General features: G+C 43.1%; 5 protein-coding genes across 6 annotated transcripts; 3 read left to right on the top strand and 2 right to left on the bottom strand.

Annotated features, from left to right (window-relative positions):
* Nucleotides 1–8,926: 8,926 nt before the first annotated feature.
* On the top strand, nt 8,927–11,870 carry LOC121970127 (acyl transferase 9-like). 2 transcript variants are annotated; one of them, XM_042520603.1, is made up of 3 exons: nt 8,927–9,515; nt 10,477–10,626; nt 11,634–11,870. In XM_042520603.1, exons 1-2 carry the CDS (start codon nt 9,108–9,110, stop codon nt 10,588–10,590), a joined length of 522 nt encoding a protein of 173 aa, XP_042376537.1. In that variant the 5' UTR covers nt 8,927–9,107; the 3' UTR covers nt 10,591–10,626; nt 11,634–11,870. The 2 variants fall into 2 exon arrangements, with proteins under 2 accessions (XP_042376537.1, XP_042376536.1); XM_042520602.1 differs by having other exon boundaries at nt 8,928–9,515; nt 10,477–10,623.
* Nucleotides 11,871–20,171: 8,301 nt separating this feature from the next.
* Nucleotides 20,172–22,320, top strand: LOC121970126 (5'-3' exoribonuclease-like). Its single transcript, XM_042520601.1, has 5 exons — nt 20,172–20,611; nt 21,029–21,153; nt 21,238–21,552; nt 21,629–21,798; nt 21,888–22,320. The coding sequence occupies exons 1-5, from the start codon at nt 20,312–20,314 to the stop codon at nt 22,208–22,210; spliced, it is 1,233 nt and encodes a 410-aa protein (XP_042376535.1). The 5' UTR covers nt 20,172–20,311; the 3' UTR covers nt 22,211–22,320.
* A 9-nt stretch (nt 22,321–22,329) lies between these two features.
* Nucleotides 22,330–48,770, bottom strand: LOC121972489 (inactive TPR repeat-containing thioredoxin TTL3-like). The gene is made up of 6 exons (XM_042524152.1): nt 48,530–48,770; nt 23,471–24,476; nt 23,199–23,394; nt 22,953–23,125; nt 22,545–22,878; nt 22,330–22,473 (listed from the first exon to the last, which is right to left on the bottom strand). Exons 1-6 carry the CDS (start codon nt 48,768–48,770, stop codon nt 22,330–22,332), a joined length of 2,094 nt encoding a protein of 697 aa, XP_042380086.1.
* Nucleotides 48,771–58,836: 10,066 nt separating this feature from the next.
* Nucleotides 58,837–59,403, top strand: LOC121972488. The gene has a single exon (XM_042524151.1). The coding sequence runs from the start codon at nt 58,837–58,839 to the stop codon at nt 59,401–59,403; it is 567 nt and encodes a 188-aa protein (XP_042380085.1).
* A 5,439-nt stretch (nt 59,404–64,842) lies between these two features.
* On the bottom strand, nt 64,843–69,171 carry LOC121970125 (serine/threonine-protein kinase D6PK-like). Its single transcript, XM_042520600.1, has 3 exons — nt 68,741–69,171; nt 66,695–67,754; nt 64,843–65,985 (listed from the first exon to the last, which is right to left on the bottom strand). Exons 2-3 carry the CDS (start codon nt 67,636–67,638, stop codon nt 65,115–65,117), a joined length of 1,815 nt encoding a protein of 604 aa, XP_042376534.1. The 5' UTR covers nt 67,639–67,754; nt 68,741–69,171; the 3' UTR covers nt 64,843–65,114.
* Between the last annotated feature and the right edge of the window lie 1,986 nt (nt 69,172–71,157).

Raw genomic sequence — 71,157 nt, 5'->3', positions numbered from 1 at the left:
CTTCCAATGCAAGCGAAGGGGACACTATAGGAGCCAATGTCCGAGGGGGAGGCAACCTCACAAGGACAAGAGATCGAGCACATGTATAGGGGGAGCTAGGGCAAACCCTAAGGTAATCTCTAAGGCACATTCTTGCAATTCTAGTAGGATGCATGCTAGTAGCCTTATTGCTATTGTCAAGAATGATAAGCATGTTAATTATAGGAATCAATACATGAGATTAGGAGCCAAACATGTTAACCTAGATAAGGACAACTCTAGAAATGTCAACCCTAGGATTAACTCATCTAAGGTTAAGGAGAACTTAGATAGGAATCCCAAAACTACTAGACATATGCCTAGGAATACCTCAAAGAAAAATGAAAAATTAAAAATTGAGGTATTAGAGAAGGAGAATCAAGTCTTGAGGTCAAGACTTGATACTTTGGAAAATGCTCTTAAGAACTTGGAGAAGTCATCTCTAGGGTTTAAGGGTCAAAAACCAATGTCCAAGGACAAGAAAGGTTTGGGTCACAAACCTAAGTCCCAAGTGGTCAAGCCCACTTATCACAATGTTCCATTAGATTATGGAACAAAATCTAGGGCAAGGAAGACCATCACCAAGGTCACAAGGGGAGTCACCCATAGAGTTGATCTTGATGAGTCCCAAATGACCAAGGCTTCAAAGCCTAGGAGGGTCATTAGAAGGGTTGCTAGGGAAGTCATCCCTAGTGAATACTTAGTGAACCCAATGAGCTCCAATGGGTATTGGGTTCCTAGGAGCGTGATTTCATCACGCTAGATGAGTTAGGGTGTGCCAACCTTACTTGAATAGGTAGTTAACCTAATCATAGCAAAAGGTGTCACTTTAGGAATTTTCAAGGTGCAATCAAGCCTTGAAAATGAAAGTGAAAATTATTCCTAAGGTGATTAGGATGTGCCAATCACATTTGAGGAGTTCTCTTAGGTCAATTTAATTGGCACATAGTGATCTAAACATCCTTGGTATGTGATTTTAGGTCTATTAAACTTAGGAATATAGAACCTATGGCGAAATGATCAAAACTATCAAAAATGGCAACTAAAGCTAGAATTAGGTATTTTCTATACCTTTATGTGCTATTTGCCATATATTGTTTGCCATATGTCATGTCATGACATCATATTTATTTTATGATCATTTAAAATGTCATGATAATGCTTAGGTTGTTTAAATGTCATGCTTTATTTAAGTTTCATACTTTATGCCATGACATCATGACATTGGCACATGTTATTATGTATGATATCATTTTATGCCATGTCATCTTCTCTTGCATTTATAATCAATGAAATTGATTTAAGTTTAAAAACACAATTTGATATGGAGATCAAATTGATGTTTAGAAAATGCATGAGACCTTAGCCTAAGATAACCTAAACCCATATCTCACATCAAAATTGACTTGGATGTGTTTGATACACCTTAGATGTGTGTGAGATATTAGGATGATGAGTTAGGAACAAGGTGCATAGTTCTTGTACCTAGATGAGCCTAATTCAAAATTGGGGATCATAGGGAAAGCTTATGTACAAGTCATGTACATTTAGCCCAAAGATTGTGGTCCTAAATTAAATGGTTTAAAATCATTTCAAAATTGATTTGAAAAACCTTGATGAAGCTTTTCTAGTGATAGCATTCATCATTGAGCAAAGTGATACAAAGATGAGTTAACTTTGAGCTATTTCAAAGACTTGTGAACTTTGTATCAAGATTGAAAAATGGAAGTTATTTTCATAAAAAAAACTATTTTTCCTTGATAGTGTATGTTATGAGGAATGTATCCTCAAAATTTCACAATTTTTGGAATTTTCTGTAATTTTCTAGAGGTTTCTGAATTTCGTGGAGAGAAATCAGAACTTATGACCTTTATCAGGTTTGTGGACGATCAGAAGGGTTTCTGATCGGTCCAGGGGAGCCTGGATCGGTCACTGTGACCGATCCAGAGGGAGCCTGATCGGTCTGGTGACCGATCAGGGCATGCCAACCTGCTGAATTTCGACTGTTTGTCTGAAATTGCAGCTATGGAAGTGGTGTTTTAGAGTTCTAAAGGTTTGAAACTCTCCAAGACATTGTTGGTGCAATGGTCAAGGGGGAGTTGACCTTTAGGGGGAGTTTTACCTATTAGTCAAGGAGGAGTTGACTTTTAGGGGGAGTTTTTACTCGTTGAAATTTTTGAGGATGAGTGATATGGGATTATCACTAAGTTTGAATTTAGTATCAAGGGGGAAATTAAGGGTTTCAATGAAAGGTATGGGACTTTCATTAGGAAGAAACTCTTGACCTTGATTCACTCCTTTTGATGTGTGTCAAAAAGGGGAAGAATGTCTAGAGAATGTTCAAGGAAGAACATTGGAGTTAGTGGGAGAGTTTGTTGATCACGACGAGTGAAGTTGTGAACAACGATAACTTACTCTTCAGGGGGAGAGTTTGTTGATGTGTGCCAATAGGAGGAGAATGAAGGGTTTAAGTTAGGCCTCCATTATCTAAGAAGGAGGTTGCCTTCTAAGAAGGAGAATGTAAGGTTGTAACTTATGTTTTATTACCTAGTGGCATGAAGAAAGTTGAGGCTATTGGATTAGCCTAACTTAAAGGTATTGTTAAACATCAAAAAGGGGGAGATTGTTGGTGCAATTTCCAGTAGGTCAAGGTTGACCTAGTTGACCAAGCGTAAACCTTGGTCATGGTTTCGATGTTTGACAATACAGAAAGACATGTAGACATGGACAATGCAGGTGCAGTTGTCCATACGGAGAGATACTGATCAAGGTCTGATCAGGTTGAATGAAGAAGAGTCAAGTAGGTCAAGGTTGACCGGATACTTGACTGGGAAGTCCTAACTGGGATGTTAGGCAGAATGAAAATCCTAGTGAGTGAAGCTAGGTGAAAGGGAAAGTCCTGGTGAGTGAAGCCAGGCAGTTGGAAAAGTCTTGGTGAGTGAAGCCAGGAAGTTCGGAAAGTCCTGGTGAGTGAAACCAAGCAGTTCGGAAAGTCCTGGTGAGTGAAGTCAGGCAGTGGGAAAGTCCTGGTGAGTGAAGCCAGGCAGTTGGAAAGTCCTGATGAGTGAAGCCGGGCAGATTGAAAACCTGGTGAGTGAAGCCAGGTGAAAACCCTAGTGAGTGAAGCTAGGTGAAAGTCCTGGTGAGTGAAGCCGGGCAAGGGAAAATCCAGATGGATCAAGGGTGATCAGACATCTGGTATTGTGAAGGTCAAGTAGGTCAAGGGAGTGACCGGATACTTGGCACGAAGAGAAAAGTCCAAGTGGGTCAAAGGGATTGACCGGACACTTGGTGGGGAGTCTTAGCAAGTCAAGGGAGTGACCGGATGCTAAGCATGATGTACCAATAGGTCAAGGTTGACCGGATGTTGGTTTGGATGGTTTGGGACTTGGTTTGGGCAAAAACCAAGCTCTGGATCGATCAGTGGATTGATCCAAGGATACATGCTCCCTCAAGTCTAGTCGAAGGAGGCTGCAAGTCCGACTGACTGGACAAGAGTCTGGGGATCGTTGGCCGATCAGTCTGGCCACTGATGGATCCTAGTCGGTCGAAAGGACCGATCGGCCATGGGACCGATCGGGAAGTCGATCGGTCTCCGTGAGGCGGTCAACATTGTCGGACCCTTGTGGACCGATCAGGATGAAGCATGATCGGTCCACATCCTAGCCGTTGCGTAGCAACGGCTAGTTTCTTCTGTGTCTTCTTCGCAGGTTATAAAAGGAGTTCGAGGGCCTGTACAGTACAACTTCTTCCTTCTTGCCCTTGCTCCTTGCTGTGCTTGAGCTTTGCTGAGCTCTCTGCTTCGTGAAGCTTCGTGTGAGCTTCCCCGGCTGGTCAGTTGCTGCTGTTCTTCCGTGAAGTTGCTGCTTCATCAACGGAAACCAGTCGAAGGCAAGCAAGGTGTTTTACATTCATATTGTTTGCATTTCTTGCTGTATTTCTATCTTGTTGTTGCAAGTTATTGTGGCGAGGTTTCTCCACCCACAAGGAGTATTTATTAGCCGGTTCTCCGGGGTCTCATCCACCGACGGATTGATAGGCTTCGTCCACCTTTCGGACACGCCGAGGAGTAGGAGTTTCATCTCCGAACCTCGTTACATCGCTGCGTCTAAGGTTTGATCTTCTCGTTCTCGTTTCTATTATTTTATTTCCGCTGCGCTAACCTAATTTGTAGAAAGAAACGAACGATTTGAGTCGGCTATTCACACCCCCCTCTCTAGCCGCGACCATCGATCCTAACAGCGAAGACGTCGCAGTTTCGCTGTAGGCATTTGATCAACTTCTCCTTCTGCTTCCCCTCCAGATCGGATGCTATGAAGGTGGTGGCCTCCGGTCGGGAAGAGTCAATCTGCACCTCCTCTTTTTCTTCATAAACCAAAGAAGGTGGTTTCTCGGTTATAGTATTTACCTCGACTCGCGGCACTTTCCGAGCGGACTTGGATTCGGCTCGGACCATCTCCACATAGCATCTTCGAGCTGCCAGTTGGTCTTCCCGCACCTCCCCTACTTGATCTTCCACCGGGAACTTGATCTTCTGACAGAAGGTAGAGACGACTGCCCGGAACTCGTTGAGCACCGGTCGTCCCAAGATAACGTTGTACATCAAAGGAGCATCAACCACAATGAAGCTTGTGGTCCTCATCCTTCTGAGAGGCTCTTCTCCTAGCGATATAGCCAGCCGGACTTGGCCGACCGGCAAGACTTCGTTTCCCGTGAATCCGTAGAGGGGGGTCGTTATTGGCAGTAGTTCAGCTTGGTCGATTTGCAGTTGGTCGAAGGCCTTCTTGAATATTATATTGACCGAACTGCCTGTGTCAATGAAAATGTGGTGAATAGTATAATTGGCTATTACCGCTCGAATGATCAGGACATCATCGTGAGGGACTTCAACTCCTTCGAGGTCCCTGGGCCCGAAACTGATCTCGGGTCCACTCGCTCTTTCCTGGCTGCAGTCTACCGCGTGGATCCTCAGTTGTCTTGCGTGTGCCTTTCTGGCTCTATTGGAATCTTCGCCGGTCGGGCCTTCGACGATGATGTTGATCTCTCCCCGAGATGCGTTGCCCCTATTTTACTCCTCCCGAGTGGAAGGTTGAGGTCGTTCGTGTGATGCCCGATTGTGAGCTCAGGGTTGCTGACGATGCTGCCGCTCGAGGGATCTTCTATCTATCCTTTGAACGGGGCTCCGTTGTCGATGTTGCCGATCTGGTGAAGGCGATCGACGACGGTAACTCCTCGGCGCGGGATGAGCGATGGGGGGGGGGGGAGGCTCCAACAGTCGCGGGTGTTGTGAGTAGCCGACTGATGGAGTGAACAAAACATCGGGGTCCATACCTTCCCCCTGGGCTTGGGCCGATCAGCTGCGACTTGCTGGATGAGGTGCGGCCGAGCGTGCTGATGAGGATGGGCTGCTTCGGCTCGCGGTCCTCTGGGTGGCTGGTGACTAATGGGCTGCTTCCGCTCGGCGGAAACTGGTTGGTCACTCAGGGCTTCTTTTCTTCTCGCCACCTAGGCTTCCTCCACATTGATGTATTCGTTGACCTTGTGCAGCATGTGGTCGTAGTCCCGGGGCGGCTTCCAGATGAGCGAGCGGAAGAAGTCACCATCCACGAGCCCTTGCGTGAACGCGTTCATCATTGTTTCCGAGGTGGCCGTTGGAATGTCCATGGCCACCTAGTTGAAGCGCTGAATGTACGCTCGGAGCGGCTCCCTCGCGCCTTGCTTGATGGCAAATAGGTTGACGCTTGTCTTCTGGTGGCGCCTGCTGCTTGCAAAATGATGGAGGAACGCCGTTCGGAATTCCTTGAAACTTATGATGGATCCGTCCGGCAGTCTCCGAAACCACCGATGCGCTGATCCCGAAAGCGTGGTGAGGAACATTCGGCACTTCACACCATCTGTGTATTGATGTAGAGTGGCGGTGCTGTCGAACTTACCCAGGTGGTCGTCTGGGTCGGTTGTCCCGTTGTACTCCCCGATCGCGGGGGGCGCATAATGCTTCGGCAGCGGATCGCGAAGAATGACGTCAGAAAACTGCCGGTTGATCCGCTCGGGTGACGAGTCTGTTCGGGGTGCCTTTCCTTTTCTGACGTCCCGGACGAGTGCTTCGTCCGATGAAGATCCCTTGTCTTGATTAGCTTGTGCTACCTCCAAGGGCGTCTGGAACAGAGCCCGATGAAAAAGGTATCGGGGCGAGCGGCGCCCCCATCTGAGTGCCGGCCGGCCCCTTATTTTGCCCTCATATTGAGAGCTGCTCCTGCCTGTCTTCGGGTAGCGCTCGTCCCCCCGAGGCTAATGTCGCCTGCTGCGCTGCCCGCTCAGCCTGAGCTTTCTGCTGCTGCTCCACGATTTTTGCTGCTCGCGCTTGGACGAGTGCTTCAAGGTCTTCGGGAGAGAGAGTTACCAGAAGTTGACGTCCAGCTTCTTCCATCTTCTCGACTCGGATTCAAGTGCGTTCCCACAATGGCGCCAATTTGATCCTGTCAGAGTGCTGAGTTGACGGACGCTGGGGACGTGGCACGCTCCGCTGTCTCCGACTGGTGGTGTAGCTCTCCGGCGAACCTGCAAAGAAGCCGAGCCGGGAGGGGTTTCCCGGTGACGGCCCTCCGACGCTCAAGTCAGGCAACGAGAGAGGCAGCGTAATGTGGCTACAGTAAAAAGTTGCACATACCTTCGTCGACGTCTGGGGGTCCTTATATAGGACCTCGTGGAAGTGCGGGCACACTTCCCGATGCGTGCACGCTTCCCCCAAACATACCTTAATGAGCCTGTATCAGTAAAATACCTCTGGCACCATTCCACAATCGTCCGAGCATATCCCGGATGTGACGGTGGAAACTTCCACCGTATGATCCTGTGTACGGCTCGGCCGCCAACTCTGCTGCTTGTCGGCGGCAGATGTCTCGAGGATGATGTTATCCTTTGTCTCCTTTGTCCTCTTGCATTCCCTGTCTGTCCCAGGGCCGAGCGGGTCGGCCGCTCGGTGGGCATATCACTCTGCCTCGGTCGTATGCTCGGATTAGACTGCTCCTGCCTGTGTTGCCTTGTGCACCGGCTGAACGGACATCCCGATCGGCCCTTGAAACCTTTTTACCTTTGAGCATCGAAAACCCGACCTCTAGTCGGGTTGTCTTTCATTCGGCGGGGGATTCAAGGCCGGTCGGCCTTGCTACGTCAGGTCGGTCGCCCTGCTTCGCCCCGGTCAGCCGGGTCTCCAGGTTGGATCTCTTGACCTTTGACCTCCATGTGTCGTTGACCTTCCGCCCACGAGGGTCCCCCGTCCTTATCACCGGATCAACTATGATTCTCATTCCCATTCTGATTCCTGTAAAAGAACCAAATGCCACCCAAGTGTCTAGCATGTCTGATCAGACCATATGTCCGATCGGCTAGAGCATTCGATCGAGGTAATTAATACTTGGCTCCATTCTTCATCATTGTTTATGAAATTGGGCTTCGAGGCCTGACCAAGTAAAGAGCCCGATAGGGTGAGCCCCTGGCTTAACACTCCGTCCGCGCACAAGATTGGAACTCAAGTCCCAGTCAGCCTGGAGGTCCGGTCGGACATTCTCTTGTTTTGAATGCTATTGACCAACCTTTGACTTTGACTCCCACATCAGTCGACCTCCTAGACTTTGACCCATCCCAAAAGGGTCCACCTTAAATATTGTGTCACAAGCTTCTCATTCAAGTCTAGTTGAAGGAGACTGCAAGTCTGACTCACTGGACTCTGGTGTTGTCAGTGCCTCTTATCCTTCGATCAGGCATTTATTTGTTGTGTCAACATTCGAACGAATATTATGCTTAGCTATCCTTGCTTATGAAATCCCCTGTTTCCCGACCAGAGAATCATCTATGTGATGTCGATCGGCCTGCATGGATGGTCTGCTTAGTTGTCGCCATTTTTCGATTCCTTCTTCTCCCGAATGGATCTTAACTCATAGTGGTGCCACTCGGTTAGGGCTGACGTCATTCTAACTTTTTTGAATATGAGCAAATTACCTATTATTAATGCGAAGCATGTTGAGCATGACTTTCATCATAAGCCTACTTATTACCTCCCATCCCTCATTAATGCGACTTGTATTCTATTGACATGTGTCACACGCTTGCATAAGAGAATATCTTATGTGACAGGTGACTATTGTGATTTGATGTGACTACCGATGGCTTAAATTCAACGGACAAGATCAAACTTCCTCCTTTTGTCCCTTTAATCAGACAGCTATAATCAATCATCATTAGGGGTTTTAAATTTTATTCCTCAATGAAACCTTATCATTTTCACATTTTTTCCTCTCCTCTTCTTCATCCTGCTTAATGTTACCAGTGATTAGTGTCCCGTAAGTCTCCTTTCTCTTCTTTTTCCGATCTTCATCATCTTCTTTTAATGATATCTTCACCCACTCTTCCTCCTATTATTCCTGGACTATGGTATACTTCCACCTCCTTCTTCAATGGCGATGAGGTAGATCACATGCGACTTACTTATTGTATTCCTCACATCCGCTTATGATCGTCCTCACACCCCTGCATCTGGCTTCCTTACTTTTTTTCAAAGATTAACTCTATACTCACTACAAGAAAATTGGGATTTTACAACACTTAAAAAACAACGCTTTTTTTAAAAAGCGTTGTCTTTTTCTTTTTAACAACGCTTTTAGTGAAAAGCGTTGTCTATTTCTTTATTTTCTTACTAATAGACAACGCTTTTTTAAAAACCGTTGTCTATTAGTGATTTTTATGGGTCAAACACAACGCTTTTCAAAAAGCGTTGTCTATTAGTATTTTTTAGTGTCTACGACAACGATTTTTAAAAAGCGTTGTGTATTGTTAAACCCTTATCTAAATCTGGGATAATACAAACCGTTGGATCAAGTACCCTTAGGTTTTAGTCTCACAACTCCTCCTTATCTTCCCTAACCCCTCTCACAACTCCCTATCTTCCCGAACCCCTCTCACGCATGCCCTAATCACGGTCGCGGGGAGAAGAAGCAAGGATTCTTCTCGGTGCTAAGGGAGGAGGTTGCGAGGGGGCTTTCTCCATCACGGTCGCGGGGAAGGCCGAGGTCGGAGAGCCCGCGGCGGAGCACATGACCTTCACCGTCACGAAGACTTCTGAGGGCTACGTCCGGCCGGCAGAGCCGACGCCTCCGGGATCGCTGACGCTCGACTGGATAGGACTATACCTGACCCACCGCGGCCTCGTCGACTCCCTCCACATTTACAAGCACGGCCAGAACCCCGCCGAGGTCATCTGTGTGGCGCTGGCTCGGGCCCTAGTCCCGTACTACCCGATCGTCGACCGGATCGTGCAGATGGAAGGCTGCGAGCCCTGGATCGAGTGCACCGGGGAGGGCGTCTGGTTCGTGGCCGCCTTCGCCAACTGCAGCCTCGCCGACGTCAACTATCTGGAGCGCCCCATGATGCTCGAGCAAAACGACATCCTACCCTACACCGAACTCGAGACCAGTCCTGCCAATACCTTGATGATGATTCAGGTAAGCAATTTTACTATATTTAGAAATGAAAAAAAAATAGAGAGCTAACGCAATTTAGGACTGTACAAACCCGCGGCTTCATTCTTGCTAGATCAAGTGGAATAGAAATTGAATAACCTGAAATCTTTGTTTGATTCACTTGAATGCTCCAGATCTGTTACTAGTTTGCTTCTCAAATCTATCTATTGCTAGAAAGATTCAAACCCCTGGATCTTTAGTTCTAGATCTGGAAGCAAGAAGGACTTCGATCGGGTCAAAGTTCATAACTCATCCTAAATTTCAATCTAAGTTACATTGTTTATCCTTAATGATAATCTGTTGAAACAGTGGTTATCCACCGCTGAAACATTGAAACTGCAACAGTAAGGTTTTTGAAGAAATGACAAGAACAGTGGAACCCAGCTGGTTTAATGACTAGCTTGTTCTTTTCTTCCTCAACGAACCATTAGTTCTGTTGAATGAACCATCTAAGTTCAACCTTGTAGTCTTAATTGAGAGATTATCCAAATCATCCAACTTCTCTAATATATCATCAAGATTTACTCGTAAATATATCCTGTTTTGGAATTTTGTTTTTAGAAAAGAGAAAAAAATAACGTTAGCTCTAAATCAACTTAGTTTCTGCATTCAAATTCAGACATTCTCTTTGCCAGAACAAGAGCTAGAGTATTTCCGACTAGCATTGCAGACTCGAGTAGTTGAAACTCATGTCTTGTTCTTGTCTCCAATTTATGCTTATCTTCTTCAACAAGAATCCACATTGATGCTAGAAAAGAAATCAGACCATGCTTACATTAATTTATTTATGCCTCAATCATGGAGATTACCATTTGTGTAACTAGCTCTCTTAGCTTTAAGCATGACTTCTGCGTCATCATAGAGAATAATAGGATCAATTGGATGTTGCAATGCTGCGGTTATCTGCTCCTAAGTAACTTTGGTGCTTGCATTAAAACAACAGGTTACTAAGTTCACATGTGGTGGGTTCCTCATTGGTCTAAGGTTCAACCACGCATCCGCAGATGGCTTAGGATCGACACAAGTCATTTCCGCCATTGGTGACCTTATATTCTGAAGATTGAAAAGGGCTACTATGGCAATTCTGAAGGTTGTGAGTATTTAATAGTATCTAGGTGGTAATAATATCATATTTCACATGATTTACTACGGTTAACATGTTTACTGGTTCAAAAATGGTTGTTGTACTGATGTGTAAAGAAGGAAGAACGACATCTTATCAAACATATGGATGTTGTTTTGTGCAAAAGAATCATGAGTTTCAAGTAATAATTAAGATTTTTGATTTGTTCAGGGCTGCGGTCCGAATTGCATGTTAATCAGCTTCCTTCTAATGATTTGATGGAAAAGGAGATAGTGGGTTGGATAAGAAATGGTTTTCAATGAAATACGAATCCAAATATTAGTACTACATTCATAACTTTACTTATTAACCATAGACAATACCATAATCATGATGAAAATTAACGACACTGCTTTTATATTTTGGATGGCTATGATACAGAGTCAAAATCTTACCAACCATATCTAACTATTGGCTGTAGCAGTAAACATGGTAATATCTTGTAGAAAATACCATATTTATTGGTTCAAAAATAGTTTTTTGCTACCTTCATGTTGACATGTTGAATTTTAAATCCTTTCTTTGCACTCTAGAATCAAAGCTATATTTTATATGTATAGTTTAGTACATCGGAAAACTACATTTGCTATTGAAAAATTTCAAGTCAAATTGTGTTTGATAAAGCTACAAGTTCTGCAAACCAAAGAAATCAGAACATATGCTGATTTCGACTTTAGTTCATATGTAAGAACTCAAATGAAATATATGCTGTTCTTTTTGCACTGCATCTCTAATTATGTATTTACGTCTCACAGTGGTTTCCCTAGCATCTCCAATTATGCTATTCTTTTTGCTATATTTCAATGGCGGAAACAAAGTAGCACATGTATTTTTCATTTGCTCTATTCCCCGTTATTTTATGCTTAATTCTTTTTTCTTAAAAATTATTGTATGGTGTGAACTGTGACCTTTATTTTCAGCTATTACCACCCAAAATTTCTTTTGCATAATACTGATGGTATTGTTTTCTGTGACAGATACACAGTGGTAGGTGTTTTGTCCCAGTCTCAAGCCGTCAATCCATTTTGATCAATATATCTAGTAGAAGTAAGCATGCAGATCGTTGTCTTCGAGGCCAACTAGTTATTTTGTGCTTTTTTTGTTTTAAATTTGAATGTCACTATCTACTTTGAAACAGAAATATTCAGTCTTTGTGTATAGTTGAATTCTCCTGTAAATACTAATACTTTGTAGTTGAATTCTATTGTTTTGTACGAGTTTGAAATCATTAGTTGAGCTAATTAATGTTATTTTATATGTCAAATTCGAATTTGGACATGGTAAAAGAAAATTAATAGTTTTGTAAATATAAAAAAATGATTTTGTAAATAATTTTTTTTAAATTTTTTTTAAAAAAGACAACGCTTTTAAAGCGTTGCATAAGTGTTGTCTTTGCCAAAAACAACAACGCTTTTAAAGCGTTGTAATAATGATGTTTTTGTAAAAAAATACACAACGCTTTTAAAGCGTTGTAAAAGCGTTGTCTTTGCTACAAACGACAACGCTTTAAAAGCGTTGTTGTTGAGCAGACTTTTAACAACAGTGCCTTTAACAACGCTTTTTCAGGCACAAAGACAACGCTTTAAAAGCGTTGTCTATTAGCTTTTTTCTTGTAGTGGCTGGCCTTCGTTTTCCTCTACATCCATTTTTTTCTAAGTATGTGCATACTTTCACATTTCTTTACAATAGCTAGCGTCTAACTCTTTTAGGGTATTGTGTAGGGTTGTAATATTATTTTGTTTGTATAAGATCCCTTTACATCCTCATGTTTTTAACTATTTTTATTATCCAAAAAATCCTGAGTCAGGCATTTTTCTCTTCCAAGCATGAGTGGACGTTGTATATTTTGATAAGATGCCCTCCTCCAACAAGGGCTAAAAATTACACTATTTTAATCTTCGACTGCCCAACTCGGTACCTTTCCAAACCGGCTAGCAAATGGAGCTGCCCAACCCCCCAGAGATGGGCAAATATCAATGGGAGCTGATCTGCCTTGAAGTCGCTGCTCAACTGACTAGCTTAAAATATCATATTCACAAGCTGCTGCTAGAAGGAGTGGTATATTGTTTGGACTGAGTCTTATTCGCGCTCGGCTGCCCGACTCTTTTGGTGAGAAAATCTTCTCTTTGCTATTGTTAGATCTAACTAATATTCTTTTCTGTTTTGCATCTAAGACAATGTGGAAAGCCCTGCTAAGTGACTCCACCAAATTAGATGATGAAGTAATTGAAGCTTGCGGGACAACCAAGCTGGAGAGCCATAGGCTCTTGTCGATCGAAACCTCTAAGGGGATGACTGGCAAAGAAGGGGCGAGCCAAGTAGCAGGGAGTGATGTGGCCACCAATACTGAAGAGATGCCTCTGCCGTAACCTTCCTTAATACCCATAGTCATTCCCTTGGAGTCCACAACTTCAATCAAGCTGTTGATCTAGCATCAGCATCGCAAAAGGCGCCGAGCAAGAACACCTATCCAATCAGCAGCTCCTACTCCTCAAACATCTGCAATCATGTTAACTATGTGACCACCCTATGAGCAGGGGGAAGGCTCTACCTCTGCGGTGTAGGATCGAAAAGAATTTAGATATATCCACAATGGTATAATATTGTCCACTTTGGGCCTAAGCCCTCATGATTTTGCTCTTGGGCTCTACCCAAAAGGTCTCATGCTAATGGAGATATCTTTCTCTTTATAAACCCATGAACTTTCCCATGTGTTTTCAATGTGGGACTGTGTTTGCAACCGTGCAACACCAATAATCCCCCCCTCAAACAAAGGACCACAGGCTTCCCATGTCTGATCCTCGACCCACCAGGTCTTCCTGCCCCTCGGTCCACCCTACCTATAGGACTTCTTTGCCTAGTCGCAACTAGGACTTCCTGCCTGGTATCTGGTCCTCTTGATCCGAACATAGGAGCTCTCACTTTCTTTGTTCGAGGTTAATATTATACCCACATGGCTCAATCAGACCATAGCTCTTGTGCACAGTCGACGGTTAAACCTACTGGCAGTCCGGACTCTGATACCAATTATAAGATCGAAAAGAATTTAGATATCTCTACAATGGTATGATATTGTCCACTTTGGGCCTAAGCCCTCATGGTTTTGCTCTTGGGCTCTATCCAAAAGGCCTCATATCAATGGAGATATCTTTCTCTTTATAAACCCATGATCTTTCCCATGTGTTTTTAATGTGGGACTATGTTTGCAACCTTGCAACACCAACATGCGGTCCTTGAAATAGCGTCCAGTCATACCACTCCCACTTCCTCTGATCGAACTCCTTCATTATCCGAGTTGTCGACCGGCCCTATCCTCGCTAAACCTATATCTTTCTTGCTACCTCTGCCGATTGAACCAACATGACCTCTCTCAATGATACGCTCTACTCCTCTTTCCAAGTCCAAAAGTAAGTCTAACTCCACTTCGACAGAACCCAGCAAGTTGGGCAAGCAGAAGAAAATCCGAGCAAGATTTATTATCCACGTACTCCACCAAGTCCTTGGCCCTAGAACATAAAATAAGGATTCAAGGGCTCTTGGCTCAAACTTGGGCAGATGCACGAGCCCAAGCGATTGCTAGTTCCTCAGATGAGCTAGTTGACCGCTTTAGTCAAGGGGCCATCGGGATAAGCTTCTTAATTCCTTTGCCCTTCTTATTTACTTCCTTTAACCCTCTTTTCATTGTGACAGTTTTGGGTAGACAGTTTGATAGCCAAAAATTGGCCACGAGCATAAGAAGTTGCAAGACTTGGTCAGGCAAATGAGCACTTCCCGGGTTTCAGTTAAGCAGCTCAAACGAGGTGGTCCAACTGAAGAAGGAGCTGGATAACCAGTCAGAACTATTGTTGGGGTCGAGCGGACCCTCGCTATGGAGAAAGATAAAACTCACGACTAAGCTGTCTAGCTCAAGAAGCTAATGCAACAGACCCAAAATTAGGAATTGCGCATTCACTCAGCCAACACTAGAAAACATAGGGCCATTGATGATTTAGATATCAAAAACAAGGAGGTTGGGGCTTTAGCCATGAAACTTGAAGAAACAAAAGCTACTCTCCTTGCCGAACATGTTAGCCGAATGGCTAAACAGGCGACAGAAGAGCTTCAACTCGAGGAGCATCAACGACCCTTAGATACAAAAGATGCTGAAATGGCTGCACTCAAAGCTGAGCTTGAAGCCTCCTGAGTGAAGATGACAAATAATAAAGATGGTGAGTCCAATCGACTAGAGGCCTTCAGAGTGGAGTATCTTCAATCTAGAAGCTTCAACCAGATGCTAACCGATTGGACTAACGAATGTTCAGCTATGGTATAGAGGGGACCCTCAAACAATTGAAGGATGGTGGTTTTCTATCTGTAGAGGTTTCCAAAAACTTCATCAAGTGTCATAAAATCATGAAGACTATTCTAGACGATGCTTTTGTTGGCTTTACGCAGTATTTTTCTTAAGCTTCTCATTGACCTTTGTAAAAAACTTAACAATTTTTTGTGTTTGGATGTATATATTGATCCTTGCCTTTAATTTTTTGATGACATAGCATTTCACCATATTCCTTACCTCCCTTGTACTTGCATTTTTTTGATTCAATCGAGCAATATTACCAAGAGCATTTATCCAAATGATTTCCAAAATTTAATGAGAATTTGACATTTGGTCATGAGAGCAAGCTCATTTATAACTTGTTCAATTGGAATAAAAGTTTTTGACTTGGTTGTGAGAGCAAGCTCACTTTTAACTTGGTCAATCGATGCGAGAGTCTAGGACTTGGTCAAGAGCGAGGGTCTAAGACTTGGGCATGAGAGAAAGTTCACTTATAACTCGGCCGATCAGTGTGAGAGTCTGAGACTTAGTCGTGAGAGCAGACTCACTTATAACTTGACCTATCAAGGCGAGAGTCTGTGACTTGGTTGTGAGAGCAAGCTCACTTAGAACTAGACCGATCGATCCAAGAGTCTGGGACTTGGTTGTGAGAGCAAGCTCACTTATAACTCGGGTGATCGGTGCGAGACTTTAGGATTTGATCGTGAGAGCAAGCTCACTTATAACTCGGTCGATCAGCTCGAGAGTCTGGGACTTGGTCATGAGAGCACACTCACTTATAACTCAACCAATCATCTTGAGAGTCTGGGACTTAGTTGTGAGAGCAGACTCACTTATAACTCGGTCGGTCAACTCCAGACTCACTTATAACTAGGATGATCGGCTCAAAAGTCTGAGACTTGGCCGTGAGATCAGACTCACTTATAACTCGGTCAGTCGTCTCGAGAGTCTGGAACTTAGTCATGAGAGTAGACTCACTTATAACTCAATTGGTCGGCTCGAGAGTCTAGGACTTGGTCGTGAGAGCAAACTCACTTATAACTCGACTGACCGGTTCAAGAATCTGGAGTTGGTCATGAGAGCAAACTCACTTATAACTTGACCGAATGGTCCGAGAGTTTGAGACTTGGTCGTGAGAGCACACTCACTTATAACTAGTTCAGCTCGGCCAGGAAGACTGGAGGATAGAGCAAAAAGAGTGGCAGATCATCTAGGAAGAGTGACAGATCAACCAGTCGGGTCAGTTAAGAAAGATAGTCATTGACCTCCCTTGACTTTATCACTACTCATCTTGTCGATTTGACATTTGGGTTCTTTCTCTCGCACTGTGTGTTAGTATTAGGCCTAGTACCAATTATGTGATGATTGTAAAGGGATCTTGTTGTATCATATTTCATTATTAATAAAAGGCAAAGTTGGTTATTATATTTATTTCAATTCAGTGCCGATTGAATAAGTATAATAATGTCCTTAGGTAGTAGGTTCTTATCTACAGTATATCAATTGGTTGAATTAATAGTGAGATATTGTAGATATACATAGAATACTACTCTTAACTATTCCTAGTCAAGTATTAATATACAAGGATAATATTAATGCGTTGAGACTAGCATGTAGGTTAACGGATGACTTAATCTCATAAATCATAGATATGAGATATCAAGTTGACACATGGGTATATATAAGAGAATATATACTGAATAACCCGCCATGAAAATGTTTCATGGATCGTTATATGAGTGTCATAAACATTCTCATCTGACTATTAGTATGAATAGTCATTAGACCTGAAGTTACTACGGTTCCCTACATAAGGAGTTGTGTACTTTGGTATCGGCAAACGCCACCTGTAACAAGGTGGACAATAAAGTCGATCACTAGGTATGCAATGAATTATGCGGAGGGATGTGAGTGATATAGATGAGATCTATCCCTTCCATATGACGGAAGCGATATCTGTGGGCCCCTAGGATAGAGGGACCAAGTCATACAAGATAATAGCCATGGACAGGTTAGGTCGGATCTCGACTTTCTCGTCACTTGGGTAGCAATGATGTCTTGATAGATGTCACTCATTGTTTATGTATCTAAATGTTGATTTGGGTACATTGCCAACGTTATGAGAACTTATTGGGTCAAACACAAAGAACAAGTAGATATGGAGATGGGTTCATATGATAAATCATTAGATTAAGTCTAATTCGAATTGGACTTATTGAGTTAGACTCAAATGGATCCAATTATTGGATTAAGTCCAATTCAAACTAGACTCATTGAGTCAATTCGAAAAAATGAAATGATGATTCATTGAATTCAAAATTGCATGAGAATCAATGAGTTAGACTCATTGGATAAACTCGAGTTCACAAAGGATTTAAAAGGTCAAAATTGAACCATTGGATTGAATGGTTAATTTTGAGCTATTAGATTGGAAGATGAAAGGGCAAAACCCTTTGGTATTCATGAGATGAATATATATATCATTTTGGATGATATTTTTCATTAGATGAGAAGGTGAAAAACCTTTGATCTTCTTCTTCTTCCTCCTTCCCTCTTTTGGCCAAAATCACCATTGTGGTTGCTAGCACAACATTAAGTGATTTCCATCTCCATCTTGTGAGTTTGTGAGACAAACGAGTGCAAGGCTTCTTCATGTGGATACTGTAGAGGGCGAACATGTGATTGTGCTGAGATCCGAGCCGTCGGGAGATCGTGTGCACACATCAAGGGTATAATCCTATCATGTAACTCAGTATGGATTGTTTTTAGCAATGTTTCTTCTATTCGCATGGATTTGCTGGATAGAGGATCTAGTTAATTTCCGCTGCGTTTTTCGCGTGTTTAGCGCGCTAGATCCCAACACTATGACAATGATTTGTTTATCGAAACCCTCCAGAGTCATGATGATGACGATGATGATGGCAAAGAGTTCTCCATCATCTTCCCTCTTCACATTCCAGATTAGGTGTAATTCCCACAGACGACGCTAAATATGATCATATCCGAAAGAGAAGAAGATGGTTGGCTGAGAAAGATTACTCTAATGTTGACCAAATGAAAACTCCTCATTATTTTGCGTGCCACAAAAAGCGTTAGAAACCGAGTCAAGAAAAAGATCCCTAGTACAAGCCCTCCGATGCTCAAGTCAATGATTGAGTCGAGTAGATAAATAGTCTAATGAACAGTAGCTACGAGCGTGTAAAATTATGTAGCATCGTATATTTTTATCTATGGATGAATACCCCCTTTTATAATATTACTGTTGTGTCTATGAATAAATTTCAAAGTGCTTTCAAAAAAGGATATGTCATAAAGTGACTCTGTCACTCTTCCTAAAATGAACTCACAAATCTATGTGATTTGACACATCGAAAGATTCGAAAGTGCGATTTGCCTACAGAATATTCTTTGTCCTCCGTGGCATAAAAATGTCAAAAAAACGTATTAATTTGTTGGGTTACGAGACCTACAATAGACTACTTTGACCAGCCAATTGAATTATTGATATAGTCTGACTGACCCTTATTCTCAAGAGGTACTTGGTCAATATTTATGAATGCAGTTAGTAACTCAACTTTCACTCAACTTCTTTATTTAAACCTCAAGCAACCAAGTGTCTAGCATGTCCGATCAGACTATATATCTGATCGACTAGAGCACTCGGTCAAGGTAATAAATACTTGGCTCTATGCTTCATCATTATTTATGAAATCGGGCTTCGAGGCTCGACCGATCAGATGGTCCGATCGAACGAGCCCCTGGCTTAACACTTTATTGGTACACAAGATTGGAACTTAAGTCCCAGTAAGCTTGGAAGTTCGATTGGACATTCTTTTGTTCCGAATATTGTTGAGCACCCAACTGATCTCCTAGACTTGACACCTCCCAAAAGGATCCATCTTAAACACCGTATCAATATTGAATTACAATTGAATATAGATGGATAGTTAATGCTCATTAAGATATATGACAATTAATCAACTTCTCATTTGTTGGTTTGAGGCCTAGCAAAGTAAAGGGCGACTCCACCCGATACGGTGCAGCAGTAAGGTTTGGGGAATTCATATAGTATTCCGGTTTGAAACCTAGCTGTGATAAGGGCAAGTTTTACCGTGAATTTTTGGCTGTGAAGATCGGTTGCTGGACGAATTACCATGAATACTTTCAGATTTATATAGGGAAAGATCGACAACCGCCTCAGGATTAATTGGGTAACGATATGAATACCTGAATGATAAAAGTAAATCGATGAAGTGAGATCTTCCCCAATTGTTGGCTCCAATATAGTCCTTCTTCCTCTCTTTCTTCTCCATCTCATCTATGGGGGACCAGGACACAGATAAAAGTTTGTTCCTTCATCTTCTCTCCATTTCCTCCTCTCTCACTCGCTTCCCAGCAATAAACAGACATTGAAAAGTTTCGTTTGGGTATGTTCTAATACTGATGACAGATTGCAGAGCTGACATTGTGCTGCACCAACGTCTCTAGATAGCTACGAATCGCTCTTGCTTTTCTCGCTGCTGCTTGATCTTTGCATGCTACACCGGCAACAAGCGGCCCAGCTTTATATCGATCGAGTCATATATAATCAGATCAGCCGGAACCCTTCTTAAGATCATACTTCTCGCTTTCGCAGCGAATCGATTGCTTAGCCTACAACGTATTTACGATAGATTAATGATTCATCAAGAGCTCGGATGTCTGCTTGTGCCAATCTCTTGCCTTGGAGATTGGACCATGACATGAAGCCTAATTTTATCTCTCGGGGATCGCAAAAGCCTTACCTCGACGACTGATCCATGAGACAAGGTACTTTGTCCCTGCTCGATATCTCTCTCGGGCACCACGACGCTTTCTGATCAATAATGTTGGTTGCAGGCGAGCCTTGAACCACAGCAGTCATAGCCCCAGACACCGACCGACCAGCGCCTGCGTCTGCCAAAAATACAACCATTTACCCTTGGTAATCGCTGCTCACTTTTTTTTGACAGCGAGAAAGAGAGAGATGAGGAAGGCATCTGCTCCCAAGGAAACACTGAACGAGAACAGTGGATGGGAACAAGGAAGAGGAGAAGTCGGTGGGCTGTCCTCCGTCAGAATTGTGCCTGAGACAGCCCCCACCCACGGCCCCTACCCCAAATCGAGAAGGTCACTCGCCTGAAGACAACAGAGGCAGTAGCCGACAAAGGCGAGAGCAGGAAGGAGGGAGGGTGATTCTCTCCTGTATCTCTCTCTTATCTCTTTTCTTCTTTTATTTAGGAACGATTTACGCCATGAAGTGAGCCGGTTGCTACCCTCAAAATTGTGCCTTTCTTAGCCGCTCCCTTCCCCAGCGGGATGGTGCTTACCTCTGCGGTGAACGCGGACGGCGGCGGTGCGGACGAAGAGAGCAAACCGCGGCGGAGGAGAAGGAAGCGGAGGGGGCGCGGCCAGCGAAAGAAGAACACCCCCGAAGAAATCCTCGCCTCGTTATACGTCCGCCGGTGGGCCTTTCCCGACGCCCCGCTCAACGATGCGGACGGCGATGATCCCGTCAGACCCGCTGGGAAAATGGTGTTCGAGTTCCACTCGCACTCTACCTGCAGCGACGGGTTCTTGTCGCCGACGGCGCTTGTGGAGAGAGCGCACGCCAGAGGGGTGAGTCCTAGCTGTCCTCGGTGCTCCGATGGGATTCTCGATCGAAAGTTTCGATCTTGACATGACGTTTGTTACTTCACCTTTCGTACAAAAACTTGTTCCTCTGATCCGAAGTGTCCTTTTTCACTAAAATCTCTCTCCCATCTTTCTTTCCCTTTGAATCTTTGATTCTTGTTTGTCTCTCAGCCATTGAAACGCATCATATGTCGATCGTATTCACCCAGACTTGTGTCCTGGTAATTATGAGACGCTGAATGGAAACGTTAAACTAGTTCATATCTCCGTATCATGAACAGTGTTCCTCTCTTTATCTTCTCCGTTGTTCATATCTGTGAGAATGCTGCTGCTCTCACTACTTTCACATGTTGCATGGTCATTTCTGTTTTTTATATTTGACAACATGCATGTCCAGAGCAGGTGAATGTACTTGCTTTGACGGATCATGACACCATGGCTGGTGTAGCAGAGGCTGTGGAAGCTGCCAATAAGTTCGGCATCAGGATCATTCCTGGAGTTGAGATAAGTGCAGTATATTCTCCTAGGTAACACTTTAATCGACTTTCTCAAGAATTAGTTTTTGCTCCGGGAATTAACTTGGCTTATTTTCCAACGTTTATCATGGGAAGGGAAGAGTCTGAAACTGAGGAACCTGTTCATATACTTGCTTACTATGGTAGCTGCGGACCTTCGCGGTTCGAAGCTTTAGAGAAAGTGCTGAGCAGCATTAGAGACGGTCGATATCTTCGGGCAGAAGAAATGGTGTTCAAACTGAGTAAACTCAATTTGCCTCTTAAGTTGGATGTCGTCGCGAAGATCGCCGGCAATGGTGTGGCGCCCGGAAGAGTTCATGTGGCTTGTGCCATGGTTGAATCTGGTTATGTTCAGAATCTGAAGCAAGCTTTTAGCAGATATTTGCATGATGGTGGTCCTGCTTATGCCAAGTAATTATGCTACTCTCTGCGAACTGCATTTATTGTTCTCACACAATTAATGATTTGTGGATTCTTGTTCGATCAGGGGCACTGAACCTTTTGCCGAAGATGTCGTTCGATTAATTTGCCATACTGGGGGAGTCTCTGCTCTGGCTCATCCGTGGGCATTGAAGAATCCTGTCGGTGTCATCAGGAGCTTGAAAGACTCAGGACTTCATGCGATTGAGGTTTACAGGAGCGATGGGAAGTTGTCTGGTATGCATTCGTAGATTCATCATCCTTCTTTTTCAGCATTTGCATTTGAATTTGCATTTGCAGCTACTAAATGTTCGTTTCCTCGACAGGGTTTAGTGATTTGGCTGATAGATACGAGCTTGTGAAAATTGGAGGATCCGATTACCATGGACGAAGCGGACAAGACGAGCCTGATCTGGGCAGCGTCGCCATTCCCGTCCTCGACGTGTATGAATTTTTGATTAAAGCGCAACCTGCTTGGCGCGTTGCTATGCAAGATATGTCGGCCATGGCGGACGAGCCCTCTGATATCAATCTACAGAAGATTAGAGCTTCATTTCTCGGTAATCAGGAACCAGAGGATCCTGAGCTAGATGCCATCAGGGTAAAACTGTCCGGGACTGAACTTTGTAATAGGAAGAAATGCTCGTGATAAGGCACACAGATCGTTGGGGTTTCACTTTTATTGAATAATTTTGAGTATCATCTGTAATTTCAACGAGATTGAAAAGAAAAAGAAAAAAAAAACTACAAGTGGACTCAGAACTGCGATTAATTCACAATTTGGAAGAGTTCATCTTGTTTCTTCTTGAGCATGGCTTGAGCCTCAGAGAGAGCTTTAGCCAACTGATCGTCTTCTAGGTTTTCCTGGACCAACAGTTCGTAATCCTTCACCGACGCCTCCCATCTTTCCAACTGTTAAATTCAGTACGAAGTTAGCCATGGAAAACAGAATCGACTGCAAGAATAGACTAGTGACGATCGACCTGGGCATTGCAGTCAGCTCGCCGTCGTCTGGCCTTGCCGTAGGAAGGTCGGACGGCGAGGGCAGCGTTGCAGTCCTCAACCGCTTTCTCGTAGTGCCCAAGCTTGGAACGGCAGGCAGCTCGGTTGAAGAGAAGAGCGGCATTCTGAGAATCATGGTTCAAGCCCTCTCCGTAGGCCACGCATGCCTCTGCGAACTTGGACGCCCTGAAGAGATCGTTGCCCCTGGCTCTTGCTGAGGCTACGGCCCTGGCTCGTCGGGCTACCATGGCCGTCTCTCGGTTGCCTGGGTCGAGTTGAGCCGCCTTCTGGGCCGCCGCCACTGCCTCTTCAAACCTGAATTCAACCCGACACGAGCTAATGGAAAAATAACAAGAAAAGCAAGAAATCGGTTTATGTTGTTAACCAACCTTCCCGCAGCCATGTCGACCTGTGCTCGGATCATGAGGAAGTATGAATTTGCAGTTGCGCCGAAGAACTTGGTAGATTCATCGATGCCGAATCTAGGCGCGCTACTCATGATCGAATCCGCCTCGTCGTGTCGCTGCAACTTCAGGAGTGCCTCAGCTCGCAGTGCGAAGACCTTTGTGAAATTGATGGAACAAAACGATGATCATGCAATGCAAACATAGCAGCATTAGGAGAAGAAATGAAACCTGGGGGGAAGAATCAGCGCCGGAGGAAGCAGCAGATTCTGATCCCTTCAACAGGGTAAGGTAGTCCTTTATCCTGCGTGCTTCATTGGATTGGGAAACATGGGATTGCAGGGCCTGTGCCCTTGACTTGTCCCAGGGACTGGCTTCGTTTCTTGATTGCTTGAAATGATGGACTGCTTTGCCGGCTTCTCCCAATCTAATGATCGATGAGATGCAATGTGGATGTTATGAGAGTTTTGATCGGAGTGCTCTGTTTTCCATGCATGGATTACCTGAGATAGAGAGAAGCGAGACGATGGTGCGCGCGATGGTAAGCGGGATCGATTCTGATGGCCTCTTTGCATTGAGCGACGGCGTCGAAGAGGCGGCCCAGTCCGGTGAGCGCGGCGGCCTTGTTGGCGTAGTAGGAGGCCTTGCCGGGATCCATGACGATGGCGCGGTCGTACATCGCCAGGGCCTCCGCGAACCTTCCCTCCTTGTACTCCTCGTTCCCCATCTCCTTCAGCTCCTCCGGGTCGCGCCTCGTCGACAAAGCGCGGCAGAGCTCCGGCTCCTGCGCCGGCGTGGGACTCGTGATCGCGTCGGCCTTCGCTTCCTTGGCCGTCTTGGGAAGGTAATCGAGCAAGTTTTGGCTGGGAGGATTCTTTGGATTTCCTCGGAGGTTCCCCAGGTTGCCGTACAACATCACGTTCCCGGACGATGCACGTAGGAGGCTGCCGCCTCCGTTGGCTGCGGCGCGCTGCCGGTCGTACAGCATCCCGTCGAGCTCCGCCACGATTCCCTTGCCCACCGCCGCTGCTGTCGTCGGCGGCGGGAGCGCCCTCACGGCCTCCGGAGTCCGCCGGGGCATCTGGACCGCCGCCGGACCCGCCCGGGCCTTCACGACGGGCAGGGGGACCGGGACGGGGACTATAGAAGTCGCGTCGTCGGAGCCCTTTCCCCTCCGCGGCATGCCGGCGTCCGGCGCCATCCTCTCTGCGGCCGCGCCAGCGGGTTCCAAGGACGGGATCGAACTGGTCGACCTCGCCCTCCGCCGGCGGAACAGGCCGCAGCCGGACGCCCTGGGCGACTCGTCGCCGGCGTCCATTGCTTCCGGCGAGGGGTCACCTCGGCGGAGGCGGGTGCCAGCGATGGCGCATGAGAAGGGAAAGCAACGTGAAGAAGGCGCTGGCTCATCTAAAAAGGAGGCGCGGTTGCCACGACCGCGACGACCATGGCCATGGCGACCATGACCACCACCTTGCATGATCGAAATGTGAAAACCATGAACAGTAACCTCTAAAATCACAATTAACGAAAACAGTTAAAAAAACGGAATCGCTCAGATCGAAAGAACAGCTCAAGATCAAACACGCATGCAACACAAATGCAAAAAGCAGGCAGCTCGAAATTAATGGAATTGCTTGGATTCGAAGAACAGATCCACACCACATAGACGCAATGCAAAGAGAATTTCTTTCCCTAAAACTAATTAATTCTAAGAAAATTCTCCCCGCTGTATGCAATCGCTTTAGACCTTCTAAATTTAGAATGTTGCAGTTTGGATCGTCTGGGCATCTGAAAACAAGGTGATTAACTATGTTTTTTTTTCCTCTCTTTCTTTCATTTGGGTTAATCTGGTTTTATTTACCTTTTTTATTTTGTTTTCATTAAAATATAAATTATGGAGTGTATCGTGATGACAGAGGCGTGCACAGATTGATTAATTATATTTTTGTGTATTTTTTGCACGTAGTTGTGGGTGCTCTCCACGTAATTACATGGCTTATATGAGCTTAAAAAATGTAAATAAATAAATATATTAATTAAATAAATTTATAGAATAATTGAACCTGACAAGTAACAACCAATGGATTGTTCTACACGTGGATTGTTCTCCACGTTTTTGTGTATTTTGTTTTATACCTCTATGCCACTGAATCATATTTAGACTAAGAGCCTCCATAATTACATTAAATATTTTCATCCCCTATGTATATCATCAAATAAATATCTTACTCTTTAAATATTCTAAATTTTATAATTAAATATTTCCCTAACCAAATATTTATGAATCCCACATATCAAATATCTCACTCTCAATTTTCTCAAATTCTATAATCAAATATCTCATCAATCAAATTGATACGGTGCGTAAAGGAGAGACTCAATAAGGTCAGGAAGTCAAAAAATCAAGGGACGTGTCAGTCAAAAGTCAAGAGGCATGCCAGTCAATGTTGGAACCCTATGGTAGTTTTAATGTGATCAACCAAATCAGGTTAGGTCATGTTAGTATTTAATCTCTGTGTTTAAGTATGCAGAAGCTTAGGAGCGCAGGAAGTTGAGCGGAAGACGCAACTAGCGAGAAAGATGGCACGAGAAGAGAGTTGACGGACTCGGTGTATCCGAGGGACGAGGTGCTACAGAAGAGTACACTGGAGGACGAGAAGGATGTGCACGACGGTCCGAGGGACAAGAAACCGGGGAGGAATTCTGCAGGAGAAGGTTGGAAAATGGGTTCGGATAAGTCCTATTTCGGTTGGCCGAAATCACCCAAGTAATCGGAGCAGCAAAAGAACCAAAAGGGAGCTGCTGGAGGCGCCCTCAAAGGAGTTAAAGGCGCCTCCGCGCCTTTCAGTGGGAAGGCGCCTTTAAAACGGTTGAAAGCACCTTCAACCACTTGAAGGCGCCTTCAACTAGGTAAATATTGTCGTTGCCAAAGGATAAAGCTTTATCCTTTGGTGCCTCACTGGAGGTGCCTTCCAGTCTGTTGGAGGCGCCTTTCAGCCCCGGATAAGATTTTCTATGGGCTATAAAAAAACCCCTGAACCTAGGAAATAAACATCAACTCAAGTATTCATTTCCTAGCAACTGTCTAAGCAATTAACGAGTGTAAGAGGCTTCTTTGCCTTCACCGAAGGAGATCTTTTAGAGATTTTTCATTGTCCTTGGATTAACAACTACCTAGGTTGTAACCAAGTAAATCTTGTGCCTCGTCTTTTTAGTTGTTAATTTAATTTACTATTATTGTTGCTTTTGATTAGAGTTGAAAAAATGGGAAGGATGTTGTTTTTGTTGATAGGCAATTCACCCCCCTCTTGCCGGTCACCAGCAGTCCAACAATTGGCATCAGAGTCCAACCATCTCAGAAAGACTAACCGCCGACTGAAGCACCGAAACGATGACCAGATCGACAATCTTCCCATCGAAGTTCGAAAGAGAATTTATATCATGGAAGAAATGCATAGAGGTATTTTTTAAAACTGATTTTGAAATTTTATTAATAATTAAATATGATTTTGTAGCTCCCAAAGACCCCCAAGGAAATGAAAAGGAAGAGTACCAATGAACCAAGAAGGAGCAAGCAAATTTCGTAGCAAACGGTCGAGCCGAGTTCTATCTACTCAGCGTACTTCCACACCAGGAAGTAAATTGGATCGGAGATTATGAATCAGCAAAGGAGCTTTAGGAGAAGTTCCTGGAGCTGCACGAAGGAACTTCTGTAGCAAAGTTCGCGAGACGAAACTTGCTTCGGAACCAACTGACAAACCTCCAGATGGAAGAAAGCGAAACAGTTGTGTTGGGATCTAGCACGCTAAACACGCTTAAGCGCAACGGAAAATTAACTAGATCCTCTCCAGAAGATCCATGCAAAGGAGAAAACAATCATATACTAAGTTTTACATGAGAGGTATACCTTTATTGCGTGCCCTTTGCAATCCCGATAGCAACCTTTTCTTTGGATCCAGATCTCAGCGCGATCAAGCGTCCGCGCCTCTACGGTATCCACATGAACACATCCTTCGTTCGTCGCATGAACGAAGCCTTCAGAGAAGAACCATCTTCTTGTGCTAGCAAGAAATTAAACATGATTCGGCCAAGGAGGAAGATTCAGCCATGGAAGGAAGAGGAAGAAGAGGGAGATGAAGAGTCACCATTCTCTTCACTTATCAACACTTATGAAAATTTCATTACAAAAGACTATTTATATTCATCCCATGAATACCAAGGGTCTTTTATCTCTTTGTATTTCTCTTAATGGGTTGAATTTATTATATTGGATTAACCATTAATCCAATAACCCAATAAGTCTAACCCATTGAATCTAATCCATTAATTCAATGTGTCTAATTCAGATTGGACTCAATCCAATGAGAGGGTTCATTTGAGCTAACTCAATGAGTAACCCAAAAGGCCTAATCATCTCATGATTGGCTCTTAGGACTAATTACTAACAATCTCCCACTAGCACTAGTATCAATCACTACTAAGATGACACCAACAGTTTGGATTTACCCATTATTCTTAACATCCTTAGTATTTTAGTCAAACTAAAATATCAATCTCCAAACTAATAACTAATATGTTCTTTGTGTTTGACCCTATAAACTCTCGTAATGTTGACAATGTATCCAAATCAACATTTGCGATACATAAACAATGAGTGGCATCTAACAATGCATCATTGCTACCCAAGTGCCGAGAAAGTCAAGATCTGACCAAACTTGTCCATGACTATTATCTTGTATAACTCAGTCTCTCTATCCTTGATATCTAGATTGATCAATGAGGCATAGATCGTGTCATCCTCTTATCAATTTTTATGTTTCTTGATCTCTAAATAGACACACTCAAACAAATGAGCTCAATATCTTATATTGACTCATCTGAATATGGTCATACATTCTTGTGTCCTACTAATCAAGGAGTTCACAGATATCACTTCCGTCATATGGAAGGGATAGATCCCATCTACATCACTCACATCCTTCTGCATAATTTATTGCATACCCAGTGATCGACTTTATAGTCCACCCTATTACGGGTGACGTTTGACGATACCAAAGTACACAACTCCTTATGTAGGGAATTGTAGTGACTTCAAGTCTAAGGACTGTTTATACCAATAGTCACATGAGAATATTTATGACACTCATATAACAATTCATGAAACATCTCATGGCGGGTCAATTCAATACATATTCTCTAATATATACTCATGTGTCAACCTGATATCTCATATACATGACTTGTGAGATTAAATCATCTGTTGACCTACATGCTAGTTTTAACGCATTAATATTGTCCTTGTATATTAAGGCTCGACTAGGAATAGTTTAGAGTAGCGTTCTCTATAATATCTCACTATCAATTCAACCAATTGATATATTGTAGATTAGAACCTTCTACTCTATGACATTATTTTACTTATCCATTCGGCACTGAACTGAAATAAATATAATAACCATAACCTTTGCCTTCTAACTGCGATCTAGAATTATCCTTGTCAATTTGAAAGCTTGCACCACTATAACCCTTTACAGCAACAGCTGTAGCCCTTTACAGCAATAGCTGTAACCCTTTACAGCAATAGCTGTAACCCTTTACAGCAAGCTCTTCATTGCCTCCAAAGATCAAGAAATAATCTTGAGTTCTTCTCAAGTACTTAAGAATATTCTTGACTATTCTCCAGTGACCATCACCTGGATCTGACCGACATCTGCTCGTCATGCTTAACGCATACGAGACATCTGGGCGAGTACAAAGAATGGCGTACATGATAGACTCTATAGCAGATGCATAAGGAATTTGATCCATGTGGTCCCTTGCTTCCTTAGAAGAGGGGCATTGAGTCTTCGAAAGACTCACACCATGTGACATAGGCAGGAATCCCTTCTTAGAATTCTGCATGGCAAAACTTTTAAGCGTCTTGTCAATATATGTACTCTATCTTATAACAAGCCATCTCCTGGATCTATCTCTATAGATCTTAATGCCCAAAATATAGGTTGCTTCACCTAAGTCCTTTATTGAGAAATAATTCCCAAGCCAAGTCTTCACTGACTGAAGAGTAGGGATATCATTTCCAATAAGAAGTATGTCATCTACATATAATATGAGAAAAATGACTGTGCTCCCACTAACCTTCTTGTAGACACAAGGTTCATCTTCATTCTTAATGAAGTCAAACGTTTTGATCGCATCATCGAATCGAAGATTTCAGCTTCTAGATGCTTGCTTTAATCCATAAATGGATTGTTGCAACTTACACACCTTTCCAGCATGCTCTGAATCGACAAAACCCTTAGGTTGTGTCATGTACACATCCTCGAGTAGATTTCCATTAAGAAATTTGATTTTGACATCCATCTGTCAAATCTCATAATTATAATAAGCAGCAATAGCAAGCATTATCCGAATAGACTTAGAGCATCATAACTGGTGAAAAGGTTTCATCATAGTCTATACTATGAATTTATTTGAATCCTTTAGCTACCTATCTACCTTTATAGGTATATGTCTTTCCATGTCAGTCTTCACCTTGAAGACCCACTTACACCCAATGGGTTTGATCCCTTCAGGTAGATCAACCAAAGTTCATACTTAGTTAGTATACATGGATTCTATTTCGGATCTCATGACCTCAAGTTATTTCTCAGAATCTGGGCCCTGTACAGCTTCTTGATAGGATGTGGGCTCGTTGAGACCAACTAGAACTACATCACCATTGTCAAACAAGAGAAAAGAATATCTCTCAGGTTGACGACAAGTCCTATCAGATCTGCGTAGAACTTGTGCTACTTGAACAGGTTGTTGTTCCACAACTTTTTGCGGTGTAATAAAATCATGATCCACAATATCTTATGGTACATGTTCAATTTCCATCATAGCGTCGGTGCTAGTTTGTGTATCTTGAACTTCTTCAAGATTGACTCCACTCCCACTAATTTTTCTAGAAATAAATTCCCTTTCTAGAAAGACATCATTTCTGGCAACAACCACTTTGCCTTGTGTGGGATTATAGAAGTAATATCCCTTTGTTTCCTTGGAATATCCAACAAAATAGCACTTGTCTGATTTGGATCATAGTTTATCTGAGACTTGTCGTCTAACGTAAGCCTCGCAACTCCAAATCTTTATAAAAGACATCTTGGGACTCTTCCCTGTCCATATCGTATATGATGTCTTTATGACGACTTTGGATGGAATTCAATTAAGTGTGAAAGTAGCTGTCTCTAGAGCATGCCCCCAGAAGGAAGTAGGAAGATTTGTATGACTCATCATCGATTGTATCATATCTAATAAAGTATGGTTCATCATTTTTGATACACCATTCCATTGTGGTGTTCCAGGTGAAGTGAGTTGAGATATAATCCCACACTCAACGAGATGGTCATGAAACTCTTGGCTAAGATATTCCCCACCTTGATCTGATTAAAGCATCTTAATACTCTTACCAAGTTGATTTTGTACTTCATTCTTGAATTCTTTAAACTTTTCAAAGGATTCTGACTTGTGTCTCATCGGATACACATAGTCGTATCTACTGAAATCATCAATGAAGGTAATGAAGTAATAATAGCCTCCTCTAGCTGCTATTCTGAAAAGGCCACATACATCAGTATATATAAGTCCTGACAGATCATTAGACCTTTTGTCGTGACCACTAAATGGAGTTTTTGTCATCTTACCTTGAAGACAAGATTCGCATACCACATATGATTAAAAATCAAATGAGTCCAAAAGTCCATTCTTATGGAGTTAGGATATGTGACTCTCATTTATGTGACCCAAGCGACAATGCCAGAGATATGTTTGGTTCAAATCATTATACTTGAACCATTTGGTATTTATGTTATAGATTGAGTTGTTATAGTCTAGAACATAGAGGTCATTCACAAGATGTACACTGTTGGTGCAACCTTAGGTCAAGGTTGACCTGGTTGACCCGACTCGAGTTGACGTGACTCGAGTTGTATTTTGATGTTTGACTTGGGAAGATTGTCGGTGCAACCTTAGGTCAAGGTTGACCTAGTTGTGTTGCATGTTGATGTTTGACACTCGTGAGAGAGTTCTATTCTTGATGTGGGACAAGAATAGATGTTTGGGAGATTATTGGTGCAACCGTAGGTCAAGGTTGACTTGGTTGACCTGATTCGGGAAAAGTCCAAGTATGAAGACTTGGCACGGAAAAGTCCAAGCAGGGAGCTTGGCACTGGAAAAGTCCAAGTATGGAGACTTGGCACGGAAAAGTCCAAGCAGGGAGCTTGGCACGCGAACAGTCCAAGTATGGAGACTTGGCACTGGAAAAGTCCAAGTATGGAGACTTGGCACGGGGAAAGTCCAAACAGGGAGTTTGGCACGGGGAAAAATCCTAGTGAGTGAAGCTAGGTGAAGGTGAAAGTCCTGGTGAGTGAAGCCAGGTGAAAATCCTAGTGAGTGAAGCTAGGTGAATGAAAAAGTCCTAACTGGGATGTTAGGCAGTGTGGAAAGTCCTGGTGAGGGAAGCCGGGGAAGAAATCCTGGTGAGTGAAGTCGGTGAAAGTCCTAACTGGGATGTTAGGCGGTGTGGAAATCCTGGTGAGAGGTGAAAGTCCCGTGAGTGAAGCAGGCAAGGGAAAATCCAGATGGATCGGGGATGATCGGACTTGGTGTTGGAAAGTCCAAGTAGGTCAAAGGATTGACCGGACACTTGGAAGGGAGTTCTAGCAGTCAAGGGAGTGACCGGATGCTAGGGATGAAGTACCAATAGGTCAAGGTTGACCGGATATTGGTTTGGAAGTCTTGGGACTTGGTTTGGGCAAAACCAAGCTCGGATCGGTCACCGACCGATCCAATGTCTGTTTGCTCGATCGGTCCGGTGACCGATCGGGCGTGCTCTCTTGATTACCTGATCGATCGGTGGACCGATCGCCAGCTTAACAGAGGCGAAAAGAAGGCGGTGATCGATCCATATCTGATCGATGCGTGGACCGATCGAGGCATCGCGAGAAGGGAAAGGAAGGGATCGGTGCGTGAACCGATCACCTCTCTCGATCGGTCCACGCCTGTAGACCGATCCACCTCTTCCCTGATCGGTCCGCAGACCGATCAGAGTTCTAGCCGTTGCGACGCAACGGCTAGTTTCTTCTGTCTTCTTCGCAGGTTATAAAAGAGGTTGAGAAGCTACTGTTGGACTTCTTCTTCCTTCTTCTCTTCTACTAAAGAGCTGCTGTTCTAGTGCTTGAGCTTTGTTGAGCTCTTCTTCGCAAGCTTCGCGTGAGCTTCTCGACTGGGATATCCTGCTATTGTAGGTGTTCTGAGGAGCTGCTGCTTCAACGAAATCCAGTCAGCGAGGAGGCAAGAAAACCTGTGTTTTTACATTCATTGTTCTTGTCTTCTTGTATTTCTTGTTGTATTCCTTTCTTGCTGTTGCAAGAATATTGTGGCAAGGTTTCTCCACCCACAAGGAGTATATTGTATTAGCCGGTTCTCCGGGGACTCATCCACCGACGGATTGACTGGACTCGTCCACCTTACGGACACGCCGAGGAGTAGGAGCCCTAATCTCCGAACCTCGTTACATCGACGCGTTGAGGTTTGATCTTCTTGTTTTCGTTTCCTTGTTTGTTTTTCCGCTGCGCTAACGAATTGTAGGAAGAAAAACGAGAAATTGGGGTCGGCTATTCACACCCCCCTCTCTAGCCGCGTACAAAGGATCCTAACAAGTGGTATCAGAGCGAGGCCGCTCTTCGACGGATCAACACCCGGGGGAGCACAAGCTAGAGATGGATCTCTATGGAGAAGACATCACCATTCAACCCTTCTACGAGTCTCACGACAACTTCACATATTGGAAGGTAAGGATGATGTATTTTCTTAGAACTAATATGTTAAATTGGTTTTGTGTACAAGAAGGGTTTTCCCCTCCTATGGATGAGGAAGGAAAACCTATCAAGAAGAAGGAGTGGACGAAAGAGCAAATCCGACAATCCGAAATCAATGACGAGGTAACAAAAATTATTGAATTTGCTTTACCTAATAATGTTTTGTGCAAGATAGATAGGTACAACAATGCCAAGGAGTTGTGGAACAACTTGGCCAAACTCCATGAGGAGAGCTCCACTTCAAGCCATGAAGAGGAGCCTAGTGAGCCAAGTAGCTCACATCATGGAAGAAGCGAATTGGGAGTTGAGGGCTACTCAACATCCAAGGAAGAAGAGGAGGAGAGTTCTTCTTCAAGTTCGGAGCAAGAAGAAGAAGCTTCTACCTCCGGGAGGGATGAAGAAGAGAGCTCGCATCCACCCTCAACCCTAGGTAACTCAAGCAATTTAAGTTCAATTAAATTACATATTATGTGCTTTGAGTGTAGGGAACGTGGACATTACAAGAGTAAATGTCCAAAGAGGGTAAGAAAGACTCCACCGGCGCCAAAGGTCAAGGAAGCCGGAGTCCCGAAACGCAAGGGCAAGGAGCACATCGTGTGCTTCCAATGCAAGCAAAGGGGACACTATAGGAGCCATTGTCCAAGGGGGAGGCAACCTCATAAGGGCAAGAGACCGGGCACATCGATAGGGGGAGCTAAGGCAAACCCTAAGGTATCTTTTAAGGCTCATTCGTGCAATTCTAGTAGGATACATGCTAGTAATTTTATTGCATTAGTCAATAATGATAAGCATGTTAACACTAGAAATCAATACATGTGCTTAGGTGCTAAACATGTCAACCTAGATAGGGATACTACTAGGAATGCTAACCCTAGGATTAACACTTCTAAGGTTAAGGAAAACCTAGGTAGAAACCCTAAATCAACTAGACACATGCCTAGGAACACCTCAAGAAAGAATGAAAAATCAAAACTTGAGGTATTAGAGAAAGAAAATCAAGCCTTAAGGTCAAGACTTGACTCTCTAGAAAAGGCTCTTAAGGATTTGACTCTAGGGTCTAGGGGTCAAAAACCCAAGTCCAAGGACAAGAAAGGTTTGGGTCACAAACCTAAGTCCCAATTGGTCAAGCCCACCTATCATAATGTTCCATTCGATTATGGAACAAAACCTACGGCTAGGAAGACCACTACCAAAGTCACAAGGGAAGTCACCCCTATAGTTGACCTTGATGAGACCCAAATGACCAAGGCTTTAAAGCCTAAGAGGGTCATTAGGAGGGTTGCTAGGGAAGTTATCCCTAGTGAATATTTAGTGAACCCAATGAGCTCTAATAGGTATTGGGTTCCTAGGAGCATCTTCTCTACCCCATAAATGGGTTAGAGAGTGTCAACTCCAATTAGAAGGGTAGTTAACCCAACTTTGAGGAAATTGACACTCAAGGAGCATTTTCAAGGTTTTGAGAACTTTTGAAAATGAAATGGAATTATCATTTACTCCTTTGAAGAGCTAAATGTGCCTAATGGTGGAAATATCATTTTTAATCTTAAGTGGCACAATTTGAGGAAAACCTAGAGAAATACCATAATTGGGATTTTGGTTTTCTCTTAGGGATATATGGGCAATCTAGGGTTAGATTTTAAGTTAGCTAAGGCTAAGGATACTTAGATAGGGATTTAGGTATTTTATTTGTGCTAACTTGCCATGATTGGTTGCCATATGCCATGCCATGACATCATATTTATTTTATTATCATTTGAAATGTCATGATAATGCTTAGGTTATCTATATGTCATGTGTTAGTTTCGTTTCAAACTTTATGCCATGACATCATGACATTGGCACATGTTTTCATTGATGATACCATTTTATGTCATGTCATCATCTCTTGCATTAGTAATCAATTGAATTGATTTAAGGATGAAAAACACACTTTGATATTGAGATCAAATTTGTGTTTAGAAAATGCATGAGACCTTAGTCTAAGATACCTAAACCCATATCTCACATCAAAATTGACTTGGATGTGTGTTGATACACTTTAAATGTGTGTGAGATATTAGGATCATGAGTTAGGATCAAGGTGCATAGTTCTCGTACCTAGATGAGCCTAATTCAAGAAAATTGGGATCATAGGGAAAGCTTGTGTACAAGTCATGTGCATATAGCCCTAAGATTGTGGTCCCAAATTAAAGGGTTTGAAATCATTTCAAAATTGTTTTGAAAAACCTTGATGAAGCTTTCCTAGTGATAGCATTCATCATTGAATATTGTGATACAAAGTTGACTTAACTTTGAACTATTTCAAAGTTTTTGAATTTTGTATCAAGATTTGAAAATGGAAGTTATTCTCATAGAAAACTATTTTTCCATGATAGTGTATGTTATGAGGAATGTATCCTCAAAATTTCACATTTTTTCGAATTTTCTGGAATTTTCTAGGAGTTTCTGAATTTTGGGAAGGAAATTTCAGAAATCTGCCTATCAGAGTCTGGATCGGTCTGGGGACCGATCCAGGTAAGTCCTGATCGGTCTGCGGACCGATCCAGTGAAGCATGGATCGGTCTGCAGACCGATCCAGTAAGATCCGGTGAAGGCCTGATCGGTCCGGGGACCGATCCATGGGGTTTCTGATCGGTCTGGGGACCGATCAGTGCGTGCCAATTTCTGATTTTCAGCTGTTGGTCTGAAATTTCAGCTGGAAGTTGGGTTTTGTGGATTTCTAAAGGTTTGGAACTCTCAAAGACATTGTTGGTGCAATGGTCAAGGGGGAGTTGACCTTTAGGGGGAGTTTTACCTAATTGTCAAGAGGAGTTGACTTTTAGGGGGAGTTTGTACTCCTTAAGACTTTTGAGGATTAGTGATATGGGATTATCACTAAATTGATTGTTGAGTTTAGTATCAAGGGGGAAATTAAGAGTTTCAATGAAAGGTATGGGACTTTCATTAGGAAGAAACTCTTGACCTTGATACTCTCCTTTTTCTTTTTGATGTGTGTCAAAAAGGGGAGAGTGTTCATTGGAGAATTATTGGAGAACCCAAGTTAGGTTATCGGTTTAACCTAAGCTAGGGAAAGAATGTCAAGGAAGAACATTGGAATTCTTTTTGATGTGTGTCAAAAAGGGGGAGAATTATTGGAGACCCCAAGTTAGGTTATCGGGTTAACCTAAGGGGAGAATGTCTAGAGAATGTTCAAGGAAAGAACATTGGACATTGGAAGATGATTGAAAACCTAACTTGATTATGGTTTTGTCAAACATCAAAAAGGGGGAGATTGTTGGTGCAACCTTAGGTCAAGGTTGACCTGGTTGACCCGACTCGAGTTGACGTGACTCGAGTTGTATTTTGATGTTTGACTTGGGAAGATTGTCGGTGCAACCTTAGGTCAAGGTTGACCTAGTTGTGTTGCATGTTGATGTTTGACACTCGTGAGAGAGTTCTATTCTTGATGTGGGACAAGAATAGATGTTTGGGAGATTATTGGTGCAACCGTAGGTCAAGGTTGACTTGGTTGACCTGATTCGGGAAAAGTCCAAGTATGAAGACTTGGCACGGAAAAGTCCAAGCAGGGAGCTTGGCACTGGAAAAGTCCAAGTATGGAGACTTGGCACGGAAAAGTCCAAGCAGGGAGCTTGGCACGCGAACAGTCCAAGTATGGAGACTTGGCACTGGAAAAGTCCAAGTATGGAGACTTGGCACGGGGAAAGTCCAAACAGGGAGTTTGGCACGGGGAAAAATCCTAGTGAGTGAAGCTAGGTGAAGGTGAAAGTCCTGGTGAGTGAAGCCAGGTGAAAATCCTAGTGAGTGAAGTTAGGTGAATGAAAAAGTCCTAACTGGGATGTTAGGCAGTGTGGAAAGTCCTGGTGAGTGAAGCCAGGCAGTGGGAAAGTCCTGGTGAGTGAAGTCAGGCAGTGAGAAAGTCCTAACTGGGATGTTAGGCAGTGTGGAAATCCTGGTGAGTGGAGCCAGGTGAAAGTCCTGGTGAGTGAAGCCAGGCAAGGGAAAATCCAGATGGATTAGGGATGATCGGACTTCTGGTGTTGGAAAGTCCAAGTAGGTCAAAGGGATTGACCGGACACTTGGAAGGGAGTTCTAGCAGGTCAAGGGAGTGACCAGATGCTAGGGATGAAGTACCAATAGGTCAAGGTTGACCGGATATTGGTTTGGAAGTCTTGGGACTTGGTTTGGGCAAAAACCAAGCTCTGGATCGGTCACCAGACCGATCCAAAGAAGTCTTTTCTCGATCGGTCCGGTGACCGATCGGGCTGCTAAAATGCTTATCGATCCGATCATCAAGCGAACAGAGGCGAAAAGAAAGGCGGTGATCGATCCACGCATCGATCAGGCCGTATCTGATCGATCGTGGACCGATCGAGACGCAGCATCGCGAGAAGGGAAAGGAAGGGATCGGCGTGAACCGATCCAGCCTCTGCTCGATCGGTCCGCAGACCGATCCAGCAGGGCACAGAATCGTAGCAAGTTTGATCGATCAGTGGATCGATCAGCAGCTAGCTGGGAAGTTAGTTCTGAGTTCCTAGCTCAGATGGGAGGTCAAGTATCCTCCTTAGCACATGTCCACCAACCGGAAGGGGCTTAAATCTCTTCCTTCTAACAGCGAGCTTCTCGACTGGGATATCCTGCTATTGTAGGTGTTCTGAGGAGCTGCTGCTTCAACGAAATCCAGTCGGCGAGGAGGCAAGAAAACCTGTGTTTTTACATTCATTGTTCTTGTCTTCTTGTATTTCTTGTTGTATTCCTTTCTTGCTGTTGCAAGAATATTGTGGCAAGGTTTCTCCACCCACAAGGAGTATATTGTATTAGCCGGTTCTCCGGGGACTCATCCACCGACGGATTGACTGGACTCGTCCACCTTACGGACACGCCGAGGAGTAGGAGCCCTAATCTCCGAACCTCGTTACATCGACGCGTTGAGGTTTGATCTTCTTGTTTTCGTTTCCTTGTTTGTTTTTCCGCTGCGCTAACGAATTGTAGGAAGAAAAACGAGAAATTGGGGTCGGCTATTCACACCCCCCTCTCTAGCCGCGTACAAAGGATCCTAACAGTACACTACAATAGATCATTTCATTGAAATAAATGGAACAACATTTATCCTTTATTACAAATGAGAATCCTTTCTTGTCCAAACAAGAAACAGAGATAATGCACTTAGTTAAGGTAGGCACAGAACAACACTCTTCAAGTTCTAAAACATGCCTAGTGGGAAAAGATAAGGAATATGCTCCTACAGCTATAGTAGCAACTCTTATGTCATTGCCTACTCATAGGTCCACTTTGCCCTTTGTCAATGATCTACTATTTCTCAGCCCCTTCACATTAGTACAAATGTGAGATTCACACTAGGTATCTAATACCCGTGAAGAAGAAATTGACAGATTAACTTCTATAACATATATACCTAAGGCAGAATTCTCACTTCTCTTCCTTTTCAATTCCTCTAGATATAACTTGCAGTTCCTCTTCCAGTGTCTGATCTCACCACAATGGAAGTAGGTTCCTTCCTTAATAACCCCACCTTTGAGTTTCAATGTATGAGTCTTGCCCTTTCCTTTGGCTTGGATCTTACCCTTATATTTAGGCTTCCACTTGCCTTTTCCCTTAGACACCATCAAAATGGTTCTAGGCTTTGTCTTCTTAAGGTTGAGTTCAGCAGTTCTTAACATGCTCAACATCTCAGACAGTGGTTTGTCAATTTCATTCATGTTGTAGTTCATGACAAATTGACTATAACTATTGGGCAATGACTACAAGATAAGATCAGTGGTCAATTCTTAGCCTAATGATACTCCCAATCGTTTTGGGTTTTCTACATACCTAATTATTTTGAGTGCATATGACCCTACAGGACTTCCTTCTTGCATTCTGCATTAAAACAGTGCTTTAAAGATCTCAAATCTCTCATGCCTTGCTTGTCCTTGATATAATTGTCCAAGATATTCAACCATATCATAAGCATCCATGTTCTCATGTCGCTTCTAAAGTTCAGAGTTCATGGTAGCGAGCATAAGGTATGATACATCTAATGCATCATCTTGATGCTTCTTGTAAGCATCCCTATCAGCTCTAGTGGTTGTAGCAGGGGGTACTTCAGGAATAGGATGCTCTAGGACGTATAGTTTTCTTTCTCTTTTGAGAATTATTCTCATGTTTCTATACCAGTCTAGGAAATTAGCTCCATTGAGCTTGTCCTTATCAAGGATAGATCGCAGAGATAGTGTCTTTTACGTACTAGACGACATGGTGATCTACAACAATAAAATGCAGAGAAGTATCATACTCTGATCATTCAATTAGGCCTTTAATTAAATGATTCTCCCACTGAATTCTAAAGCTTGATAGGAGCAAGTCACTACTAGCTCTAAATCCAAAAGTAAAGACATTCAAGTGGGACAAGATCCATACTATACCTCATCTTGAATTAGCTTTGGCTAATCACCCAAGACTTGTATAAATTAGGTAGGCAATGTGTACCAATTGGACAAGATCCATATTATACCTTATCTTGAGTTAGCTTTGGCTAATCGCCAAAGACTTGTATAACTTAGGTAGACAACGTTTACCAATTACATCCTATGTAACTCTTGTATCTTTATGTGAACAAAACTATTTGTTCATTTTCCCATCTCATGAAATCTACATTATAACTCATTTTGAGTTAGCTTTGGTTAATCGCCCAAGACTAGTATAATTTGAATTTCATCATATGAGATATGCCTCTAAGTTCTCAACTTAGTTAAGTCACACCCAAAGTCCAATAGTCAGACATCATAATTGTCCTGTCGCACTCTACCAAGATAAAACGAGTCACTTTGCTTTGGCAAACCTAACTACAAATGATCGAGGTAGTAGTGAGTACCAAACTTTGGTAGGCATATAAAAGGACCTAATTACGATAGCTACACATGCATCACATACATTCATGGCATATCATGGCATACATCAACATATATGCTAATTTAAAGGTGACATGGTTATGGCCCCCATAAACTACGATCTTCTCAAGCCAATGAGAAGAGTGATAAGTCAACCTAGGTCTAAGTAGCTTCTCCAAGCGCTTCCTTGGTTGTCATGTGTTGTTGTCCTTCCTTCCTTTTCACCCGTCATCCAGAAGACTAACTCTTTCTAATTTTGTACATTACAAAATCTAAAGAAACTCGAGTTACATTCGAGTGTAGTCTAAAATTACAACAGGAATGGAAAAAGATGAAGGCACGACACGTAGGCCGTATTATGAATTACAACATTACACACATCCAATCACATTGGGATTGAAGGGTCATAACCATGCACCATGTCATATCTATTCATAATATTTTATGACATAAAATTTACTATGATTGGAACAACTAATATGAGCCGTAACGCCACGACGGTTCCAATAGTCGGTTAGCGGGCGGGGTCAAGGGGTAGCTCCCCCGAAGCAAAATTTATTTTGCATACTCATTTATGAGTTGCTGCTATACTCGAGACCCTCCTACCCTCAAGACCGATTATGTTTCATTCTAAACAAAATACCTTTGGCCGAGACTTTGTTGGTCATACACCAACTATGTTTTGTTCCCAACAAAACACTCATTTAGGTCAAGACTCAGGATTTGGCCGAGACTCAGAATCTGGCCAAGACTCACAGTTTGGTCGAGACTCATCTTCTGGCTGAGAGTCAAGTGTGGCCGAAACTCACCATTTTGCCAATCATAGTAAACCTTTGAGCAATTTCTATATCATATATAAAAATTCTAATAACTTAGCATAGCCCTTCGCAAGTGGCTCTGATACCACTGTTGAGATCTAGCACGCTAAACACGCTTAAGTGTAGCGGAAAATTAACTAGATCCTCTCCAGAAGATCCATGCAAAGGAGAAAACAATCATATACTAAGTTTTACATGAGAGGTATACCTTTGTTGTGTGCCCTTCGCAATCCCGATAGCAACCTTTTCTTTGAATCCCGATCTCAGTGCGATCAAGCGTCCGTGCCTCTACGGTATCCACACGAACACATCCTTCGTTCGTCGCATGAACAAAGCCTTTGGAGAAGAACCATCTTCTTGTGCTAGCAAGAAACATGGTTCGGCCAAGGAGGAAGATTAAGCCGTGGAAGGAAGAGGAAGAAGAGGGAGATGAAGAGTCACCATTCTCTTCACTTATCAACACTTATGAAAAATTCATTACAAAAGGCTATTTATATTCATCCCATGAATACCAAGGGTCTTTCGTCTCTTTGTATTCCTCTTAATGGGTTGGATTTATTATATTGGATTAATCATTAATCCAATAACCCAATAAGTCTAATCCATTGAGTCTAACCCATTAATCCAATGTGTCTAATTCAGATTGGACTCAATCCAATGAGTGAGTTCATTTGAGTCTAACTCAATGAGTAACCCAAAAAACCTAATCATATCATGATTGACTCTTAGGGCTAATTACTAACAAGTTGCACATCTACACTCGAGGATTAAAGAACTCATCACCAGACTCACGAATCTTGAAGAAAAGGTAACGAACCAAGATTCATTAAGGTATGCTTTAAACGCATTTCCTAGAACACCTGAGTGGACATCTATTGTCGATTCATTTTACATATCTAAAGACCTCGAAGTTAGTTCATTAGAAAGTCTTTTTTCCACATTTGAACTTCACAAATCAAGATGTGCAGACTTTAAAACAAAGGAGAAAAGAAAGCCCACAACATAGCACTAAAAGCCAACCAAAAGAGCGTACCAAATTCAGACTTTGAAACATCCATCGACGCAAATGAAGTGGTACTATTGGTAAGAAAATTTAATAAATTTATTTAATCTAATAAATTTAAGTTGTAGATAAAAAGGGACAATCAAAATAAAAGGAAGGTCCGATGCTACAACTACAATGAAGAAGGGCACATCAAGGATGACTATCCCAAGCTAAAGAAGAAGGAGAATGGAAGGGCAATACACTAAAGCACAAGAACTTGAAGGCCACATGAGATGAATCATCGTCCTCTACGTCTAAGATCGAAGCTTACACCGGACTAGCTCTATTGACTGGCCACTAAGAAGAAGACGAAAGTAGCTCAGAAATGAGCATCGATGAAGGGGGAGGATCATCAGAGGAAAGCTCCAATGAAGGGGGAGCATCAGTTCACGAGGTAAACAAGGTACGTGCTCTTTCACCCGAACAATCTTTCCAATATATTAAAATACTTTCTAAAAATTTGTGCAAATTAGAAAATGAAAATACTGATTTGAAAAGACAACTAGCCAAGGCATTCCCATTAGAATTATTTGATAGTTTAAAGTTAGAAAATGAAAAATTAAAAGAAAAAAATAGAATTATTCAAATAAAATTTTGCATGCACAAATACCGATAATCATTCAAATGTTAGACCTATCAGTAGGCTAAACTGGTATTTACGATTTCATAGGGGTTAGCTTAGAAAAATCCCCAGAAGTTATATACCCCCAAATTTTTAATTAACCCAGTAGGAAGGAACCTATATTGGGTTCCAAAATCGTATTTGGATTAAATTTTATTTTGAACTTTTAGAGAGAAAATTAAATGTTTAATTTCTTTAAGAGACTTTGTCTAAAAAGTGGTTGTTGCTCCAATAACCAAGAAGGCCTAGTGGCTCGCCACAGCCTAGAAGTCAATTAATGAAATGAATATTTAATTGACTAACAGTTAAGCATTTAAATTAACTAATGCTTTCAATGTTTGTCAAAAATTCTATCAGAAATTATTTAGAAATTTTTTATTATTTCATCACTTATATTTTTTTAACAGTTAGAAAAATTTTCAAAATATTTTGCTTTGACTCAAATTTTTAGGCTTACACCTTAATATTTTTCTGAAATTTTTTCCTACTTTTTAATGAATCCATTTTTTTAATATGATCAAAAGGAGGAGAAGTGAAGAACAAGTCTAGGGGGAGGGTACTTGCAAAGTTTTTTCTTATAAGTTTTTGCTTAGAAAAATTTTTCTTACAAATCTTTTACTTGCAAATTTTTACTTAAAAAATTTTTTACTTAGAAAAAAAATTTCCTTGCAAACTTTTTTTTCACAAAAATTAAAATTATTTTTTATTTTTTGGTTTACCCTAACTTAAATTAGATTTGATTATATTAAAAAGGAGGAGATTGTTGGAACCCCGTGGTAGTTTTGATATGATCAACCAAGTCAGATTAGATTCTGTTAGTATTTGATCTCTGTGTTTAAGTGTGCATGAGCTTAGGAGCATAGGAAGTCAAGTGGAAGGCGCAACTAGTGAGAAGGATGGCACGGGAAGAGAGTCGACAGACTTGGTGCATCCGAGGGACGAGGTGCTACAGAAAAGTACACCGACGAACAAGAAGGACGCGTACGGCGATCCGAGGGACAAGAAACCGGGGAGGAAGTCTGCTTGAGGAGAAGGCCGAAAAATGGTTTTGGGTGAGCCTTATTTCAGTTGGCAGAAATCACCCAAGCGATCGGAGCAGCAAGAGAGCCAAAAGGGAGCTGCGGAGCTGTTGGAGGCCCTCAAAGGAGTTAAAGGCACCTCTGCACCTTTCAGTGAGAAGGCGCCTTCAACCCACCATGGAAGGTGCCTTCAACCACTTGAAGGTGCCTTCGACCAGGCAAATATTGTCATTACCAAAGGATAAAGTTTTATCCTTTGGCGTCTCGCTGGATGCACCTTCCAGCTTGTTGGAGGGGCCTTCCAGCCCCAGATAAGATTTTCCAGGGGCTATAAAAAGACCCCTGGACCTAGGAAATAAACATCAACTCAAGTATTCATTTCCTAGCAACTGTCTGAGTAATTAATGAGTGTAAGAGGCTTCTCCGCCTTCACCGAAGGAGATCTTTTAGAACTTTTTCATTGTCCTTGGATTAATAACCACCTAAGTTGTAACCAAGTAAATCTTGTATTTTGTCTTTTTAGTTGTTAATTTAATTTACTATTACTGTTGCTTTTAATTAGAATTGAAAGAACGGGAAGGGTGTTGTTTTTTGTTGATAGGCAATTCACCCCCCCCCCCCCTCTTACCGGCAACTAGCGGGCCAATAGTCAACAGTCAAAGAGAGAGGGGAGTTAGATCGCCTCATGTCATTAGCCGTATAATTTCTGGTCAATCACAGGTAGGGCAAGACCCCAGATCTGAGACATGAGGCAAAGCTTGGACTAGTTCCTAGCCTGCCCCCGGCTGATCGGATCTCCCCATCTCGGGCTTTATAGATGGTCCCGGTACTTTTACTAAGAAAACTCCTGACCGGCTCTTCAACGGTCAAATCATGAAAGATAGGTCTCTCACTGCATTCTCATATAAAACCTGGTCGGTTCACCATAGCTCATCCTTTTCATCAAAGCTCAACCTTGGTAACACATTTGAGTGGTCATCCCGAGCTGCCACTCCTACCTCCTACCACAATGTCAGGGAATCATAACCTCCTACCAGAGAATAACTGTCAGACGCTAGAGAATATTCCAGTGGTCTGCCACTCCTTGAGAGTGGAACCTTCCTTCTATCAATAGAAGGTCATCGTACAACCTCTCTCACTCGACAGGCTCTGACACCCGACATACTCAGCTTTAATTATCATATATAATTGTGATTGTGCACACGCGTTGTGTATATAATATAATACATAAATACTAGTGTCACCCTTGCTTGAGAATCCTAGTAGGAGCATGTTATTGTATTATACTCCCCCTTATAAAAAAAAATAATTAATATCATACTTTATCTTAGCCAAAAAGCTGAGAAAAATATACTTTTTAACGTCGCTAGCCCAAGATATTCATAAAAGCTTCTTTGCTCATAGTGTTATCAATCATAAGACAAGAGACTAAAAAGAATCATGATAGTACATATTTTTTATATAAAACAACCAGAGAAAAATTCTCAATAATACACCGCAGTTGAGTCTCAAACTTTAGATTTCTAATTGATTAATAAGAAATTTTTTTAATAATATGTCATAGCTGAGTCTCAAATTTTAGATCCTTGATTGATTAATGAAAAAAATTTCTAATAATATGTTGCAACTGAGTCTTGAACTATAGATCACTGATTAATGTGTATGTGAAAATTACTAATAAACCTAGAAATTATTTTCAATGTGAAAAGAAAAAAGGATATTAACGTAATTTAATTTTGACCTTCACCAAATTAATTGACAATTAGTTAGTAAAGAGTCCAAAATCTTAATAAAATAGTAAGATAGGCATCATTATAGTTCAATTGATCGACTCAATCCGATCCAAGATTCAACTATAAGCTTTTTAATTGTAACAATTTAAATAGACGTTATTGGAGTTGGAATTACCACGACTGTTGGCACCATACTTACCTTCCAATAGATCATCATTAAGGAATTTAGATTATACTCATTCCAATTACCAAATTCAAAGTGTCTCATATTGTTATTTATTATCACTACCTCTGCGTGTCAGGATTGAGTAATTTGCATGCCTATTACCTTTTTTGGATGTAATAGACATTTCTCAGGCTCCCTTTCCAGAATCAAACTCTAATTCTCCGTTATCCGTCACCATCATGGTATGTAATTATCCTACCATCGAAAGTTGATAGGGAGATATTTGAATGATGTATTGCCAGCATGAGGGCCAATGCGATCCGTTGAGTTACCATGAATTATTGGAACAACGAGCAAAGCCTTCATCAATCATTTTGTCTGATAAATGCATCCCTTCAAAAGGTCGGGATTTGTTACATGTATTAGCTCTAGAATTACTACGATTATCTAAGTAGGGACACATGCATGCCTTAATATTTGAGACAAGTATATGACTACTAGCAGGATCAACCAGGCCTTCTATTAGTGCTTCCCGATTTGCCCTGATAGCTAGTAAAAAAACTTCCATGAGACTGGAGCAGTTACTGTTAGAATTTTGGGGTCATAATTATAATTATAAATGTCTAATGTCATCAATTAAAGAAGTCATAATTTAATGTGATCAAATTTATGATTAAGGAATATAACTTAAGGGTTTAATTGCTATGAATAAATTAATGTGGATACCATGTACAATTTCTAATTTGTTGAGGGACCAAATTAGAAATAGGCAAACTTATGTTTCTATAAATAAGGGTTATGGTCCCAATTTGCAGAAGAGACTTTTGTTTTGTTTCCTCATCGACAAAACTCTTTGGACATTAAGAAAAATCTGCAAATTGAAGACCTTGCCAAAAATCGACTGCATACTATGGATTCTGGTACGCTTCCATAATTCTGTCTATCCAATTTATAATTTCTTAAAAATTGAATAGAATGCATATATTTTGTGTTGAGATTACTCAACCTATTTTTCTATCAATTGGTATCAGAGTTGATCCTGTCCGAACGCTGAGTCGATGGACGCTGGGCACGTGGCGCTCTCCGAACTGGTGACGTGGAGCTCTGACCGGCCGTATGGATCTCCGGTGAACCTGCAAAGAAGTCGGGCCGGGAAGGGGTTCCCGGCGACGACCCTCCAACGCTCAAGTCAGGCAAGAGGAAAACGATGAAGTGGCTCCGAATATGAGAGATTGCGTACCTCCGGCGAAGTCTAAGGGCTCTTATACAGAGTTGTGGGGAGGCTTGTGCACACATACCGAGGCATACACGTGTCATGTACCATACCCTAGTATGGGCTTACCAGAGGAGCATGCCTGACACCATACTACTACAGTCTGAGCACCTCTCTGATGGGACGGTCAAACCTTCTGTCGTAAAATTCTGCGTATGGCTTGGTCGTTGAACATGTCTGTTGTCAGAAGATGTTCCCCAATGTCCCCTTGTCCTTTTGTCTCTCCTCTCCCCGCGCCGGGCATCCGACCGCTTGGCAGGAACATCGCTTCCGACCGGGCGTAGGCATTGGTCTGACCGAGAAGATTCCCGGTCACGTGCTCGGCTTAGACTGTTCCTTCACAATCATTGCTGCTTTATACCTCGGTCGGGCGGGCTACCCGCTCGGCCCGGCGACTCTGTTCACCATGAACGTCGGAAACCCGACTCCTCGTCGAGTTATCTTTGATTCTGCCCGGACCCGATCGGGCAGTCGACCCTCCCCTTTTCCGGTCGACCGGACCTCCTACTGACCCTTTTGACTTTTGACCTCTACGTGTCATTGACTCCCCTTTAAAGGAGGCCCCTGTCCTTACTGTCGGATCACTTGCCTCCTCGTCAAGTCTAGTCGAAGGAGACGATTAGTCCGACTGACTGGACTGCTAGTCACACTGAGCGGCATCTCTGTGGAACTATCCTCCGCTCGACCCCCACGGGGTAGCTATAACGTCAGTCAACGCCAACATTCCTCGGATCTCTTCGGAATTTACGCTAATCTTCGACATTAAGGTCGGGCATGCGCTCATTAAATGCACTCCAGTGGCCGAATGCCACGTGGCGCTGCTGCCGTCATCGTACGACGGCGGCGTCGCGAGCGACGAGACCGAGGCTGTTTGAAATGGACGGCCCGATGCGTGCTCCGGTCCCCGTGACCTGCATCCAACGGTGGAGGCCGCTCGGGCTCAACCCTATAAAGCCTTCGCCTTCTCCCCCTCCTCGCCGCATTTGTGTCTTCGTGTGTCCCGTAACCTCCTTTGGTGCTTCAGTGCTCCGGCAGCTTCGGTTCTCCTCTTTCCGGCGATTCCGTGTTCCTCGTCGATCTCCATTCTTCTCTGTAAGGTTCTTCTTCTTTTCTATCTTTGGTTCTTGTGTTTTCTTTGCGTTTCTTTTCCGAGTTTTGGTCCTTCGGGCACTATTTCGTTTGTCATCCTCTTCCTTCTATCATCTGCATTTCTTCTCGCCTTTTGTGGTCTTGCCCATTCGGACAATGACCAGTTCCTCTCAGCCTCAAGATCCAGCCCTCGACCCGTGGTATACCACCATGGAGTCGCACTTCGATCGGCGCGACGTCAATATTTTGATGGACAATTTTGACATCCCCTCTGATTTTGAAATTATCCTACCCTCCCCCTCCGCTCGGCCACACAAACCGCCGCGCGGAGCTTTCTGTGTTTTCCGCGACCAGTTCATAGCCGGTCTGCGCTTTCCAATCCATCCCTTCATCGTAGAAGTTTGTAATTTTTTCGGCATTCCGCTCGGAAGCTTAGTCCCTAACACTTTCCGCCTTCTATGCGGCGGCGTCGTCTTGTTCAAAATCCACAACATTCCCCTCCGACCGGAGGTCTTCTATTATTTTTATTATACTCAATAGTCCGAGCTGGGTACTTACATGTTCCAGGCTCGGCCCAGTTTAGTCTTCTTTAATAAACTACCCTCTTCCAATAAACATTGGAAAGAGTACTACTTCTATCTTCGTCTTCCCGACCGGGCCTCTTTCCGAACCCAGTGGCAGGTCGGACCGCCAATCTCCCCTGAGCTAAAGAGGTTCAAGACCCGACCGGACTATCTTCACACTGCCAACATGCTAGCCGGTCTGAAGTTCGACATCAACAAATTCTTACCTGAAGGGGTGATGTACATATTCGGCCTGAGTCCGATCCAGACTCCCCTCCTGAGCGGCTTCGATAAGAATTTTACTTGTGCATTCGCCTTGATTGCTAACTGATTTTCTCCATTTTCCTTTGCAGCGGACATTGTCATGGAGTCCGTGATGGCTGGCATTTTGAAGAGGAAAGCGGCGGCGCTCGAGGCCGCAGCTGCTAAGGAGATGGATGTACTTGGCATTGAGCCGGCCGGCTCACACGAAGGGGAGAGCGGGACTCACGAGGAGTCGGCCGCTGCATCTCCCCAGGATGTGGCGAGAGGCGCCACCCCCAGCAGAGGACCAACTGTCCAAGAGGAAGGCTCTGCTCAGGAGGAAGAGCGCCCTCTCCGACAAAAGAGGCGCCGAACGGAAACACCACTTCGTTCGGCCACTTCCGCAGTCCAGCCGCCCGAACGGACCACCGCTGATTCTCGCGGCAAAGCCCCAGCGGTTGAGGCGATTTCGTCCAATCGGACCCCATCCCAGCTGGATGCATCCGTGGACCCCCTCGAGGCCATTCCTGTCAGCGCCCTTCCGCCCGCTCCCCGCCGAGTTAAACGTTCGGCCATTTTGTCCCAGTTTTCTGCGCCGGCCTCCGATCCTTCCCCAGCTTCCGCTCAAATGACTCCCGGTCGACACCGTACCATCAGGATCTCCCTGCATCTCCCCACTGAAGAATTGATGTCAGAGTCTGATCGGCCAACCGCGCCCGAGCACATGATCACAATGAAGGAGCCTCTAGCCGAAATGTGGGCCGACGCCCGAGCAAGTGTCGCTATGATTCCACTCAGTAATCTGGCCAATAGTCATATACAGCAGGCTACTGGGGTAAGTATGTTTTCTTTGAAGTCTTCTACACACTTTATCCGATCGACTATTAATGATCTTGTTTATGTCAGAGGTGGGTAGAAGAGATTGACGTCTCCAACCGCCTGGCCATGGTGGACGCAGAGTTAAAAAGGTTAAGGAGTTCGGGTGGCGCGCCCTCTCAGGGTCCTTCATACGCCGAGCTGTAGAAAGAGCTCAAGAAGACCCAAGCTCTGTTGGCGGTTGAGCAAAAGAAGACGGCCGATCAGGCCTATACTCTGGGCGAACTCGAACGGCAGGTCAAATCACTGGACCGCAAAATAAGCCTGGCAACTAAGCGGAAGAAAACGGCTATCGCCGATCTGGAGAAGAAGAACGTCGAGGCTCGGGGCCTGGAGCAACGAGTCAAAGAGCTAATGGAGCAGCTGGACGGTGAGAAGACGAGCCGCTCGGCCGAGGCAACTAAACATAAAGATGAACTGAATACGTTGCAGGAGTCTCTCGAAGCTTCCCAAGTCGCCTTCAAGGAATATCAAGAGGCGGAACCTGGCCGAGTCGCAACCCTGAGGCTGAATCACATCCGCTCGACCGAATTTTCTGAAAAAGTGTGCGAGCGGATGTATAATGCCTTTGAGCTTGCCATCACCACCACAACGGACTACCTGAAGTCCAAGGCTCAACTTCCCGACTCCACAACTATCCCGGCCGAAGACTATGTGGCGCTTCTCTCCTCCATCCCGAAGACCATTTATGATTTTCTCGAGTAGTGCTCCTTGTAACCCTTTCGATCGGCCATAAGGGCCTAAATTGTAATGAAGATATGCCGCATTTTTAGCAACTTAATCTTTTTCTTTCTTTTTTTTTTTCAATGCTTGTGTCTTCTGATTGGCTTGCAAATTACTGCCGTTCGCGTCTCCCCCTTCTTTCTTCTTCGTTAATAGTTTCACGAAGTATTCTACATAACCGGGTCGCTCGTCTCAACACCCCCCACTTCTTTAAATGGGATTCCCGATAAATGTTCACGAAGTACCTTTGGTTACCGGCGACTCTCGACATTTAACGTCGGAGCTCGACGGTCTTCCGGCCGAAGGGTTTATAGTCGCCGGTACGACTCTCGATATTTAAAGTCGGAGCTCGACGGTCTTTCGGCCGGAGGGTTTATAGTCGCCGGTACGACTCTCGATATTTAACGTCGAAGCTCGATGGTCTTCCGTCCGGAGGGTTTATAGTCGCCGGTACGACTCTCGATATTTAATGTCGGAGCTCGACGGTCTTCTGGCCGGAGGTTTATAGTCGCCGGTACGACTCTCGATATTTAACGTCGGAGCTCGACGGTCTTCCGGCCGGAGGGTTTATAGTCGCCGGCGCGACTCTCGATATTTAACGTCGGAGCTCGACGGTCTTCCGGCCGGAGGGTTTATAGTCGCCGGCGCGACTCTCGATATTTAACGTCGGAGCTCGACGGTCTTCCGGCCGGAGGGTTTATAGTCGCCGGTATGACTCTCGATATTTAACGTCGGAGTTCGACGGTCTTCGGACCGGAGAGTTTATAGTCGCCGGTACGACTCTCGATATTTAACGTCGGAGCTCGACGGTCTTCCGGTCGGAGGGTTTATAGTCGCCGGTATGACTCTCGATATTTAACGTCGGAGCTCGATGGTCTTCCGGTCGGAGGGTTTATAGTCGCCGGTATGACTCTCGATATTTAACGTCGGAGCTCGACGGTCTTCCGGCTGGAGGGTTTATAGTCGCCGGTACGACTCTCGATATTTAACGTCATAGCTCGACGGTCTTCCGACCGGAGGGTTTATAGTCACCGGTACGACTCTCGATATTTAACGTCGGAGCTCGACGGTCTTCCGGCCGGAGGGTTTATAGTCACCGGTATGACTCTCGATATTTAACGTCGGAGCTCGACGGTCTTCCGGCCGGAGGGTTTATAGTCGCCGGTACGACTCTCGATATTTAACGTCGGAGCTCGACGACCTTCAAGGCTAATTTCAACACGGATGATATATGCCTCGCCGAGCGGCATGGGGCCAAATGCGTTTTATCACTTTACTTCCTGCATTACAAGGATATAGGCGACCAAGACATACATAAAATGAATTACATCGGCGCACCTCTCACCCAACTCGGTACGGCTGGAGATGATTTGCGCTCCATGGTCGATCCAGCTACCGTCCATCTTCATCCTCCAGATAATAGGCACCCGAGCGGAGCTTCTCGATGACTTTGAAGGGGCCCGCCCAAGGAGCCTCCAGCTTGCCAACGTCCCCGACCGGCTTTACTTTCTTCCACACTAAGTCGCCGACCTGGAATGCTCTAGGGATCAAGCGCCGGTTATAATTTTTCTTCATCCTCTGCCGGTGCGCCATCAGCCGGACGGACGCCTTGGCTCGCTCTTCGTCGATCAAGTCCAACTCCATCTCCCTCCGCTCGGCGTTGTCATCATCATAGTTCTAGATCCGGACGGACTTTACGCCGACTTCAACTGGGATAACTGCTTCGCCGCCATACACTAAATGGAATGGTGTGACGCCCGTTCCCTCCTTTGGGATCGTGCGGATAGCCCATAGGACGCCCGGCAACTCGTCCACCCAGCTTCCTCCCATATGGTCGAACCGAGCCCGAAGAATGCGAAGAATCTCCTGATTGGCTACTTCGGCTTGACCATTGCTCTGGGGATATGCCACAGAAGTAAAATGTTGTTCGATGCCATAACTTTTGCACCATTCTTCGAGCTGCTTCCCGACGAACTGTCGCCCGTTATCAGATATGAGCCGGCGAGGAATGCCGAACCGATAGATTATATGCTGCCAGATAAACCTTTTGACCATTTGCTCGGTAATCTTGGCCAGTGGCTCGGCCTACACCCATTTGGAAAAGTAGTCGACCGCCACTAGTAGAAACTTCAGCTGACCGGTTGCCATAGGGAACGGACCTACGATATCCATTCCCCACTGATCGAACGGACAAGACACTGTAGATGTTTTCATCTCCTCCGCCGGTCGGTGGGAGACGTTGTGGTACTTCTGGCAGGAGAGGCACGTCGCGATGGTCCGAGCGGCGTCTGCTTACAGGGTTGGCCAAAAGTACCCGGCTAGAAGGATCTTCCTAGCCAGCGATCGCCCGCCCGGATGTCCTCCGCACGATCCTTGGTGCACTTCCTGGAGGATGTACTCCGCGTCCTCCGAGCTCACACACTTCAAAAGTGGGAGGGAGAAAGCCTTCTTGTAGAGTTGGTCTCCAACGAGTGTGAACCGACCGGCTCTCCTCCTCAATAGCTGGGCTTCCTCCCGATCGGACGGTGTCGCACCCGAGCACAGAAACTCCATGATGGTTGTCCTCCAATCGCTCGGGAATGTGAGGCCCTCCATCCGGTCAATGTGCGCCACCAAGGATACTTGCTCAATTGGCTGCTGGATGACGATCGGTGATATTGAACTTGCGAGCTTGGCTAACTCATCTGCCGCCTGGTTCTCTGCTCGGGGTATCTTCTGGATAATGACTTCTTTGAAGTGGGTCTTGAGCTTTTTGAAGGCCTCAGCGTAGAGCTTGAGCCGAACGTTGTTAATCTCAAAAGTGCCCGAGAGCTGCTGCCTGCTGGGCGGCCAACTGAGAGTCTGAATGAAGTGTCACCTGACTGGCTCCTACATGCCGGGCTGCCTGCAAGCCGGCTATGAGGGCCTCATACTCTGCTTCATTATTTATGGCCTTGTAGTCCAGCCGGACGGATAGGTGCATCCGTTCTTCTTGGGGAGAGAGTAATAGCACACCAATCCCGCTCCCGAGCCGAGTGGATGATCCATCCACAAATATTTTCCACATTGCTTCGGGCTCGGAATTTTGCACTTCGGTAATAAAATCTGCCAAGGACTGCGCCTTTATTGCCGAACGGGGTTGATACTGAATGTCAAATTCACTTAACTCCATTGTCCATTTGATGAGCCGTCCGGACGCTTCTGGATTCAGCAACACTCTTCCCAATGAGCTATTTGTCCGGACGATGATTGTAAGTGCCAGGAAATAAGGACGAAGTCTCCGAGCGGCGAGGACCAAAGCAAAAGTCAGCTTCTCGAGCCCAGTGTAGCGAGATTCAGCATCTTTTAGAATATGGCTCAAGAAGTACACGGGTTGTTCTTCACCGCTCACCCTTACTAATGCTGAGCCTATTGTCCGCTCGGTTGAAGATAAATAAATACAGAGCGGCTCACCTACAGCTGGCTTGGCTAGCACGGGAAAGGTATTCAAGTATGTCTTTAGCTCCTCAAACGCCCGATCGCATTCTTCGTCCCAATGAAACTTAGTAGCTTTGCGTAGGATCTTGAAAAAGGGAGACTCTGGTTGGCAGTCTTAGAGATGAATCTTGGCAATGCAGTTATCCGTCCGGTCAGGCGCTGTACTTCCCTTAGATTTCTTGGTGGCACCATATCTTGCAACGCTTTTACCTTGTTGGGATTTGCCTTTATGCCCCGCTCGGTCACTATATAGCCCAAGAAACGCCCGCTTTTTGCTCCGAACAGACATTTTTGAGGGTTCAGCTTGACTCCATACTTCCTCAACGTTCGGAAGGACTCCTCCATGTCCGTAAAAAGATCAGCCGCTCGGACAGACTTGATGAGAATATCATCCACGTACACTTCTAAATTGCGTCCGATCTGCTCCTTGAATACCTTGTTCATTAAGCACTGGTAGGTTGCTCCCGCATTCTTCAGTCCGAACGGCATCACATTGTAACAGTAAGTGCCGTTGGCTGTGACGAAGCTAACCTTCTCTTGATCCTCTCGGGCGAGCGACACCTAATGGTAGCCCTGATAGGCGTCTAGCATGCATATCAACACGCACCCGGCTGTGGAGTCCACCAGTTGATCAATCCAGGGCAGAGGATAGAAATCCTTTAGGCATGCTTTGTTGAGATCCCGGAAATCGATGCAAACCCTCCACTAGTTGCCAGGCTTGGAGACTAGCACCACGTTCGCCAGCCATCTCGGAAACTGTACTTCGCGTATGTGGCCAGCCTCCATGAGCTTCTCGACCTCCGTTCGGATGATGGCATTTTGTTCGGCGCTAAAGTCCCTCTTCCTTTGCTTCACCGGCCGAGCGTCCAGTCGGACGTGAAGCTCATGCTGTGCTATACTTGGCGAAATTCCCGGCAGCTCATGCGTCGACCAAACGAAGACGTCGCAGTTTCTCTAGAGACATTTGATCACCTCCTTTTTCTGGCTTGCCTCCAGATCGGCCGCAATGAATGTGGTGGCTTCCGATCGGGTCGGGTGGATTTGCATCTCCTCTTTTTCTTCACAAACCAAGGAGGGTGGTTTTTCGGTTATGGCATTCACCTTAATCCGTTGCGTCTTCCGCGCAGAATTAGCTTCGGCTCGAACCATTTCGATGTAACATCACCGAGCCGCCAGCTGGTCTCCTCGCACTTCTCCAACTTTATCTTCAACCGGGAACTTAATTTTCTGGTAGAAGGTGGAGACGGCCACTCGGAACTCACTGAGCGCTGGTTGCCCCAGGATGACATTGTATGCTGAGGGAGAGTCGACTACGACGAAGTTGGCAGTCCGCGTCCTTCTGAGCGGCTCTTCTCCCAGCGAAATAGCTAGTTGGACCTGTCCGACCGGCAGAACTTCATTGCCCGTAAAGGGGGGTTGTCATGGGCAGCAGCTCAGCTCGATCAATTTGCAGTTGGTCGAAAGCCTTTTTAAATATAATGTTGACCGAGCTGCCTGTATCGATGAAAATGCGGTGAATAGTATAGTTAGCTATTACCACTTTGATGAGGAGGGTGTCGTCATGTGGCACTTCGACTCCCTCAAGGTCCCTAGGCCCAAAACTAATTTCGGTCCCGCTCGCCCGTTCTTGACTGCAGCCGACTGCATGGATCTGGAGCTGCCTGACACTCACCTTCCTTGCTCTGTTGGAGTCACCTCCGGTCGGTCCGCCGGTGATGATGTTGATTTCGCCTCGGGATGTGTTGCTTCTATTTTCTTCCTCCCGTGCGGACGGCCTAGGCCGCTCCTTGGATACCCGGGGATTGTCCTCGTGCCCTTGAGGATGATACCGCTCGAGAGACTTTCTGGATATCCGCCGATCGGCTTCATGGTGTCGCTGTCGCCTGTCGGATGATGGCGATCGACGACGGCCACTCCGGGGAGCGGGGTGGGCGATCAGGGGAAGGCTTCGGCAATCTCGTGTGTTATGCGTGTCGGTCCGGTGGAACGAGCAAAACATGGGGGTTCATAGCTTCTTTTTTGGTTTGGGCCGCTCGGCGGCTACCTCTTGAACGGCGTGGGATCTTGCGTGGTGAGGGCAGACTGCTTCGGCTCGCGGTCCTCTGGGCGGTTGGTGGCCAAGAGCGGCTTCCGCTCGGCAGGTGCTAGCCGCTCACTTGGAGCTTCTTTTCTTCGGGCCGCCTGGCCTTCCTCCACATTAATGTACTCATTGGCCCGGTGTAACATATGATCATAGTCTCGGGGCGGCTTTCGAATAAGTGAACGGAAGAAGTCACCGTCCACAAGGCCCTGCGTGAACGCATTCATCATTGTTTCTGAGGTGGCCGTTGGAATATCCATGGCCACCCGATTGAATCGTTGGATGAAAGCTCGGAGCGGCTCCTTGGGCTCTTGCTTGATGGCAAATAGACTGACACTGGTCTTCTGGTAACGTCGACTGCTCGCAAAATGATGGAGAAAAGCGATGCGGAACTCTTTAAAGCTGGTGATGGATCCGTTCGGCAGCCTCCGGAACCATCATTGCGCCGATCCCGAGAGGGTGGTAAGGAACACCCGACATTTCACTCCATCTGTGTATTGATGTAGTGTAGCTGTGTTGTCGAACTTACCTAGATGGTCGTCCGGGTTGGTGGTTCCGTTGTATTCTCCGATCGCCGGGGGCACATAATGCTTTGGCAGAGGGTCCCGCAGGATGGCCTCTGAAAACTGCCAGTTGATCCGCTCGGGGGAGGCATCCGTTCGGGGAGCCTTGCCTTTTTTGTAGTCTCGCCTGGGCACCTCGTCGGATGAAGATCCTCAATCAAGGTTAGCTGTTGCGACTTCAGGAGGCGTACGGAATAGGGCCCAATGAAATGGAACCGGGGCAGGCGGTGCTTCCGCTAGGCCTCCTGACGCTGACGTCGCTTGTTGCTCCAATCGCTCGACTTGCGCCTTCTGTTTCTGTTGCTCCACGAGCTTAGCTGCTCTTGCCTCAATTAGAGCGTCGAGCTCATCCTGGGAGAGTATCACGATGTGCGGTCGTCCGGCTTCGTCCATCTCTTCCGCTCGGATTCAGGTGCGTTCCCACAGACGGCGCCAATTTGATCCTGTCCGAACGCTGAGTCGATGGACGCTGGGCACGTGGTGCTCTCCGAACTGGTGACGTGGAGCTCTGACCGGCCGTATGGATCTCCGACGAACCTGCAAAGAAGTCGGGCCGGGAAGGGGTTCCCGGCGATGACCCTCCGACGCTCAAGTCAGGCAAGAGGAAAACGATGAAGTGGCTCCGAATATGAGAGATTGCGTACCTCCGGTGAAGTCTAAGGGCTCTTATATAGAGCTGTGGGGAGGCTTATACACACATACCGATGCATCCACGTGTCATGTACCCTACACTAGTATGGGCTTACCAGAGGAGCATGTCTGACACCATACTACTACAGTCTGAGCACCTCTCTGATGGGACGGCCAAACCTTCTGTCGTAAGATTCTGCGTATGGCTTGGTCGTTGAACATGCCTGTTGTCAGAAGATGTTCCCCAATATCCCCTTGTCCTTTTGTCTCTCCTCTCCCCGCGCCGGGCATCTGGCCGCTTGGCAGGAATCGCTTCCGACCAGGCGTAGGCATTGGTCCGACCGGGAAGATTCCCGGTCACGTGCTCTGCTGAGACTGTTCCTTCACAATCATTGCTACTTTATACCTCGGCCGGGCGGGCTACCCGCTCGGCCCGGCGACTCTGTTCACCATGAATGTCGGAAACCCGACTCCTCGTCGAGTTATCTTTGATTCCACCCGGACCCGATCGGCCAGTCGACCCACCCCTTTTCCGGTCGGCCGGACCTCCTGCTGACCCTTTTGACTTTTGACCTCTACATGTCATTGACTCCCCTTAAAGGGGGCCCCTGTCCTTACTGCCGGATCAAGAGTCTTCTATTCCAAATTCTTAAGGAAAATTTTTATTTTTGGTACAAAGTCTTGTTTTGTGCAATCTCGGTTTTGGTTCATGATATATCATGTTGCGATTTTATTTTATCATCGCGATTTTTGGCATTGTTCTGTGTCGCAACCAGTTGGAAAAATTTGTGACAGCATTGCAATTTCCTCCAAAGAAGGGATAGCGTCACAGGAGGTTGCTTGCAACTGGTTTCCTAGGTCAGCGACAACGTCAAGGATGGCTGGCAACGCGTAGAATGTCGTTTCTCACATTTTTTGCTCATTGCAAGCGCCGATGGCCAACAGTAGGCCACCGACGACCAGCTTCATGCTGGAGGTTATTTTCCGGGGTAGGATAAAGTGTTACAGTTGGCCGGAGATGTGCATGTGGCCGGCAAGTTGGCTGTGGTGGTCGCTCGCTATTTCTGCGCAAGCAGACGTCAGCGAACCAGCGTTCCGATACTGGAAAGGGCCGGCGACTACTCTGGTATGCCGTCGATTGGCTGTTGTGGTCGACGCAGTGGTGATTGTTCGGCCAGAAGGGACAGCAGCGACAACGAATCGAGGTTTCAGAAATGTGCGTCTTTTTGAGAGCGATGAACAGTTGCACCAGTTCAAAAAGTAATGTGGGTGGTTTCGTACATGGCCACGTTCAGTTTTCATAGGTTTTTTTTTTTTTTTTTTTTTTTTTAGTGTCACGTTCTATTGTAACCATCTATTATTTTTTTTTTTGAATCGATACTATAAAATAATTTAATTAAGTAAATAAATTATTTATTTTAAACGTAAGAGTTAGTGGATATTTTATTAAATTATCTTTATTTTATCCCTTTAATGATACTCCATTAAATTTAATTTTTTGGATAAAATAATTTACTTAAATTATTTTATAAAATTAAATTTAAATTGGATTGTATGGGTTCTATTAATATCTATTATTTTAAATTAAATTAAATTCAAATTATATGTCACCAAAGTGACCTCTATTATTTGAATTTAATTTTATTTAAAATATTAAGATATTATTGAGGTATTAAATAAGCTAGAAATGTATATATTTATGGGAGTATTAATCTGTCCAAAGGAAGATTTACACTTAACAAATTATACATTTACTTGTGATAATAAACACGTAACAATTATAAGGTTTTCTTTGTTTCATGCATATAATAAATCGATCCAAAGATAGATTTATTATTTATCATGCATTATTGTTAGTGTTTGATTATTACAACAAAAGTACCACTTGCAAATAATATTACTGTCCAAAGACTTGATATTATTGTTGCACTAGGTATCTTTAGATGAGATTTACCATTTATTTTAATTGATTCAAAATGAGCATCTAATTTATGTTATAATTCTTGTGTTCTCTTTTCAGCAAATGTTGCTACTATTTCTACTAACTTAAGTTCAGTGTCGATCCTTAATGCTACAAATTTTAAGGATTAGAATGAGAACATTCTAATTGTTCTTGGTTGCATGGATCTAGACTTTACACTTCGGATAGAGCAACCCACTACTCCTACAGATACTAGTTCCTCTGAACAGAGGGTTAAATATGAGAAGTGAGATCCCTCTAACCGCATGAGTCTTATGATCATCAAGCGCGGTATACCTGAGGCTTTTAGGGGTGCGGTGTCTAATAGTATCACCCAAGCTAAGGAATATCTCGATGAGATTGAAAAACACTTTGTCAAAAGCAATAAGGTGGAAACCAGCACAATTCTAAATAGCTTGATTTCCATAAAGTATAAAGGCAAGGGTAATGTTAGGGAATATATCATAGAAATGTCTCACCTTGCATCAAAGTTGAAGGCACTTAATCTTGAATTGTCGGATGATACGCTTGTGCATTTAGTACTTATTTCTCTTCCAAACCAGTTTAGTCAGTTCCAAATCAATTATAACTGTCAAAGGGAGAAATGGACTCCTAATGAGCTCATTTCACACTATGTTCAAGAGGAAGAGAGGTTGAAGCAAAACAAGGCTGAAAGTGCCTATTTGGCAAGCACCCCTAAATATAAGGGCAACAAAAGAAAGCATGAGGCGACTAAAGGTCCTTATGTGAAGAAACAAAAGCAGGATACAGATAAGAAAGGTTGTTTCTTCTGTAACAAGCCTGATCATGTCAAGAAAGAATGTCCTAAGTGATAGATCGGATGCGAGCGATAAAGGGGGGGGGGGGTGAATATCACTTCTTTTAAAACTTTTCTTTTACTTTGTAAATCAAAATCGTGCAGCGGAAAATAAGAAAAGAGACAAGTTCTTTTACTTCGTTCAAAGCCTAGCTCGACTCCTACTCGAAGGCCCGCGATCCTTGATCGCACCGATGGGCAATCCATTATAACCCTTCTTTCCGAGATCCTCAGAAAGAAGTAGATCGTACAAATGAGCAAGATAGTAACACCCTACTATCTTGCTTAAATTAATTACAATGCAAGCTATAAAAATTATACCGACAAGATGTAGAAATGGACGCTCGGTCGGTACTTTCGAAGTAGCTTGAAGAGTTGTAGTGAATCTTGCAGTACGAGCAGCTTATGCAGAGAAGAGCCTTTTGATAATTAGTAGTGTTCTATTAAACCTAAACATAGATTTACCGAGATCCGCTGGTCCAGTCGACCGCGCGCGGTCGACCGGAAACCATCCGATCATCCTTGCTTGGAGTTTTCTCCTCCAAGACTTCTAATTACCTAAGGTTACCATCCCCTAGGATTTACTTCACCTAGCTTCACTTACCAGAACCTAAGGTTACCACCTCCTAGGATTTTCTCCACTTGGCTTCACTCACCAAGACTCAGTATTCAGCTACCTAGGAATTAAGTTCTCCAGACCTATCCACTTGGCTTCCACAATATACCGAGATTTCCCTTACCTAGCCTACAACTAGGACTCAGTATTCGTCTACCCAGGGATCAGGTCCTCCAGACCTATCCACCTGGCTTCCACGATCTACCGAGATTTCTCCCCTTTCCTAGCCTACAACTAGGACTTCCCTTGATCAAGCTTCATATTTAAACGTACTTAAACATATTTGTCTGACATTAAAATCTTGGAGGTCGATTGCACCAACACTAAGTACCATGCTTGGCATGCGAAAAAAGGTACATTTTTTAATTTGGTTTGTTCTGAAGTAAATTTAGCTTCAATACCTCGAAACACTTGGTTGTTAGACTTTGGTGCTACTACTAAAATCAGTGTTTCAATGCAGGGTTGCCTGAGCTATCAAAAGCTAACTGATGTTGAAAGAGGCATTTATGTGGGTGATGGCAAGTCGGTTGAGGTGGAAGCAATAGGGCATTTTAGATTGTTGTTAAACATTGGTTATTATTTAGACTTAATAGATACTTTTATTGTATCTTCATTTAGATGGAATTTGGTTTCTATTTCTGTTTTGGACAAATTAGGTTACTGTTGTTTGTTTGGAAATAGTCAATTCAGTTTATCTATTAATTCTATTGTTGTTGGAACTGGTTCACTTATAATTTATGATAATCTATATTTCTTGATATAAATGCTTCTTATATTGAAACCCTGAATGTGGAATCACGTGGTACTAAGCGTAAATTTAATAATAAAAACTCATGTACCTTATGGCACAAACGTTTAGGACACATATTTAGAAATAGAGTTGAACGACTTATATCGGATGGAATTTTACACTCCATTGATTTTATAGACCTAAATGTTTGTGCTGACTACATTAAGGGTAAACAAACCAAAAGAAAGAAAGATGATGCATATAGAGCTACAGAAGTATTAGAATTGATACATACAGATGTTTGTGGATCATTTCCAACACCTTCTTGGAATGGTCAACAATATTTTGTATCATTCATTGATTATTATTCTCGATATGCATATCTATTTCTTATTTATGAGAATGCTCAAACATTGGACGTTTTCAAATCATTTAAGGTTGAAGTTGAAAACCAACTTGACAAAAGAATTAAGAAAGTTAGATCTAATCGTAGTGGTGAATACTACGGTAGATATGATGGTTCAGGTTAACAGCATCCAGGACCTTTTGCTCAATACCTAGAGGAGTGTGGAATTGTTCCACAGTACACCATGCCAAGCTCACCAAGCATGAATGGTGTAGCTGAACAACGTAATCGAACTCTTAAGGATATGGTAAGGAGTATGATTAGTCATTCAACCTTACCAATGTCACTCTGGGGAGAAGCATTAAAGACAACGACTTACATTCTAAATCAAGTACCCACTAAAGCGGCAACTAAAACACCTTTTGAGCTTTAGACAAGGCGAAAGTCAAGTCTCAAACATTTTCACATTTGGGGATATCCAACTGAGGCTAGACCGTATAGGCCACATGAAAAGAAACTGGACTCCAGAACTGTAAGTAGCTACTTTATTGGATATTCTGAGTGATCACAGGGCTATAAGTTTTATGATCCCAAAGTAAAGACTATCTTTGAGATGGGAACTGCAACATTCTTTGAGGATATTGAGTTTGGGGGGAATAATAAAGTAACTAACCTTGTCTTTGAGGAGGAATGTATTCCCACTACTCTTCAAGAGGAAATGGTTTATATTCCTATGATTGCTTCTAATAATGATCAGGATTTTTTCCTGTCAGTGATCAGGATGCAATACCAGAACAACAAGACATTTGATAATTAACTCCCAGAAGAACAAACTCAACAATCTCAAGAACCATGTGTATGTAGAACAAGTGCCTTTACAAAGGTCCACTAGAGAAAGGAGGAATGCTATTTCGGATGATTACATAGTACTACTTCAAGAACATGAGGAAAATGATGGTATGGTGGAGGATGATCCGATCAACTTTCGTCAAGCCATGCAAGATTCAAATTCTCAAAAGTGGATTGAGGCAATGAATGAGGAGTATAAGTCAATGCAAGACAATAAAGTTTGGGAACTTGTCATATTACCAGAAGGTGTGAAACCCATTAGTTGTAAGTGGATTTTTAAAACCAAACGAGATTCAAATGGTAATGTGGAAAGGTATAAAATACGTCTTGTAGCTAAAGGCTATACTCAGAAATATGGGATTAACTTTAAAGAGACATTTTCTCCAGTTTCAATGAAAAACTCTTTAAGGACAATCATGACACTTGTCGCACACTTCGATATGGAACTCCATCAGATGGATGCCAAGACGGCTTTTCTCAATGGAGACATTGAGGAAACAATCTATATGGTGCAACCAGAATACTTTGTATCAGGAGATCCAAAGAGTATGGTTTGCAAACTTAAGAAGTTTATCTATGGGTTAAAACAAGCATCTCGTCAATAGTACCACAAATTTCATCAAATAATAATCTCATTTGGCTTTGAGGTAAATGTGGTAGATGATTGTGTGTATCATAAGTTCAGTGGAAGTAAGCATATCTTCCTGGTTCTGTATGTTGATGACATTTTGCTTGCCACAAATGATATAGGTATGCTAAATGATACCAAGAGATTTATATCTAGATATTTTGAAATGAAAGATCTTGGTAACGCATCTTTTGTATTAGGAATCCAAATACATCGAGATCGTTCTCAAGGTATTCTTGGATTATCACAAAAGAACTATATCGATAAGGTGCTTAAAAGATTTGGCATGCAAGATTGCAAACCAGGTAATACCCCAGTCGCTAAAGGAGACAAGTATAGTCTTAAACAATGCCCTAAAGGAAGCCTCAAGACTCAAGAAATGCAAAAGATTCCCTATGCTTCAGCTGTAGGAAGTCTTATGTATGCTCAAGTTTGTACGCGTTCGGATATTGCGTACATTGTTGGAGTATTGGGCAGATATTTAAGCAACCCAGGAATGGATCATTGGAAAGCAACAAAGAGGGTAATGAGATATTTAAAGAGAACTAGTGATTACATGCTCACATATAAAGGGTCAGATACTCTTGAGATCATGGGATATTCTTATTCTGATTTTACGGGATGCCAAGATAGCATGAGATCCACTTCAGGCTATGTTTTCCTATTGGATGGCGTTGCTATCTCTAGGAGAAATGCCAAACAGGCATTGACAACTTCTTCACCATGACAGCGGAGTTTATAGCATGTTATGAGACATCTAATCATGGAATATGGCTGAAAAATTATCACTGGGCTGTGTATTTTGGGAAGGGTTGAAAGACCACTGAAGTTACTTTGTGACAATCGATCAGCTGTATTTTATTCTAACAACAATAGGAGCTCGACAAAATCGAAGCACATCGATATCAAGTTCCTTGTGAAAGATAGAGTACAAAGTGGACAGATTTCGATAGAACACATAGGCACAAACTTCATGATAGCAGATCCTTTACAAAGGGTTTACCACCCAATGTCTTCTATGAGCATATCACTCATATAGGTGTTATTCAGTTTGGTGAAATCTAGATCTAGTGGGAGTTTGTACTATGTATATTTTCTATATATGTTTGGTTATGTTGTTGATACTTATGTATTTGGAGATTATCTGATCAGATATAAAGTTTAGTGTTTACTTCATTACACTTTGTATAACTTAAGTTAAAGTTTTGATCTTACTTTGGTTATAAGGACTAGTTGAAAATTGACATGAATAGATCACCTTGCATGTAATTTTCATGTCACATTCATAATTGATCTATATCATTTAATTATATTGATGTACGTGACCATTGATGGTTTAGTTGTGATAGATACAACGAAGACTACATTAATCCTATATCTATATAATTAATGGACAAGATTGTTAAGGGAACCCTACGGCTATGATGACAAAAGTTATGAGCTCATTAAGGTTAACATTTATAAGTTTACACATATGACCCAGTGGGAGATTGTTAGAATTTTGGAGGTATAATTGTAATTATAAATGTCTAATGTCATCAATTAAAGAAGTCATAATTGAATGTGATAAAATTTATGATTAAGGAATATGACTTGAGAATTTAATTGTTATGAATAAATTAATGTGGATACCATGTGCAATTTTTAATTTGTTGAGGGGTCAAATTAAAAATAGGCAAACTTATGTTTCTATAAATAAGGGTTATGATCCCAGTTTGCAGAAGAGACTTTTGTTTTGTTTCCTCATTGACAAAACTCTCTGAAAAATTTGTAAATTGAAGACCTTGCCCAAAATCGATTGCATACTATGAATTCTGGTACGTTTCCGTAATTCTGTCGATCCAATTTATAATTTCTTAATAATTGAATAAAATGTATATATTTTGTGTTGAGATTACTCACCCTATTTTTCTATCAGTTACCTCTAGAATTAATCGGTTTAAATAATTGGATACTTAAATTAAGAAAAAGAAAAAAAAACCACGCAACATATCTTACAAATATAAAGTTCATCACAACACTATGAGACAAGCAAATGCAAACGGATTAACTTTTAGTGAAGGGACCCATTTCTTAGCATTTACATACAATTTTTTGACAAAAATAATGCCAAATCATATTCTAAAAGAAAGATATTTCAGGAGCAATTATAATATTCAATATTATCTGAATATCATCAGTAAAGTTGCCCATATGAATCTGACTAAATTTCTATAGATAATCCAATTAGATGACTACAATGTGTAGTCAACCTCGTGAGTTCCCTAAAGAATTGCAGTAGATAAGTTAAACAAGAACAAGATCTAACATTGATGAAGAACAAAGATAACATATTGGATAATCCTTGAGGAACACATATTTGGAGTTGATAGTACATTGCCAAACAAGGGATGCTGTGGTAAGCCTTGAGGAATACATGTTTGGAGTTGATATTGCATTTCCATCAGGAGATTTACCGATATAGATTCACAGGGATTCTAGAGGGTGAAACAAAACTGCAATCCTCATACAACTCCACAAATTCTACAACTTCAACAGGTTGATCGAGAGGAGAATGACTAAAAGAAATCAAATTCTAGATAGTTGTCTGAACCTTTCTGGTTCACAGTTGATGTGGCTTTTTCTCTGGCTGATACAGCAGGCTTTGTGAGTCGTTCTGTATCGAAGGATTTTGGGATCTCAGGAGGACTTGCACAGCGTATCAGTGCCCAGTTGACTCCCTCGAAGAAGGGGTGTAGCTTTATCTCTGAAGCCCCGCGTTTGTATCCAAGTCGGTGTTGAGGTTCCTTCACAAGAAGACCCCTTATCAAATCTCTAGCGGCGAAGCTGACTGTTGGTGACTCTGGGAAGCGCAGCGGTTGCCCAACAACATTGAACAATGTTGCTCGGTTACCAGATCCCTTGAATGGTGTTTTCCCAAACAATAGTTCATACATGAAGATGCCAAACGTCCACCAATCAACCGCACTCCCATGGCCCTCACCCTTTATGATCTCTGGTGCCAAGTACTCATGGGTACCTACAAAAGACATGGAACGGGCATCCGTAGGCTCTGCTATGAGCTCGGGCAACGGGTTCACCTGGTTCCCTATCTCTGATTTTGCTTTCCTCTCTTTGGATTTGGATTTAGAGAAAAACCGTGGGCCAAAGCAAGTTGTAGGTGCCACACAAGAGGGCTGAATACAGGATGGTTCGATACAAGCAGGCTGGATACAGTAAGCCGTGTTGTTCCTTCTAGCTGATTCAGGATCTGGGTTGGAGGACTTGATCAGTGTTGGGTTTACTGCACAACGGAGAGAGAGGTCAAAGTCAGAAAGCATAATGTGGCCATCCTCGCGAACAAGGACATTTTCTGGCTTGAGGTCGCGATATATAATTCCAAGCATGTGCAGGTATTCCAATGCCAGAAGGATCTCAGCAACATAAAACCTACATTTAAGAATTTAATTGTGATCAGTGAATGGGGGATCACCAGGATGCATGGGATCAAAAGTGCAAAGTCCTAGCAATGGTTCAGCATAAATACAAACAGAGGTCAATCAAATTTAACTTTTTCAGAAGAGAAGTAGGAATAATTGTCCATTACTATCTCAAGCAATGAGGATAACCAGAAGTAGGAACCTCTTAGTTGACTAATAAGTAATAAGCTCACCGGATTCAGAACAAGTAATATGCAAGCACATGTTAGAACAGTCACCAAAATAACGAGTAAAGAATTCACAGAGTAGAACTACATGCATCTTTGGTCAACAACTACTAGATTGCCATGAAAAATCCTAGAGTTTCAGGTGAGAAGAGAAACAAGGAAATAAGTGTTTGTACAGAATTATGCTAATTAGAAAATTGGTATACTGGATTGTGGGCATTTGGATACTTTGAAACAAGAACTGGTCATTTCCTCCATAAAACCAAGTAAAGACAATGAATAGATGAATCAACATGAAAACGTAAAGGAAAGCAGAGAGCATTTGAACATGCTTGTAGCATGACATGTTAGTAAGCATTTACAAACAATGTAATTGATGTGTTTAGGCTGAACAAACTATATCTGAATAATAGAAGTTGCAACGATAAGAAAGCATCTAGCATGTGCTCCTCAAACAGTAAGTCTAAGAAAGACTGAAGTGCAGAATTATACTTCACAGCTTGTTCGGAGAAATGTTTCCCAGGTTGCCTTTGACGAAGGGTGTGCAAATCTCCTCCAGGGCAGAATTCCATTACCAAACATGAGAATTTATCTGTTTCAAAGTGGGTATAAAGTGTTGGAAGAAATGGATGGTCCAGACACTGTAATATCTCCCTCTCTGTCTGAGCTCTAAGAAGCTTTTTCCGACTAGCCAGCAATCCCTTATCCATAACCTTCATTGCAAAGTAGCTTTTTGTCCCACTTAATTCTGATAGATACACACTACCTATATCACCACAACCTAACTTCTTCAACAGCCTAAAATGGCTCAAGCCTAAAACCCCATCTTTTGTGCGAATCTTTCGAATGGCTTCAGCTCTTGAATCATTTGATTTATGAGGTTTAGTTATGCTGCTACCCAAACTGCTGCAGGAGCTTTCATCACTCACGTCACTGTTTGTACTAGGTCTGCACATGCTACTCTTTCCACTCTCAACAAAATCAGCTGTGGCACTGCTGGTTTCATCACTAAATTTAGCAGATACAAAACTTTCATTCCCATTCTGTTCGGATTTCTTTGCTTGATCTCCATTACCATTCCCAGCAGTGGCTCTATTTTCCGCAGAATCTACTTGCTCTGATGACTCCTTCTGACTCTCTGAAGGGATCTTAACAGAAGTTTCTGAGGGTATGGTTACCTCTGTAGGAACTTTATCTGTTGAATTGTCAAAAGATTCCTTCTGATGGTGATCTGATTTATTATCTTTCTTTAGGCCATTGACAGCAAATTTTGACACATTCTGATTTATCTCTACCACTTTTTTGACAGTACTGCAATCCAATTTGCTTGGCTTCAGAATCTGGGAAGATTTAGAAGAATTTGGCTCTACTTTGGTACTCCCAGGAACTTCAGTTTGGGACTTGGCGTTAGCCTGTGATATAGTCTTTGAAGCCATCAATATCTGTGTGATACTTATTATCTAACTAGGCAATGTGGCAATAAAGAGCTTATTCTTCAGTAATGATCATAAAATGCCTCCTCCATCATGAGTAGATCTGCTCAATTTGGGATCTGTAGTTGAACAACAAGGATGCATAAGCAAACAGCCAAGAAACACTACGACTTGCCTACTACTGAATCGAAAATTTGCAGCCCTGGTGGACTATGAAATAGTCTATCAGTCTGTTCGAGATGAATGTACTGGAACAAAATGAAAAACAAGTAAGACTGAAAAGGCATGCTTTCTGTGAGATAGTTTGTGTTCAAAATGAAAACTACACACAACCAAAAATAAGAATGTTTGAAAGTTGGCTTGAATGTTGAGAATAGAGCATTTAAGAGTATAGCAGCAACATGAACCAAATGCGTCCTTTATAGGAAGTATCAAGAATCAAAATAGAACATTAATACAGATACAACTTTTTATAGAGTTCCGATCCATGTAGCCAGACTCCCTGAACAAAAATTTACAAGCAGATTTTGCAAGCATTCAGTGATTCCGGTGGAATGGACTAAAACTGCTTTGGATCTCATACATCTCGAATATGTAAAGATTTTAACTCAAACAACGCATCAGCATGAAACAAAAATTATATAAAGATCTTATAAATCGTAACATTATTCTGAAAGTAGTACGAGACGTATTAAGAAACAATGTCCCTCCGTAGGATCGGCAGATCAAGGAACTTTTACCACGCAAAGGATAGATACAACCTGGTCTGGGGCGTCAGATCGTTGAGCAAAAATGTGTCTTTTCTCTTTAAAGGAACCCCAAAAATATCATCAATCGAAGAGAAACTAAAGATATGGGGGAAAAAGACAAAGAGCACTGAAAAATCCGCCCAAAATACATAAAAATACTATCTTTCGACGGCAGACGATTCGCAAGCCCCAAAATAACACAAATCACGCCGGAAAAGAATGCGGCACGCCCGGATCGTGAACACCGAAGCACAAGGAACGCAGATCCAGCCCTCCCAGACCAGACATTAGGAGAACTAAGATGAAACCCAAGAAACAAGACAAAGAATGGGAGCAAAGCGCGAGCAAAACCTCACCTTGCGACAAGTTCAGACCTTGAGATCGCTAGACAGGCACCGAGCAAGGGTTCCAGCTCTCACACTGCAGTCCACATCACACCATGAAACAGAGAGAGAGAGAGGGCGAAGTGGGGGATGGGAAAGGGAGAGGAGGTCTGGAAAAACAGAAAAAATTGCAACAACAAAAAAAAAAACAAATAAATAAATAGAAAGTTCAATTTGTATGGTGGGTGTGCATAAAGGGCATGGAAAGAAGAGAATGGTCAAAGCGAAAGCCGAAGCTTTTTTATCCTTTATCATGCAATTCGTGTTTGACGGAGAGACAAGATGGTGACCGATCTGCGGGGAAGTGCACACTTCGATCCAGGAGAGAGCTGCTGGTTTATAATGCGAGCAGACAGGCAAACACCGTACCCAGTTCCATCTCCACCCTCGTCGTTAGCATGTTGTTTAATTGACGGAGTTGATTCTAGTGAGATTTATTCTTATTAAATGTCCATCCGCCTAAAAAAAGGCCTGGGCTGAGAATCTGATTAAAATTAAATTAAAAATATAATCAATTGAAAATTTTTTAATTAATTACTTAAATAGTCCAAATTTTCTATACAAATCAAATAAATTTAAACGATTAAATATTAGTTGATTTAATTTTCGATCAAATTAATTAAAATTTTAAATTTTAATTTAGATTTTATTTAATTAATTTATATTTTTAAATAAAAATAATATTAATTCTGTTAATTTGGTTTGGATTAATTTTTAAATTTTTTATTTGGTTAAATTGAATAAACCGATTAAATTAAATTTTTAAACCAAATTGAATTTATATACATTAATTTTCCTTTTACCGAAATCGAATGTTATTAAACAAAACCAAATTTGTATATTCTAATTAGAAAAATTCGGTCAATTTAATTTTTACCAGATTAACTGATATCAGTTCAATTTATTCAGTTATTTTTAAAAATTTAATCAATTAAGTTATCTCAAAAAAAAATAATTTGATTTTATTTGATTAATTTAATTTAATTTGATTTTAATAACAATAATATTTTTATCTAAATCAACTGCGCTGGAGGTTAATTTCAAACAAATATATAGTGGACAAAGAGGGGAGAACGACAAATGGTAAAAACGACAAGTAAAAAAATATTTCAAGAAATCAATTAAAAATTAAGATCAGTCATTTACTGATCATTAAATTGTCGAAAAATCTCAAAAGAATCACATTATTTTCTTAAGATTTAATATCAAATGCCTACATACTTATCAATAAGATATCTAAAATATCCTAAATAAAGTCCAATCACCACATATACACTATCAATCAACATTAAATCACTCAACTATTGATATATAGATTATATATAGTATTATCTTTCTTTATTCGTTATCTATAATTTATAATTTTACATTTTTATCATATTAATTTCAGCATAATTATTATTTTATATTTAGAGATATACTCATACTTATTTTAACTTTCAGAAGCAGTTTGGAGCGGAAAAGAATAATAAAGATACAAATAAAAATTAATTGAAACAAGAAATGGAGTGTGCAATTCATCTCAGAGGCAAATTGGACATGGCCATGCTTTAAGCCACGGCCAAGAGAAGCTCAAGGAATTGGCCGTGCCAAATAGCATAGCTAAGGAACAAGAAAAGACACTAGCCGTGCCAAATGACATGGCCAGGAAGTGGACTTGGCACAAATGAAGATTAGGTCGTCCCTCAGAGCACGGCCAGAAGCTGTCCATGTCATCTTCCAGAGTCAAATTGGATTTGATCGTGCCTTGAGGCATGACCATACACTTGAAGGCGTAGTTTTGAAGAATTGGCCATGCCAATTGGCACGGCCCAGAAAAAGCAAAGCAAAGTTGTTCTGCTTTGGTTGTGCCAAGTAGCATGGTCTAGCTGTGTAGACAGAGTTAAACTGGCTCTGGTCGTGCCTTAAGCCACGGTCAAAAAGCCAGCAGCAGGGAAGGACCGTGCCATTTGGCATGGCCAAGTAATTGTGGCCGAGACAAATTGGCTCTGGTCGTGCCAAATGGCATGGCCAGGTGCTCGAGCCATGCTCAAGCCATGCCTAGAGGCACAATCACCCCGTGCCTCACTTCTATTTAATAGGCACTTCATCTCCTTGCTAGGGGAGGAAGATCCAAGGACGGAAGAAGACCATCTAGGTTGAATTCTCGCATTCGGGGACGTCATCTGGATGATCCAAGGCCATTCTACTGCTCTATCCTCGTCGGCATTTCAAGATCTATATCCAAGCTATTCAGTCGACGTCAAAGGATAAGTTTTTACTCTCCTTCCTTAGGATTTTGAAAATTTCTATGTTTTTTAGTGCTTGAGTTATATTTCTTCCTATCATGGAGTAGATTTATACTGTTCTAGGACATACGAAGTAATTGTAATGTGTGGATGATGTAAACT

This window comes from Zingiber officinale, chromosome 4A, assembly GCF_018446385.1.
Source record: "Zingiber officinale cultivar Zhangliang chromosome 4A, Zo_v1.1, whole genome shotgun sequence".
NCBI classification, from domain to species: Eukaryota; Viridiplantae; Streptophyta; class Magnoliopsida; order Zingiberales; family Zingiberaceae; genus Zingiber; species Zingiber officinale.
This window is presented reverse-complemented; position numbering and strand designations above follow the sequence as displayed.

Bases quoted from the DNA above. Each gene is read 5' to 3' on its own strand.
- LOC121970125 (XM_042520600.1), bottom strand. From the start codon at position 67,638: ATGGCTTCAAAGACTATATCACAGGCTAACGCCAAGTCCCAAACTGAA. The intron at 65,986-66,694 runs GTATAATTCTGC...TCTTAAATGTAG, and splicing joins TTCTCCGAACAAGCTGTGAA to GTTTTATGTTGCTGAGATCC.
- LOC121972488 (XM_042524151.1), top strand. From the start codon at position 58,837: ATGAGTCTTATGATCATCAAGCGCGGTATACCTGAGGCTTTTAGGGGT.
- LOC121972489 (XM_042524152.1), bottom strand. From the start codon at position 48,770: ATGGGGTCCGATTGGACGAAATCGCCTCAACCGCTGGGGCTTTGCCGC. The intron at 22,879-22,952 runs GTTGGTTAACAA...GGTTGAATTCAG, and splicing joins GTCGACATGGCTGCGGGAAG to GTTTGAAGAGGCAGTGGCGG. The intron at 22,474-22,544 runs GTCGATCGTCAC...TGAATTTAACAG, and splicing joins GAGCTGACTGCAATGCCCAG to TTGGAAAGATGGGAGGCGTC.
- LOC121970126 (XM_042520601.1), top strand. From the start codon at position 20,312: ATGGTGCTTACCTCTGCGGTGAACGCGGACGGCGGCGGTGCGGACGAA. The intron at 20,612-21,028 runs GTGAGTCCTAGC...TGTCCAGAGCAG, and splicing joins AGAGAGCGCACGCCAGAGGG to GTGAATGTACTTGCTTTGAC. The intron at 21,553-21,628 runs GTAATTATGCTA...TTGTTCGATCAG, and splicing joins GGTGGTCCTGCTTATGCCAA to GGGCACTGAACCTTTTGCCG.
- LOC121970127 (XM_042520603.1), top strand. From the start codon at position 9,108: ATGACCTTCACCGTCACGAAGACTTCTGAGGGCTACGTCCGGCCGGCA. The intron at 9,516-10,476 runs GTAAGCAATTTT...TTAAAACAACAG, and splicing joins ATACCTTGATGATGATTCAG to GTTACTAAGTTCACATGTGG.